Genomic DNA, 72,089 nt, shown 5'->3' on the forward strand with positions numbered 1-72,089 from the left:
TTCCTTTGTGTGAACTTCCCAATTTGCTACTGCTCCCTTTTCTGTCACATCACTCCTTGCTATTCTCCAATACGTGGCAATAGAACATTCTTCTGACAAAAAATATTACTCTTTGGAAACAATTGCTGTTGTGCAGTCATAATACTCGAAGTCTATAACTTCTAAGGTAGTCTGAGATAAATCCAATATGTATAAGTGAATAGAAAAATGAAATAAAAGTATCATCACTTTATTTAAGCGTACTGGTTTTAAAAGCTGATCTTTAGTACCATTATGCATTACTAATCCTAGAAACCTGTAAGTGATCCATTTAAAAGAAACTATTTTGGTTGGTAATATACTTTATTACTCAGCTTGAAACAAAGCTGTTTCAGCAAAACCATCCTTCATTTATCCTTTACAAGTTTCTTTTGAAGGAAGTTAGAAAATACTTAAAAATTTAAGCACTTGATAAATTCCTCAATTTAAAAAGCTATTAAAATGTCCAATACATTTCTATTTAAAGTGCAAGATTTTAGGATAATACACTATTTGACCCTGAATTGGAGCCGCCTCCTTTCAATGTAATCATTCAGTTTGATACATTAATATGTGTATACATCATCAATTTTGCTGCCTGGTGTGATTCGATGGTGACCTGTAAGGCACATTTGTACCTTATGGCTGAAGGATTTTTCCCACAAAACCAGGAGAATTTGAAGCATAGTCAATAAAAATTTTTAAGGAAAAGGAGCTACATAAATTGATACTATCAATAATAGACAAGATTTTCTTTCTTTCTTTTTTTTCCCAGAAGTGAGGAAAGGCTTGGTTGAAATAAATGAGCAAATCACAAGTGGTAAATCCTTTAAATTATCTTGATTGGCAGAAAATTTGGATTATGCTCAATATTTAATTAGAAATAACATACCTTTGTTTTCTGTCTTTTCACATAAATTAGATGTTAGAAAAAAAGAAAGAAGGAAGGAAGGTCCAAATGAACTGTGATTGTTTCCTTATGGATTCTGTTTTACTCTGTCCCTTTTGGCTAATGTTCCAATATGGGCTTACCTTCTTGAGGACATTCCAGCCTTTGCAGCTCTAGGTTGGAGTTTTTTCATATCATTTCTGCTTTCCATTTAAGTTTTTCTCCAAAGAGTACACTAAAAGAGACAACCATGAGGATGTGCAAGGTTAAAAACAATTTGGCACGTGCTTTCTTCTTGCTCCCAAATCCATTTAGTCATCCAGCCTTCATAGAGCAGCACCATAAAGTGAAGACTGACATTTTTTAGATGAGATTCAGGTTCACTTTTATATTTGTGTGAGTATTTTTCACAGTAAAGGAGAGGGAAGAGAGGAAATTATATTTCTAGATAATAAATGAAAAATACCTTGAGAATGCCTTTTTAAAATCTTTCAGTAATATTGCAGTGCTGCATTAGAAATAATTAAGAAAACATATTCTGTATTGTCAGGTGATCCTGTCTTCTTTTAGCTGGAGAAAAACAGCTCCTCGAGGATGTTTTGTACAGTTCTTATCCTTACCCATTCTTATCCGTTCTTATCCTTACAAATGATTCAGAAACTCAAGCTGGCTTCATTTGTTTTTTATCTTGAAACATGGTCATGGTTAAAAAAAATCTAGAGTTTAAAAAATATTTAATTTGTGTTGATGCAATTTTGACAAGAGTAAGAACTCCTAGTATTTCAAAATGGGAGGAGTTTTAGATGTGTGAAGCCCAATTTCCTATTCTATAAATGAAGAAACTAGTAATTGTGATATATCATTATGTTATATATTGACAACTAGGATTAGATATCAGGGTTCCTGACTCCCCTTCTAATACTCTTTTTGTTACATGATGGCATTACTAATTACCTACCTTTAGACCTTTGGAATTCCCATGTTTAACATAAAAAGGCAATTGCTATGAATTTGTCTCATTGTTTTTGCTTTGCACTTATTAAATGTTTTGGTTTGGTCTAAATTTCACTTCCACTGTGTTAAAAATTACTATGTTTCAGGCCCCTGAATATGCCTTAAATACGTTTTGAGATAATTTTTTCACAGGAATCTTATTACTTTTAAAACTCCTTGAGTCTATGATAGGAAATATTTTGGAAATGTAATAGTGGTGTTTCTTTTGAAAAGAAAAATAAAACTGGAAAGCTGTGCTAGCTTGTGTAATTCTATCTTAAAAAATGAGTTAGCTCAGCTGGTGAGAACACTAAACAAATGAGACCAAGTTCATGACCATGGAGACAGTCCGTTTTGCATGCTCAGGTCTGTGCCTGTTCCAGGTGCATGCTGCAACCCTTCCTTTGAGGGCCTGGACCTAAAGGGACTCTAAATCAATGCAAATTTGTGTCACCCAGGACAACCAGTGGACTGATGGGCCAAACCCCGGCAGCTGTACTGCTGCTGTGTTAGTTTACCGTCTTTACCTACGCAGGACCAAACATGACCGTCCCCATGCCCTTGCTGTAGTGTGTATGCCACAGATCACAAAAGGTTTCTTGTTTATGTGACTTTTAAGAAAAATCTCTCATGAGTGCCTTTTACTACACCACAAGGGAAATAGGTTTGCTTTGCTATTTGAAATGAAAATGTGGTTTAAGATTCAGGATCACGATTACTATATCACAAACTTGTATGTGGATGTTTATAAAAAACAAACGTAGTTTATGTTTAGCTGACATTTTATGATGGTAGGGTTTATTTGTGATTCACAATTTAAGGTCATGAATGTAAGGGTACAGTTGTTTTTAAGGGAGTAGAGTCTTAAAATATGACTATAATACTTTGTGTGAAAAGTAAATATTTAAAATAATATGTTTTAAAAAACCTGAGGATGTTATCAACATAGGCTTTTTAAAAAAATTGAATTTGATAGATTTCCCTACTTCTCTACCCCTAGAATCCTATTTCTACTCCTGTATCTTCTCCCAAGGAAAACTATGATACACAACATTTCAAGGTGACTGTTTGCACACAGGAGAATTGGACTGACTGAAACATTAGGTGGGTCAATTTGCAAATATACATTTCTCTGTATGAAACAGTTTCCCCAAGTTTTATAATACAGTTAGTGAACTGTTTTCAAAGAGGACTATCTTTCACTTGGACACATTCTGCCACTATTCTTATGGACCACGGTGAACACGTAGGTATTAAACATTTAAAAATGCTTCAATATTGAGATAAACTGCCTTCTGTTTATATCACATGGTATCTTGTCTTTTCACTTACAATGTTGTGAAAATTCCCTGGTATCATTGAAAACAATTTTATATCTGGTTTTAAAGTACACAGTCAGTCACATATTTTACACATATACGATGCTTCTTGCAATTTTAAGTAATGTTCTAATGAGCATTGTTGTACCTGCCTGTGTTTCTACATCTTTCATTTTTCCCTTAAAATAGATCTTTGAAGGAAAATTACTGCATCAGAAGGTATAATGTCTTTTTTCTAACTTTTAAAAATATTTTTGATGTCTATTTAAATTAGGAATATTAATCATAGACCAGCATAGTTCATTATATATTTTAAATCTCACATCAAACTTTTTACAGAATGTTGAATGGTCTGTGAATAGGATTTTGAACAGAAAGAAACCTTAAGTGGCTAGTTAACTTGTCACTGTTTTTAATCCACAAATACCTACTTTTTGTTAAAATAACAAAATTAGGGAATAGCTAAGCAAGCCCATTATCCAGTTAAAAGTGTGTGTGTGTGTGTGTGTGTGTGTATGTGTGTGTGTGCACTACAAGGGTGGGAGAGGCTGTGTGGGATATGGAGGAACATCTGGAAAATTAACTTAGCTAGTTACATGTTAGCAAGCAGTTTTAAGACAAACCTATATCTTTGCCTGAATTCTAATCTTTTTAGATAATTTGTGTGTGCATACTTAGAATTAATTTAGATTCCATGCACGTGATTTAATTGTCCTAATCTTACTGTTAATTTGCTTTAAAATTTCAGTGAAGTCCTGTGAATCATTTATTTAGTTCATTCAATAGATATTTATTAAATGTTTTCTATCTACCAAACACTATTGATGAATTGGATTGAAGAAAATAGTTTTGGATTGATAAAATAGTTTATGATGTAAAATTGTTTCTGATCCAGAAGAGGATAAGTATGATAGCAGCTAACATTTTACTGAGTGTTGAGTATGAATCAGACAGTAGGCAAAACCTTTCACATGTAAGATTTTATTTCTTCTCATTTAGGAAGGACTTGAGGCTTAGGAGAGGTGAATTACCCACAGGAACTAAGTAGCAAGAATCAGATGTGGATATTCATTCATTCATTCATTCGTGTCTGTTTCCAAGGCCCATGGCCTGAACCCTTGAACTTTAGGAGCAATAAGATGTGAAAAACTATATTATAGGGTAGAACACGACAAAGCACTTCCAGAGAGTCAAACGGTATGGTACAGGGTTCAAAGCAGGAAGATAGTTTGTCTGGTTGAGAGACTCAGAAAAGGGTTTATGGAAGAACTAACTTTTAAGATGGTCTTAAAGAAGGGGCAAATAGAGATGGGGGTGGAAAAGGAAACTCAAGACAGGGGGAACAGCATAAGCAAATAGAATGGAGGCAATTAAAGACTTAGTGTGTTCTGGCAACAATAACATTTGAAGGATTATGTTTATAACGAGTATCGTGGAGAGTGAACCTCCACAGAAGGACGAGTCTGTAGCTATGATAAATAGTTTCTATTTAGTTCAGTGGACAGTGGGAGAGCTATTGGAGGTCTATGAGCAGAAGGGTGATACCCACAACCGTGGTTTTCCTTCAGAGGGTAAGAAAGCACCTTCTCCTCAAATTAGTTTGAATATCAGGAGTGATGATAACACATGCATCAAGCGAGTATGAAAAGGTTTATAACTCCCATAATGGGATTTTCTGGGAGAATAGGGCTTGGCTTTCTTTTCACTGTGATTAGGGGGTGGGGCCAGAGTGAGGGTTCTAGGTTTTTGTGGTTTTAACTACCCAACAGATGCCAAGGATGAAACTCATAGTATTTTTATGGGCTTGCCCAGATGTGGGGCAAAAAGTGGGAAGGGAAGGTATGGGGCTTGAAAGTTGTCAGTACTCAGACATCACAAATGGAGGTGGACTCAATTATAATTCATTAGTGATGTTTGATGACTGAAATGTGCTATGTGTCAGTTAGTTGATTTTGAACTTATGAAGTAAGCCATTATGACTCTATGAGGCTTAGAGCATGTGGCCATTGAAGTTTCATTGAGGTTTCACTGGATATCTTGTTCAAGAGTCCATGGTGTGTATTTTGAGAAGAGAAGTACATGCTTTGGTGACCATCAGTAATGTCTAGAACTCCAAAAGGGATAAGATGAAGCCTTTTATTTTGGCTGTAGTATAGATAGACATGTATGACCTTGATTTTTATTTTGGGTATCTGAGGCAAGAAATTCCCATAGTTTTTTAACCCAAAGGAGGTAACCTTGGATAAGGGATTGTTATTGCCATTGGTCAGACCTAAGTGGCCAGATAATTGGTAGTGTCCCAAGATTCTGTAAAAACAGGCACACTGGACCAGTTTTTGGTTAAGCATCTTCTATTGCTAAGATGATTGCATGAAGTTTGGCCAATTCTGTGGACCCTTGAGTCTTGCCCTTAATCAAGTTTGTCCTGCCTAAAGGATGGATAACAGCAGCTTACTGGAGGGCTCCATCACATGTTATGGTGATCTCACCATAGGTAAAATAAATGAAATCCCTTTTTGATTATTCAGTTCATCCTGAGTAATTAAACACAAACACACTTTCTCTAGGTGGCCAGTGGGTCTGGGAGAGGGGTGACTTCTTCTAAGCACCATTCCATCTGGCAAGGGACTAAGGACAGGGGAAATCAATTTATCCTACAGGTGGGATATTCTAGAAAGCCAAGATTTGGCTTTATCTTGTAAGTACCATTTCCATTTTAATAAGGGGGCCTCTGTGACTGTGCCCAGTCTACTGGGTGCTGCCTCAGTGATCCAAGGCATAAGGAACAGCTGGGTGTGGAGAGTCCTGAACTGAGGGCATCTATTTCCAGAAAGGCCCCATATGCACCTACCAGTTGATATTCAAATGGTGTGTAACATGGAGTTAAGATGGGCAGCTTCTTATGTGAGAGACTCAAGGGCAACTTTTAGCTATCATAAGTGGCTCAGAGACTCTAGAAGGCATGAGAGGAGGTTGCTAAAGCCTCTAATTAATGCTGGAGAGCATTAGTGGGAGTACCTATTATAATATACTTTTGTTGTTGGTACCTATTATAATATACTTTTGTTGCAAAAGGCAGGCCAATTTGCAAGTAACAGCATAAATGAACTGAAGTAAAATTTGTAAACGAGGAGCATGTTGCCTCTGGAAACCAAAAAGTTTGAAAAGGTATTGGGTCAGCGATTATTTTCTGAGTGTCAGGGATGGAGCCACCCTTGACTGACAACATAATTCCTAGGAATTTAACTGAGGCACTTTTTGTAATGCAATGATCCATCCCTCTTGGTGAGCTCCTTTGTGAGTATTTGTACGTCTTGAATGAATGTGTCACATGAATCTCAGAAGAATAGGATGTCGTCAGTGTAATATCATACCTGTGTTCCTGGAGGAAGGTGGATGTGATGAAGATCTTGCTTACAGAGACCATCGGAGAGCAGGGCTCTTGAGATACCCCATGGACAGCCAGGGAAAAGTCTTATATCCCATCAAAGATGAAGGCAAATTGTGGCTGAGAGGCTGTTGAAACAGAAACCTAATAGAAGATATTTGCCAAACGTATAATAGCAAAGTATTTTCCAGTTGTTGATTGGACAGAGTCAGAAATTTTAATAATATTGAGTACAAGGGTCTTAATTGTTGGTACGATGGCATTAAGGTTGTAATAATCCACTGTTAGTATCATTAATTTTTTATCAGGTTTGAGCATTGTCCAAATTGGGCAAATAAGAGGAAGGCAGAAGGCATAATGGCTCCTTCCTTTTGTAGGTCTTATTTGGTGGGTCATAATTCCTATAGGTCTTGTTTTAATCTAAACTGGGCTATATTAACTAACTATATTATTTGTAGGGGAAAGGTCCATGAAATCCCATTGTGTTAGACAAATTGTAAGTGCCCAAAACTTACTTTCATTTCAGCTTATTACTTGTTGGGTTAAAGCATCCGTGTTCACCATGGGATATTTTAGGTCAGGGGGCCCTATGACTATGGAAAATTTAGGACAGACAGTAGTTCTGGTGGTGAAGGTGAGGCATCCCTATTTGTTGGTAACTCCTCTAAGATCATAGGGAGTGCCTTGTTTAAATTTATTGGGATCTCCAACTATAAATGTAAGGTGGACACCAATATTGATTAAGGTCATGAAGGCCAATGGGGGCATCTTAGCTGATGTTAAAATTAATTTAGAATCTATGTTGTAGAGGCACAAAAGCCAATCTGTGTACTGTTTCATAAGTTATTTTAGTATATTTTAGATTTATAATTGGGTCAAATTGACAAACACTATTTCAGTTTCTAATTCCTCTTCCTGTATCCAAGTCAGCCCTACCTCCACTTGGTGGTTACTGGATATACTTTGGGGGGTTCTCTTTACTCTGTTCATATTTGTAAGTTTCTTCTTATAGAGAGTCCCCGCTCAGTATTGTCAGGGTTAGGAACCTCTACCATAGTGATTGTTGCTTTCTAGGGTTTAGGGAGTCTGGGTTTAAGTCAGTTTTGAAATAACTCTTTGGCAGGCTGATAAATCTGTGTACTCAATAGAATCCAGATTATCTGTCAGTCCATTTTAAAATTATCCAATAGGGTGATGGAATTCTCTGTTCCTTAAGGAGGCTGCTTTTCATAATGTTCAGTGCCTTATGGGTGTGCCATGTGTATTTTTCTTAATAGCCTAATGATCAAGATCTTTTTGGTGACAGAATCATAGATGGCAATAGAACCAGAGATACTTTAGGCAAAGGGTCCTAGTGAACCATCTGCTTTTAGGAACATGGAGTCTGGCATGCCTCACACAATTGGCCACATGATGGGCTTGTATATTGCATACAGGATCAGTCTTTCCTCTGAGTACTCTAGAGTGGGGTATATACAATCAATGGTCACAGGGTAAGAGCTGTCCCCTGAGCCTAGTGTAGGTCATAGCTTATGATAGAATTGGGAAATAACTCAGTGAGACATACTTGTCTGGGCCAAGACACATGACTTAGGGGCACTTTAAGGAGATCTGCGACCCCTCACACACCCCGCCAACCCCATAATCCTGTACCTAAACTCCAATTATTGAAACTTCCAATTTAAGTTAAATCTATAAAAAGAATCTGTAGACTCGGCAGATGCAGCACTGCCACAGCACAACCCAAAGCACAAGTCTGACAACAGGCAGCAGCATGTTTCCAAGTACATGCTTCCCAACTTGCATCAGAGCCAGTGAGCAAGCCAAGAGCAAGAGAAGAAATACTCGCTTCAAAGGTGGTCATGTGTGGGGCGCCTGGGTGGCTCAGTCGGTTAAGCGTCCGACTTCGGCTCAGGTCACGATCTCACGGTCCGTGAGTTCGAGCCCCGCGTCGGGCTCTGGGCTGATGGCTCAGAGCCTGGAGCCTGCTTCCGATTCTGTGTCTCCCTCTCTCTCTGCCCCTCCCCCGTTCATGCTCTGTCTCTCTCTGTCTCAAACATAAATAAAAACGTTAAAAAAAAAATTTAAAAAAAAAAAAAAACACAAAAAAAAACAAAGGTGGTCATGTGGTCATCAACTACACAACACTGTTGTTCCAATTGTTTTTGGTTGCCCCATGAAGGCTGGGATCAAACTCCCTATAAAATTGGTTTAGATTTTAAGATTGATGACACCACCCCCCCGCCCCCCCCCCCCCAAGAGTATGAACAGGTTTATAATTTACATAGTGGGACTTCCTGGAGAGAAGAGACATCCAAGTCTCTTAGAATGGTCTAAGCAGAGAATGTCTCTGATTTTTATTGCAATGAGGGGGTGGGGCCAAGGTATGGGTTCCCAGGGTTTCTTTGGTTTGAACTCTTTCTCCACCATACCAAGGAGAGGAGCGCTGGTTTATTGGTTTATCCAGATGTGGGGCAAGAAAGTAAGAGTGAGAAGTGGGGCTTGAAATTGTTAGAGGTCAAAAGTTAAAAAAAAAAAAATGGAGTCTTTTTACTACCCTTTTGCTCCAGGAAGAATAATCTGACAGTATGAAAGGAGAGACAGGAGACAAGTGATGATTTCAGTAGTTAGGTAAAATGGTCCTTTATACTGGCTTTTCACTCAGATTTTGAAAAAGAAAATTTAAAAGTTTCCCTGGTCAAATCTAAAGATGCTGCTGCTGTTGAGCAGGTCAGTTCTTAGGGCCAGTTTTTCTGACCTCTGAAAGAATAAATGGAGAGTGACTCTATGTAACAGTCAGAGCATTCCATAATCTATCCCTTCTTTTTCTGTTCCATCTTTTTTTTTTAAGGACCACCCCCCAACTGTTCCATCTTTGACAGATGTTCTAATGAGAATGAATTCACCAGAGAGATTGCGTGAACAAATCTGCAATCTTAATAATTTAATGCTGGCTAATCAAATTAAACTTTGGGTGGTATTATGTTCCCTAATGGTCCTTAGAGCAAATTGGTCACATATAGCTAGGGTAGTTTTAAATTACGTTTATACTACATACTCTAGAGACATTTTGTATTATTTAAGGAAGTGATTCTTATTTAATAAGTGACATATTTCATAATTCATTATGTAATATTAATATGCCCCAGGTACCATTCTAAGTGCTATATTAATATTAAATCATTTTGTCCTTTTAATGGGACATATGGGACAATGTGATATAGATGAGGAAAGTGAGGCACATTGGAGGTTAAACAACCTGCTTAAATTCATACAACTAGTAAGTGGGACGGCTAGGATATGAACCCCAGGTCTTAAAGTTTAAATCTGGCTCTAGAGTCCACATCTCAACCACTGTGCTGTATTGTTTCTCACAGGTAGCATGCTAACCACAATGCTTTATATTCTTAGAGAAATTAAGAATAAAACAGGTTTCTTTATAACAAGGATGGTATATGGGATTATGGGGTAAGTGAACCAAATGATTTAATTTCAATTTCAAAATCTTTAGTTTTTTAATTTTTTGATGTTAAACCGTAAACACAAAATCGCTACATTACAGTGGTATTTACTGTATGTGAAAAATGGTAATAACATAAGGTCCTGAATAAGTTACTGTATATGGAAAAGAGCACCAATTAATTTCATTTGAAAAACTAAAATTAAAAAAAAATCACAGCTTATAAAAGAGTAGTGTAACTATTTTACTTTCAATATCTACGTGGGTTCAAGGATTTCCTTTGTGACTTAAAATTTTTTTTTAATGTTTATTTTTGAGAGAGAGAGAGAGAGAGAGAGAGGTGGGGGGCAGAGAGAGAAGGAGACACAGAATCTGAAGGAGGCTCCAGGTTCTGAGCTGTCAGCACAGAGCCTGACGCAGGGCTCGAACTCACGGACTGGACTGTGAGATCATGACCTGAGCCGGAGTCAGGTGCTCAACTGACTGAGCCACCCAGGCGCCCCTTAAAATTTTTATTTAATGTTTATTCATTTTTTTTTTTGAGAGAGAGACAGAGCGCGAGCAGGGGAGGGGCAGAGAGAGAGGGAGTCACAGAATCTGAAGCAGGCTCCAGGCTCTGAGCTTCAGCACCGAGCCAGATGCAGGGTTTGAACTCATGAACTGCGAAATCATGACCTGAGCCTAAGTTGGACTCTTAACCAACTGAACCACCCAGGGGCCCCTCCTTCGTGACTTTAAATGATCAGTTTTATGCGATCCTTTGGCTGCCATCAATTTTTGAGAAGTGCTTTCCACAAAGTGAAACTTCGTTTTGAACAATTTTGAACCAGATATATCAGACATTTCAAGCCTTTTCTTGAATGTTTTGACCTTAGTTATCTGATCTGAGTTCTGCATTTCCATTTGAATCAGATGGTTGTGAAATTCTCCCTGCTAGAGTTCAGAATAATTTCTCATGTCTTTTAACTTAATCTTGGCTGGACAATTGCCTTCTGGGGGGGAGAAGCTGAGAACAAGTGCTCCTGCCCTTCCTGTCTGCCAGGGTGGTAATCCTAGTGTCTGTAGAAAGGCGTTGCTTTAGGGATTCCTCTGCTACCTATGTTAACTGCAATAAGGATATTTTTCAACAACTTGCGGCTTTATTTACAAGCTAACTTACTATTTTAACTGACTTCATTGGTCATATTAGCAAAATCACTGCTCAGTCTAAAGAAATAACTGTTTCAATTATCTTGACTTTTAGGATAAAATACAAAATGCATTTTTAGATTGACTTGACTTTTCTTCCCCTCCACTTGACTGTTTTGCTTGTGCAGGTCACCATAATTTTAGTCTGAGGATCTTTGGTAAAAGATGTAGCAGTACAAATAAAAAGCAAAGAACAATTAAGTCAGATTTTTCCATGTATCTCATCTACCCCTTGGTTAGAGGTTAGTTGCTTTGGCATTGGGAAGGCCTGACTTAATTCTTTCAGTTCTGAGGTAGAAAAAAATGGCATTTTACTAAACATAATCAGCAATGTTGATGTTTAGGATATCTGACAATTTGTTAATGTCCTTTGTTTTGCTTGAGAAACTAGAGATACAGCCAGTTTCATCAACAGCAGTCAGTGCAGACAGTATATGGTACTACTTGACTAGATGGAACTAGTTTTGGCCAATCTTCAAGTTGAGTTGAGTTCCAAGCTGGATTGAGGCTGGACTCAAGAGGACCCTCCTACTGGCAATGACTCCCTAACCAGCTTCAAAGACTCTGACAAGTAAAATAGTCTCCAGGAGAGACCAAGTGCATTAATTTGGATTAAGTTCTGCTGTGAGTGGCAGAAAACTCAGTGGAAACAAATTTATTTCTCTTAAAAAATTGAAGATTTAAAGTTCAGAAGTGCTGGGGCACCTGAATGGCTCAGTTGGTTGAGTGTCTGACTTCAGCCCAGGTCATGATACCGTACTTTGTGGGTTTGGGTCCCTCATCGGGCTCTGTGCTGACAGCTCAGAGCCTGGAGCGTGCTTCAGATTCTGTGTCTCCTTCTATCTATGCCCCTCCCCCATTCTATCTCTCTATCTCCCCAAAATAAATAAACATTAAAAAAATTATTAAAGTTCAGAAGTGCTATGGCAGCCTTTCTCTATGAAGTCCTCAGCAACTCAGGATGCTTCTAGCTCATTGGTCCTCCATTTCTAGTGGGCAAACCTTTTGGTCTCAGTTGGCTTGACTCTGGGACCCCATTAGGATGAGCCCTTGGGAGCCATATTTCATCCACCCAGTAGCAAGTGGACCGGTCTTGAGAAAATAGCACTTTTTCCAGGATTTTTTTTTTTTTTTTTTTTTGGTCAATGGAGTAAGATCAACCCCTCTGTATTTTTGTTTCTGACTTTTCCCCATGTAGTTTGCTTACTGAAAAGCAAAGTTTATGTTAATTGCCAATATGGTGAAAGACCTGTTTCCTTTTGGGTTCTTTTCCCCTGGAGCTAAAGTGAATCATCTGTGGTTCAAATTAGTGAGGTTTTCAGTTCAGGAAATATTTATTCAAGACCTTCTAAGGGTCAAGGACTATGCTGGAGGATATGAAGAATAAAATATGAGGAATATAGAGTCCATGTGTTCTCATAGTTGAAATTAGACAAGCACACAAATCATTATAATACAAAGTAAAATGTGAATATAAAAGATACACGGTGTTGTATGAAAACAAAGGAGAGATAACTTTTACTGGATGACTTGGAGAAGGCTTAATGGAGTAAATGTCATTAGATCTGGGCTTTGGAGAACTAGAGGCAATTGTTGGTTGCTTACATAATACCCATCACTTCCCTTGATCCTCCGCCTGGACGGTATAGTCCACTTCCCATGTTGGAGCCTGAAAATGTACATGTTAACATTTCCACCTTCTTTGAAACTAGAGAATGACATAATTCCTTTCAATTAGCAACTTAGCAGAGGTCTGCTAAGGGCATACTGGAAAGAGTTTTCCATATGAGGCATATGAGAGGAACTCCCTTCCCTATTCCTTTTTACATAGATATATGAGGTGTGACATGTGTGGAGCAGTGGCAGCTAGCTTGTGACTATTTGAAAACAAACATGAAGACAATGGCCAACATGAAGATAGCGAAGTAGTTGTTGCTATGTAAGGTAATAAATGTCTGTATTATTTAAGGCACAGTTGAGTATTCTGTTACAGGAGACTATGAGCCTCCTGACAGAGTAGGATTTTTCCTGGCAGTTTGGGGTATGGTAGGGGGTTGGGGAGTGGTGAAGTGGTATTGGAGAAAGAATATGCCAATCAACAGGAACAGTGTGAAGATAAATATGAAATTTAAAAACAGATTATATAGGGAAATAGCAAATGGTTTGGTTTAGTTGGAGAAAAGAGAGGATGGCAAATAATGAGACGCACCTGGTAAGATAGTTTGAAGACTTTGTAAGCTGAACTTAGGGTTTAGAATTTATTCAGTAGGAAATAGTAACAGTTGAAGGTCTGTGAGGGGAACTATAATCAAAACTATGCTTTCTTGTTTGAAGAATCTATCTCCATATGTGTGTGTGTGTGTTCATTATATATATATATATATATATATATATATATATACACATATATATGGCTACACGTTTTATATATATGTGCATATATATATATATATATATATATATATATATATATATAAAATGTGGCTACACTTGCCTCCTTTTGAATTTTCTTCATCCTATCATCAAGAATATATAATGTACAAAGTCAAAAAGAGGGGACGGACTGTTCTACATTGTATACCACTGCTGGTTAAACTTTACATAACTGCTTAACATGTTTAATTACAAGAGGCAGTTCCCTCTGATTAACTCTCATTTAAGCATCTCTAGATTTAAAATATTTGATATTATGGACAGTTGGCAGATGAGAAGAACCCTAATCAGAAATGCACATTATATTTTAATATGCAATTATCTTGTAGTTTTATCCAGAGTTGAGACAATTTTTTGTTCTTTTTAAAATAAAAGGTATTTTATTACAAAATAATAAATTCTTTATTATTAAATATTCAGGAAATTCAGAAAATTGGGAATAAGAAATAAATCAATAAACCCTCAGTCCACTATTGTCCTTTAAGCTTTTTTTCCCCCCTAAAACTTTTTTTAAAGGCTTGAAGATGATGCATTATATATTTAAATTTAGGTTGAAAATATGTAACTGGCACATATAAGTGAACAAAATAAACCTGATTTCATGATTTGACAGTAAAATGTTATGTCACAACTCTCAATTATCATTTAAATAATATGTTCTTCTGGATTCAAGCATATTATTCATCAGGAGTTTTAGTTTATTTCAGAAAGTAAAGGCAGATTATGTCAGAATAAACATAGCATTTGTTCTATCTCTGTAAAAATGAGCAAACCCTGAATTTTGTTTTGTGGACTTCCATAAGGACCATCACAATCCAGTAGAGGTTACTCTTGTTCTGAACAAAGCTTTTTGCAATTTTGCCGAAGGATTTACAGCATAATTCTGTTATGATGAATTCTGGAAATACTGCATACGAGGCACAAAGTGTTTGATAAATGAGGACAAAATAATAAACCTGGCCAGTGTAAAAAATATTATATCAGACAAAACTAGCTGTTGCTGTTATATTTGTCATCAAGAATTTTTCTTTTATTCTGTAACTTGTGATTTGTTTATTATATGTTGTTTGGGACTATTAAAATCAACTTCCAACTGCATGGAGGGATTTCTAGAAAAAACATTAGAGTCACATTAAAAGTCTGTTATACTCATTAAATTGATTAAAAATTAAAAGTTTAAAATGTAGGATTTTTAAGAACATTTTTGGTTTAGCTTTTTAAATTAGTTCTGAGAATTAAAAAAAAAACAAACATCTTTCCTTTGTAAGAAATATGGGTAGCTGTATTTTAGATCAGTGCTTCCCAAAATGTAGTGTGCACATAAATCATCTAGAGTGCTTGTTAAAATGCAGTTTCTGATTCAGAAGCTCTGGGGTAGAGCCCGAGAGTCTGCATTTCTAACAGCCTCAGTGCAGATGCAACTGGTCCACTGATTACATTTTGAATAACAAGGTTTTAGAGGAACAGAAAAAAAGCACTGTTTCTGTTACCAAACCAGAAAATGGATTCTGCCAACTGTTTGATAGATCAACTTAATCACATGTAAATTGGTCATGAAATGCTGTGATCAAGAAAGGCAATCATTCAATAGTGAACTCTTCACAACTACAAAAATGTAGGAGACTTTAACTCATTACATTTTCTAAAATGTTTTTCTCATGTGCCCTTAATAGCTCCATAGCCGTTTCTTACATAACAAGTTTAAACTAGAGTCTAGGCTGCAGACATCAAACACCAAATACAAGTTCGTATTTTGGATTCGTGTTTGTGAGGAAACTTGGAATGAGTCTTTTCCAAGTCTTTGAACATATTGAAATTCAGTCATTTTCATTAATTACTCTTAATAAGTAATTAATGCTCTGTTCGGTGTTTCACAGGAGCTCGTGTCTTTTAAATGCTGGTTGTGTTTGATACCATTTTATAGACATTCAGGCTAGTTACTGGCCTTTCACAAACACTCCTGAAGCAGGAATGGGAGAAATTTAAGCAGAACTAATTCTGTAACTAATAACAGATGAGATGTTCATTATATACAGTTTGTGGGGTTTGTTGTCATTGTTGTTTGTTTTTAATGTTGAACTCTGCTCATTTAACAGAAAATTTCTATTTCTGCAAAGCAGATTTGTTTTCCACTGCTTGAGTAAAATCATCATATACAAGTAAAGGTTAAGGGAAGTAAATATTTATCTCCCTAGTTACAAACAGAGCGTTTTAAGAAGTTAAGAGCAGACTCCTCTGGCCCATTGTGTTGGCTCCAGATAGATGGTTCAGGGTCCCCAGGCGTGGGTGCAGGGCTTATCCTGAAGGACTCCTTCTCCTATTTGGGAACCCAGCCCTCCAGGCAGCTGCAGAGGAGGGAGAGCCAGATGCAAAATAGTTTTGTGGTTTTTTTTTTTGTTTGTTTTTTTTGTTTGTTTGTTTTTTAACTGGCAATTTTCTCTGCCTTACCTGTGGATGTCAGCAAACTAGTCATTAAATGTATTTCTATCAAAGTTAATTTGTCATATTTGATGTTCCTTAAAGATCAAGTCTGAGGTCAGGGATGAGCACCACAAATCTTAACTAGAGGTGATACGTTTATTATAAGCTACAAGAATGCCAGACTCTGATGTTGGTTCCTGGCCTAAAGAAATTTTCATTTCACTTGAAATTTTCAAATTTTCACTGTTCCCTCATTAGCATGCAGATCTCAGTTTCTAGGGTAGGGCAAATTTCCTAATTATGAAATAAAATAAGAAATAAACTTCCAAAAAAGAAAGAACAGAGATGCAGTTATTTCATACAACTTAGAGATCTTATGTTCTAAGAGATGTGTTATCAGATATACAAAATAGACTGCTCATTAAATAATAGCACATTTAATACATTAGTACACAGCATTTAAAAAGATTTTTTTTAACATTTATTCATTTTTTGAGAGACAGAGAGAGCACAAGCAGGGAAGGAGCAGAGGGAGAGAGAGAGGGAGAGATACAGAATCCGAAGCAGGCTCCAGGCTCTGAGCTTTCAGCACAGAGCTCAATGTGGGGCTCAAACTCACAAACTGCAAGATTATGACCTGAGCAGAAGTCAGATGCTTAACTGACTGAGCTACCCAGGTGCCCCAGTAGTACACAGCTTTTTTAACTCTGGCTCTCTTTTCCTTTTCTCCTCCCCTTCTCCCTATATCAAACTGATTTAACCTAATTTGAACATTTAATGAGGGTCCACTCTGTGCCATTCATATCCAAAAAACACCTCACTGAAACTTTCATTCTGGCCTCTTCTCTACAATCAAGCCCTCCTCGGACCCTCCCCTTTATATTCCATAAATTCAGGCCAAGCTTTTGGTGTTCAGTGCCACAGTGATATGAAAGGACAGTATCAGCCAGAGAACTTTGTCAGCTACATCTATTAATATGTTGCCCTAGCTACATTTCCTAACACGTATTCTTGGCATGTTGGAGGGCAGAGGGAACTGCGTTCTGTTCTACCTGTGCAGCTGGCTAAGCTGAAGACCTGCTGGGGTAACATGTTGTATTTGTTGAAAATAGTTTCCTTTATAAAACTGCCTCCAGATAAAAATACAAAACTTAAAGCATTAATTAAAATGTGTAAAACAGCAGTCATCATTAAGATAACCATCTTACCCCTAGATTAAGCCAGGGTAAAAGAAAAGCAATTAAGGATGTTGAAATTGTGAGCATGTTTTGTCACAAATGTTCACTTCTTTCATTAAGAAGATATGAGGTTTTTCCCTAATTTTAATTTAACATCAATTTATCTTTCAATATTTATGGTGTTGATCGACAGATCAAGATTGTATTGAGTATGATACTGACCTGTTCTCTGTCCAGAGATTTTCTGAGCTTTTAATGCCACTTAATAATAGCCCATAGTTAACTGGCTCCTGCCTGGAGGACTCTCTGAAGTATTTACAAGTGGAATCCAATAGATGCTGTGTAAAACCAAAGTGAAGGCTTGGGGCTGTTATTAGCCTCATTGTGAGAAGGAGTAATGGGAAAGAGTGGCAGGAGCGGGCAAGAGAACCTTCACTGATCTGATGCTAGAACTGCAACAGGTTTCAGACACTGGACTCCTTCCAGGAAAGACACTGGCCTTTCTTTCTACTTCTTTTCTGAACACATTTGATTTAGCCGCTTTTTGGTGTGGCATGATATCTGTTAAGGAAATTCCAAATAACACTAGGGAAATCTGCTTGATGGTATATTCTGTGTATGTGTGTTTGTATGTGTGTGTAAGGGCACCTGTGCATATGAGCATATGTGTGAGTGTTTCCACCTCTAACCAGCACGGACCCACCAAGCAGCACCGAGATCGTGAGATTTCCTGCCTAGCCAGTTCCCTCTTGTGCTTCCAGACTTTATCAACTCTTCTCTTTATCTTGGATAACTTTTTAGGAGTCACTTAAAAAGAACTGGAAAATTATAAGACTAATTTAACTTTAACAAATTCATTTTAAGTAGTACTTTCTCATGGAAGCAAACAGGAGCGAATCTTCTCATTTTCCTTGGCTGTCAGTTACAGGTTGAGGCAGATGGAGTAACACAAATTAGCCTAATGGAAAAACAATCTCTGTATCTTTAAGACTAGCTTTTCAGTTAGAAGATGCCAAGTATAAATTTTATTCATTTGCCAAAAAGAAAAAATACACACACACTAAATTGGCAGCAGGAGACTTAATACATTTGTGAATTCCTCTCTATCCTTGATATATCACTGCTGTTAACTTATAATAAAAGGAGGAAAACATCTGGCAGGCTGCAAAACAGTTCTTTCTGAAGCTTAGTGTTATATAGAGTGAAACTTTATATGGTATATTTTTTCTTTTTGTTCTGTTTTTGCAAAATAATAAAATAAATATAAATTGAATACATCAGTTTTTTTTTTTTCTAGGAAGAACAATCCTGCGTTTTTGTGTTACTACTTAGCATTGGGAAAAGTGTACCTCCTGGGGGTAAAGTGTTAATAACAATGGTAAATGTCTACTTTAGTAAAAGGAGTTCATTTACATTACACAAAACTCCTTATTTAGATGAAGCTTTTACAAAAGGTGTTTTTTTCTGAATAATTGAGTTTTCTTCCCTGGTGTTTAAGTAGCTCTCCATTTTGTACTCTCCTAAGACTTTCAAAAGTGAGTTGAATTCACTGTGATACTTGTTTATAATATATATCATTAAGAAAAATAGACATATTCCAGAAAAAACTGAGCTAACCTGTTCTAGTATGCTCAAACATTTAAATGTAATATATTTTGGGGAAAAATATTATTTTTTTCCCTAGCTGAAAGCCATAGCAATTTATATCATTTATAAGTTTTATTTATTCGTTTAATTATTTTAAGTGTTTATTTATTTATTTTTGAGAGAGAGAGAGAGAGAGAGAGAGAGAGTACGCATGAGCAGGGGAGGAGCAGAGCAAAGGGAGAATCCCAAGCAGAGTCTGTGCTGATAGCAGACATGGGGCTCTATCCCATGAACCTGTGAGATCATGACCTGAGCTGAAACCAAGAATTGGACACTTAAATGGCTGAGCCACCCAGGAACCCCTCATTTATAAGTTGTTAAAATTCTCTTTCCTATGTTCAATGAACATAAATATACATTCTTTAAAGAAATCAGTATTAAAAATGATCACTGTATCATTCTTCTCTATATTTATAGAATATATGTTTCCTTTTTTCTAAAAATTAATCTTACATATTTCCTTGTAAAATAACTGTTATGGAAAGTTGCCACAATTAAAATATTTGGTCAAATAAAAAACGTACTACCAATGATATCAGTGAGTGGCTTATTTATTTTATTTCTTCCACAGTGATGATTCATAGTAGTTATGCATCTAATATGTCATTTTCCTGAACCATCATCACAATACCATTTTCCACATTACCTGTGTGGAAAAGGTAAAAAAAAATCTATTATAATTACAAAGGTGAAAGAAACTTTCAAATAATGCCTGGTTACACTTTGTCCTTGAGGTGGCAAATGAATATATGCCTAAATGTTCTGTATGAGGTTTTCACGAATCTCATGGGAAGCATTTGATCATCTCCAAAGAAAATGAATTTTTCTTTACCAAACCCAGACAATTAACAAAGCAGGAGACATAATGTTTTCACATCTCCCATCTATCAGCTCATATTCTACTAGCTCATACAGATTCTCCTACAATAGCGGATGACAAAAGGGCATGCATTTCAGTGTGAAATTTGGAATGGGATAAGATCTCAGAAATTATGTGTTGACTTCAACTACTGTAGCATTCCATTTATATTTTGAGATAAGCTGTTATGCAATACTGCAAAGTCTTAGATTGTGTGAACAGGGAATCCAAATTTGGAGAGGCAGTCACAGAGGAGTGCAATTAAGAAATTGGGCTGCAGTTGGGTGCCTGGGTGGCTCATTCTGTTAAGTGTCTGACTTCAGCTCAGGTCAGGGTCTCGCTGTTGGTGAGTTCAAGCCATGTGGTTCGTGGTTCATAAGTTCGAGCCCTGTGTGGGGCACTCTGTTGTCAGTGCAGAGCCCACTTTTGATCCTCTGTCTCCCTCTCTCTCTGCCCCTCCCCCACTCATGGTTTCTCTCTCTCTCTCTCTCTCTCTCTCAAAAATAAATAAACAAAAAAAAAATGGGGCTGTGGAATCAAACAGGACTAGGTTCGAATCTTGGTCTTCCTTACTATCCATTTGGATGAATTTAGGTAAGGTATGTAACTTCTGCTAGTCCCAATCTTCCCATTTCTAAATTAGATCTTACAGTAGTATTTACCTCAAAGTGTCATGACAGTCAAGTGAAATACTTCATATAAAGTGTTTGGCATATAGGAAGTGGTCAATAAATATCTGTTGTTATATGAATTTCTTCCTCTGCTGATCTGATATCCTCAGTGATGATTTAGATCATATACTAACATTCACCTATTTGGAAAATTGTGTAATTTTCCTCAGTTGTAATAATTTTTTTCCTTAGCTATAATAATTTAAAATTTTAGAAGGGTATTAATACCTTTACAAATACATTCATCATATACAAAAATAGTATACTCATGCTCAGTTTAACTTATTTCTATATAGTATGATAAGGAAGTAGAACTATATCATGATCCTCATTTTTTAGTTGGGATGCCAAGCCAAACAAAAATTAAGTGAATTGACCAGAGTTATAGACTCCATAGCATAATAGGAAGTAGTTCTATTAAAATTCCAAAGATTTTGGGGCACCTGGGTGGCTCAGTCGGTTGAGCGTCTGACTGCAGCTCAGGTCATGATCTCACAGTCTTTGGTTTCGCGCCCCGTGTCAGGCTCTGTGCTGACAGCTCAGAGCCTGGAGCCTGTTTCCAATCCTGTGTCTCCCTCTCTGCCCCTCCCCCAGTCTCACTTTGTCTCACTCTGTCTCTCAAAAATAAATAAAAATATAAAAAAAAAAATTATAAAATAAAATTCCAAAGATTTGGAACTTTGATTTGAACACAAGAAAGCAAATTTATATAATGAAGAAATTGTATGTAATTGATTCTATAAAAAGAACATTTAATACATTGATTTGGAAGCCATGGTTTCTTTTGTAGTTAATTTTTATGCTAATAACAGTAGACAAATTTTTCATACCTTTAATTGCATTTGAGTTTGCTTCTAGAATACTGGCAGAGGGAAAAAAAGCTTACTTTTAAGTGATGGAAAAGTTATTCAAAATATCATTGCAGAGAAAAAGATCTTTTTTCATGACAGTGCCCAAGTTAATGCTTAACTTCTGATATACATTCAGTGCTTTTTGAGGGTTTTGACACTGCTATAGTTGTCATGCATTTTCTTAGACATTACACCCTTTTCATTTCATACAAAATTATATTCTCTGACCATATATAAATTGCCATTTTGCCATTCTCAATCTTGTTATATACAATTTCTCACTTTTGATTTCACAAAGATACACATTTATTTGCCATTTCGTTGAAATATGCCCTTTATGACAAAGTATTCTTGCCATAAATAAGTCTCTGACAGATTAAAACAATCAGTATGGTGACCTAATTCCCTAGTTTCTAGGGAAACTACCTACCTGGTCAGCCATCCTACATCTTCAGAATTATGAGAAGAGTCTCTCTAGTATTATTCCATTTTCATTTGTGATAGAGAGATGAATGATCTTGCCAAATCATTTTTTTTTAAGAGTTTAGTGATTGGCTTATAAGAGAAGCATTAATCTAGCCAACTTGATTAGTCCATTTATGCCATAGCTCTAGGGTTCCTATATTCACATATGCCATTTCAGACTTCCAAGGGACAGAAGGCTCTCACAAAAGAAAAACTTTTACACTGCTTAAACGGTATAGAATCCACAAAATAAGCAATACACTGTTCTTGGTTCACCAGGCAGCTATGTTTTTTTTGCCCTCTCTGGGTCCCTAGTGAACTGCAACTCATTAAACCCAGATGCATTTGGACATCAGACCCCCTCTCTAACGAGGAAAGAGGTCACCACAAGGAGAAATGCAGAACTGCCAGTCGGATTCACCTCCCACCAGAAACCTACTTTAATGAGCATGTTCTTGCTTCTCAGGGCAATCTTCATGCTCTCACTTTGCTCTCAGCAAGAACACCTGGGATTCTTCAGCCTTGCCATGTGTGGAGAACAGCCCAAAAATAGGCCTGCTAAGACTTCCAAGATGGATTGCTAGTCTTTGTGAGTCACCTCTGAAACCTAAAACTCTGTGCTTTGTGATTTTTGTTTGCATCATTAAGATGAGGAGTTTCAGCAAAGCTAACCACAATTACTTGTAGCTAATCTTAGCAGATATAAAAGCAAGCATTTTCTCTTTCAAATCCATATACATACAAAGGGCAAATAAAACCTAGGGTTGGATAACTCTTTTAAACTACCCTCCTCAACAAAGTACTCATTAACAAAAGCTTTTCAGTATAAATATGGTATTCCACTAAAAATGAGAAGTGTATTTTCCAACTTGATATGATTTTAAATGCTTACCTTTACATACAATACTAGTAAAGAATAATTAGACCTGGGATATTAAGCATACAGATTGCACAGTGGCTCTTCATACAGGGAGGTAGGTCAAACTCTGGAAGGACCCATAGACCAGGCTGGCATTCTCATGAGACAGAAGCATAAACTGAACTGGGCTTTACAGAATACATAGAACAAGAGGTATCATGGTAAGGCCATGCTTTATCAGAGTGAACTCCAGTACCCACAACCCGTGTCCTTCCTCTTGTCTTTTTAGTAAAGAGATATATCATATCATAGAAAGATATATATTAGGATGCATTATATCATATAATGATATATATTAGGACTTCTTTTGGTATATGAACTCATAAGCAGAGTGGGAGGTAGTACCTAGAAATAACCTGGAAACAGAAAAGGGATGAGGTAATACAAGGGCCTGATATATATGGATTCAATGCTCATTAGAATCCAGGTTGCCTCCTATTTAAAGGAGAACCATACACATTGTTATGTAACTTTATGTTCCAAGCTCATTCAAAGGTCACACCAGGCTACAATGTTTGGGTATACATGTAATTGGGCAAATAGGAAAAAAGGAAGCTTGAAACAAGAAAAGAGAATGGAAAGCATAGAGTAAGAAAGGAAGGGCACAGAAAGGAAAGAGGGAAATAGTGGTATTGGTACCATAGCTTGTCTATTCCAGATCTAAAGACAACACACAAAAAAACCCACGTCTGAATAAATTGTCATCAACTCTCAATTACTTATGGGAGAGAATGGGAGAGAATGCTAAAGAAAATGAAAATAAAAATTAAAAAGCTGATTTCCGTGGGTTGTTTCAATTTGCCCTAAGAATCTACGCACATTTTTCAAAGCTTAAAGTGTTTATGTCAGGTTCATGGAATTACAATCCTTAATGTCTCACATTCACATCCAGAGAATAAACAATGACCTATGTTTCCAACACCTCATTAGCCAAAGTTATCAAGTCCCTTTAGCAATATTAGCCCTCACAAACTTTAAGAGCACCAAGCATTACTGCCGCTGTTAATTTGTAGAAAGGAGAAGGTCAAGACTTAAATAAGTAAGAGAATTCAGCTGTCTGAGATTATACTGCGTACCCTGGAGCTGAGTTAAAATACAGACCGCTGGATTCTGCTAACATACCGTATCTTATGTCCATCTTAACTTTTACCCAAAGTTATTGGTTCCCAGACTGGGCAGTGCTGTAATTTCAGAAACTTCTAAAGAGTGCATGAGCTCTCTTAGACCAAATGTGACTCAGAATCCAAACACACGAGCGATTGTTCAGTTCTCTAAGTTCCAGTAGAGTGCAGGTTTGGCCAGAAATTTAATTACCTTGAGGACAGACTGCTTAAATAACTACTGGAAGAGGAGCTTTTTTGGTTGGCTTTGTTTTGTTTTAATAAAAATTAACTTATGGATGAGTAGGATACATACCCAGAAATCAGGTTTCTGACATCTTCTGAAATAGACCACTTTTGTGAGGTTTGAAAGGGAACAAGGAGTTGGACTCGTTCTCAGCTGTCTGAGAAGACTGGCACGAGACTGGAATTGAACCCCTGGGATGCTGGATCTGGCCTGCACTGGCTCATGGAAACAATTGTTAAATTTGTAGGAATTTTGTGAGCCAGTTTTTAACTATAGCCATTAATGAAATGAAATTATATAAACTTAAAAATAAAGAAATTATGTTAAAAACATAGGTGACTGTACTTAATAGTTATCAGTTCCTAATTATCTTACTACATTTTATTATTTATGTCTATTGTATGTGTTCAGTGGGAAGGCTATAAATGGCATGCTTCTATGCATCTCTTTCTAACTTCACTTTCAGTAACTTCCTGTTGGTAACCTCAAGTAGACAATGGTGAGAGGATTGCCACAAGGGAAACTGGCAAGCAGCAGAGCTAATGATTTATTGTTTTCTTGATTGTCTAGACCAGGGTTCAGAAAACTAGGGCCTACCCAGTATCTGCTTTTATAAATAAAGTTTTATTGGAACATAGCCATACCCATTCACTTATGTATTATTTATGGATACTTTCACACTACAGTGGCAGAGTTGAATAGTTTTGAAAGAGATAGCATGGCTCAGAAAGCCTAAAATATTGACCATCTGGCCCATTATAGAAAAATGTGGTCAATCCCTCATCTAGAATTTAAAAAGTGATGAGGCAAATGTTAATAATGCAAACTAAACGCAAAAGCATGTTGTTGTTTGTAGCTGTTCCATTGTGAATAGCACAGAAAACTGAAGAAATATTCTTCTATATTGGAAAACTATTATCTGATTCAGCAGAGTAATCACTCATGTTGATGAGTGAGTGAAATTTCAACATAAGTATGTTGAACCTAAAAGTGATTTTAGTTTAATGAATATAATCTGTGTGGGAGTGAAAAGTAGTTTAACAGTAGATCACACATCAGCCTTACAACAATTTTATTGGGTAAGGAGTCAATGGATCACCTTACACCAATTAGAATAGCTACTATCATAAAAACAGAAAATACATTTTGGCAAGGATGTGGAGAAGTTGAAGCTCTCTTGCATTGTTGGTGGGGATATAAAATGGTGTAGCCACTATAGAAAACAGTATGGCCGTTCTTCAGAAAAATTAAAATATAACTACCATATGATCTGGCAATGCCATTTCTGGGTGTATGTACATAAGAATTATGAGCAAGGTTGTAAAAAGATGATTTGCACACCCATGTTCATAGCAGCAGTATTCATAATAGGCAAAAGGTGGAAGCAACCCAAATCCGTCAACAAATGAATGAATAAATAGAATTGTTATATACTTATAATGAAATATTATTTAGCCTTAAAAAGGAAGGAAATCTGGTCACATGCTATAGCATGGATGAATCTTGAGGACATTATTCTGAGTGAAATAAACCAGTCACAAAATGACAAATATGATATGATTCCACTTTTATGAAGTATCTTCAGTGGTCAAATTCATGGAAACAGAAAGTTGAATGGTGGTTGCCAGGAGCTGGGGGGAAGGATGAATGGAGAGTTGTTGTTTAATGGATATAGAGTTTCAGCTGTACAAGATGAAAAAGTTCTGAAGATTGGTTGCACAACAATCTGAATATGCTTAACAGTTTTCAATTATATTATACACTTAAAAATTGTTAAGATGATGAATTTTATATGTGTTTACCACGATTTAAAAAGAAGAGTTAGTAGATTGAGGTACATTAGTGAAATCCTGGTTAAATTGCAGCCATAGTTTGGCTTATGGATATAATTCAGCAAAAATCAACTAAAAGTATTTGGTGAAAATCAACTAGTTCTATAGAATTTATAATGAGTATTATGTATGTTATCATCATTTGTAATCCATGTTACATATTCTTTATATGAGTAACATGCAGAATAAAATTACGTATAAATATATACACATATTTTCCTAACCAAAGAACATTTACTAACACAACACTGTTAGGACCAAGCTCTCAGGTGGAATTGGGGTCCACTCTGGTAGAAGGACACTAGCCTGGCTTCAGGTGCTTGAGCTCTATTCATTATTCCTCCAGTTACTAGATAGACAATGCTGGGCTACTTGCTTAGGCTCTAGAGTCTCAGTTTCCTTCTCTGTTAAATGAGAAGTGGATTGGGCAATCTGGTTTTCTGCTGCAAAATTCTATGACCACATCATATTGTAAGGTCCATGAAGTTACAGTTTTTTTTTTTAATCTTTGCATTTCCAAAAACATTTAGCATAGTTCTTTGCACACTCAACCAATGTCTGCAAAATTAAGTTGTACAAAATTTTTCTCAAACTGTTGGTGAATTCTCAAGGATAGATGGCAATAGCTAATATTTCTTATATTACTATGCACCAGTTGCTTTATCCCATTTAGTCCTTTTAACTATATGCTGTAGATAGTTATTAACACTACTTATACAGAGTAAATGAGAGTCCTAAGATCTTACAGCTAGCAAATGGCAAACTGGGATTAGAACTCAGGTCTGTCTCATTTCACAAAAATCCTCTTAAGCACTATGCAATACTGCTTCTTATCAAGATTTAAGGTTTTCTTCCTAAATGTGAGACCTGAAACCATAAAACTCCTAGGAGAAACTATAGGTAGTAATTTCTTTGACATAAGTTGTAGAAACATTTTTCTATATATGTTTCCTCAAGCAAGGAAAACAAAAGCAAAATTAAACTATTGGGACTACACCAAAATTAAAAGCTTTTGCACAGTGAATGAAACCATCAACAAAACAACAAGGTAACGTACTGAATGGGAGAAGATATTTTCAAATGATATATTTGATATGGGGTTAATACCAAAAATATATAAAGAACTCATACAATGGCACACCAAATAATAATAATAATAGTAATAATAATAATAATAATAATAATAATATATCTGATTAAAAATGGGCAGAGACCCAGATAGATATTTTTCCAAAGAAGACATACAAATAACCAACAGACATATGGAAAGATGCTCAACATCACTAATCATCAGGGAAATGCAAATCAAAACCACAGTAAGATTGCCTAAAATCAAAAAGGCAGGAAATAACAAGCTTTGGCAAGAATGTGGAGAAAAAGGAACCCTCAGGCACTGTTGGTGGGAATGCAAATTGGTGCAACCATTATGGAAAACTGTATGGAGGTTCTTCAAAAAGAATTACAAGTAGAATTATGATATGATGCATTATTCTGATACTGGGTATTTACCCAAACAAAATGAAAACACTAATTTCAAAACATGTATGTGCCCCTATGTTTATTGCAGCATGGAAGGAATCCAAATGTCCACTGATAGGTGAATGGATAACGAAAGCGTGGCGTGTGTGTGTGTGTGTGTGTGTATAAATAATCAAATGGATTATTACACAGCCATAAAAAAGAATAAGATCTTGCCCTTTGCAACAACATGCATGGACCTAGAGAATATAATGCTAAGTGAAATAAGTCAGACAGAGAAAGGCAAATACTAATATGATTTTACTCATATATAGAATTTAAGAAACAAAACAAACTAAGCAAACTAAAGAGACACACACAAAAAGCAGACTCTTAACTATAGAGAACAAACTGGTGGTTACCAGAGGGGAGGTGGGTAGGGAGATGTGGGAAATAGGTGAAGGATTAAGAGTACACTTATGATGAGCACTGAGTAATGTATGGAATTGTTGAATTATTATATTGGACACCCAAAACTAATATAACACTGTATGTTAATTATACTTCAATAAAAAACGAAAGAACTGCTCAGAGAAAAAAGAATTAAGGTGTTCCCCACAATTCTAATCATGAAGAAGCCCTCTGAAAGGCTATAAAGTAAAATGACTAGCAATTCTTTACATCTATTCATTGTGACCCTAGAGGTGATATCATCTGTGTCTGTAACTTTAGTGATTTGGTCAGGATCATCTGTTTCTCTAAAATGCAGATTTCTGGGCTCCACTCTAGACGTATTCAATCAGAATCTCTGAGTGAGGTCAGGAAGCCATGGGTTTTTTTTTTTTATGTGTTTTTTTAAATTTATTTTTGAGAGAGAGAGAGAGAGACACTGTGAGCCGGGGAGGGACAGAGAGAGAGGGAGGCACAGAATCTGAAACAGCCTCCAGGCTCTGAGCTGTCCACACAGAGTCCGACGTGGGGCTGGAACCCAAGAACTGTGAGATCATGACCTGAGCCAAAGTCGGACACTTAACCGACTGAGCCACCCAGGAACCCCAGGAAGCCATGTTTTTATCTGGATCATTATGATTTGGGCATCTGTACCACATTTGGGATAGTACTGATCTAGAGCTGAGACTTTCAAACACTTTTAACCACAACTCACTTAATACATTTTATATCATGACCCAGCACTTATGTATGTGTCCACAAAAATGTGAGAATTCTGACTCTTATTGTTTACTTTTATTTGTATTGCATGTTCAAAAGCCATTATGTGCAAGACTATTTAGCAAAATGCCACCATGAGGTTCATAGTTGGTAATTTCATGAGGAATAACCAAAAGCTGCTGTATTTCATAAATCATGCAAGAACAGATTTTGAGAATGATTAAGAACTAGGGGCGCCTGGGTGGCGCAGTCGGTTAAGCGTCCGACTTCAGCCAGGTCACGATCTCGCGGTCTGTGAGTTCGAGCCCCGCGTCAGGCTCTGGGCTGATGGCTCGGAGCCTGGAGCCTGTTTCCGATTCTGTGTCTCCCTCTCTCTCTGCCCCTCCCCCGTTCATGCTCTGTCTCTCTCTGTCCCAAAAATGAATAAAAAAAGTTGAAAAAAAAAAAAAAAAAAAAAAAAAAGAACTAGAAGTAAACCTACATTCCAAGAAGGCAAAATATTGCTTGACATTTTTTAAATGATTCCTTCCCACTCCCAGATTTATTGAGGTATAATTGACAAATAAAATTGTATGTATTTAAAATGTACAACATGATGATTTGACATATGTATACTTTATGAAATAATTACCATGATCAGATTAATAAACACATCTTTCAATCACTGTTACCCTTTTTTTGTGGCAACAACACTTGAGATCTACTCTCTTTGCAATTTCAAGTATACAATATAGTATTATTAATAATAGTCACCATGCTATCTATTGGAGCCCCAGAACTTATTCATCTTATAACAAAAGACTTGTACCCTGTGACCAGGATCTCCCCATTTTCCCAACCTCCATCCCCTGGCAACCACCATTCTACTGTGTTTCTATGAGTTTGACTTTTTAAAAAAATTTCACATATTAAGTGATATCATGCAGTATTGGTCTTTCTCTGACTTATTTCAGTTAGCATAATATAAAGTTTTTTAGGTTCCTTTATGTTGTTGCAGATGATAGGATTTCCTTCTTTCTCATGGCTGAACAATATTAATCCAGCCATCCATCAGTGGACTTTTAGTTTTTTCCCATATCTTGGGTATTGTGTATGATGCTGCAATGAACGTGCCAGTGAAGATATCTCATTGAGATATTTATTTTGTTTGCTTTGGATATATATTTAGAAATGACATTGCTAGATTATATGGTAGTTCTATTTTTAATTTTTGGAGGAAGCTCCATATAGTTTTCCATAATGGTCGTACCAATTTACTTTCCCACCAACAGTGTACAAGTGTTCCTTTTTCTCCATGTCCTTGCCAACATTTGTTATTTCTTGTCCTTTTGATAAAAGCCATCCTAACAGGTATGAGATGATGTTTCATTTGCTTTTGACTTACATTTCTCTGTTGATTAGTGATGCTGAGCATCTTTTTATATGCTTATTGGACATTAATATGTCTTTTTTGCAAAAATGTGTATTCAGGTCCATAGCCCATTTTTTAATCAAACTTTTTGCTATTGAGTTGTAGGAGTTCCTTATGTGTGTGTTTGGATATTAACCCCTATCAGATATATGCTTTGCAGACTTTTTTTTTCCATTAGATAGGTTGTCTTTACATTTTTTTTTATTGTTTCCCTTGCTGTGCAGAAGCCTTTAGTTGATGTAGTCCTAGTTGTTTGTTTTTGTTTTTACTTCATGAACTTTGTTTCTTAACTGCTGTTGCTAGGACTTTCAGTAATATGTTGAATAGAAGTGGTGAGCGTGGGTGATATTATCTTGTTTTCACCATTGAGTGTGATGTTAGTTGTGAGTTTTATTTTATTAAGTTAGTTCCTTCTATGCCTAATTCACTGAGAGTTTTCATTGTAAACGTATTGTACTTTATCAAATGGTTTTTCTTCATTTATTGAGATGCTCATATGAATATTCTTCATTCTGTTAATGTGTTATATCACATGTATTGACTTGCATATGTTGAACCATCCTTGCATCCCAAGGATAAATCCACTTGATCATGGTGTATGATCCTTTTAAGGTGCTGTTAAATTCTATTGGCTAGTATTTTGTTGAAGATTCATGAGGAATATTGGCCTGTAATTTTCTTTCCTTATAGTGTCTGTGTCTGGCTTTGGTATCAAACTAACACTGGCCTTGTAAAATGAATTTAGAAATATTCTCTCCTATCCATTTTTCTTTTTTGGAAAAGTTTGAGAAGTATTGGTGTTAATTTTTGAAATGTTCGGTAGAGTTCACCAGTGAAGTCATTGAGCCCTGGGTTTTTCTTTGTTAGGAGATTCCTGATTACCAATTTAATCTCCTTACTTGTTATTGATCTGTTCAGATTTTTTGTCTTTTCATGATTTGGTCCTGGTAGGTTGTATGTTTCTAGGAATTTAACTTTTTCTTCTAGGGTATCTAATTTGTTGTTGTGTTATTATATCTTATGGTCTTTTCTATTTCTGTAGTATTGATTTTAATGTCTCCTCTTTCATTTAGAATTTTATGTATTTGAGTCTTTTTTTTTTAGTCTAGCTAAAGGTCTGTCAATTTTTTAGAAATTTCTTTAATGTCTTATTTTATTTTTGAGAGAGAGACAGGAATACATAGAACCTGAAGCAGCTTCAGGCTCTGAGCTGTCAGCACAAAGCCCAGTGCGGGACTCGAACCCATGAACGGTGAGATCATCACCTGTGCTGAAGTCTGACACTTGACCGACTGAGCCACCCAGGTGCCCCAAGGTCTGTCAATTTTGTGTTTTCAAAAACAACTCTTAGCTTCACTTACCTTTTTAATTGTTTTTCTGGTCTGTATTTCATTTATTTCTGCTTTGATCTTTGTTATTTTTTACTTTTGTTAACTTTAGGCTGTTTATTCTTTTTGTATTTCCTTGAAGTTTAAAGTTAGATTGTTCATTTGAGATCACATTTTTCTTATTGTTGGTATTTATCACTATCAATTACCCTCAGAACTGTTTTTACTGCATCCCATAAATTTTGGTGTGTTGTATTTCGGTTTTCATTTGTTTCAACATATATGTGCCTTCCCTTTTGATTTCTCCTTTGATCCATTGGTTGTTCAGAACTATGTTGTTCAATTCTACATGTTCATAATTTTTTTTCAGGTTTTCTCCCATTACTGATATCAATGTCCTATCGTTGTTTGCAAAGATACTTGATATTATTTAAAATTTCTTAAATTTGTTAAGACTTGTTTTGTGACCTAAGATATATCCTGAAGAATATTCTGTGTGTACTTGAAAAGAATGTGTATTCAGGTGCTGTTGGATGGTATGTTCTGTATATGTCTGTTAGGTCCGTGCAGTCTAAAGCATAGTACAAGTCCAATATTTCTGTATTGATTTTCTATCTGGATGGTCTATGCATTACTGAAAGTGGTGTACTAGTCTTCTACCATTATTGTATTATTATCTATTTCTCCCTTCAGATGTGTTAGTATTTTGCTTAATATATTTATGTGTTCAGATGTTGGATATACATATATATTTACAATTATCATATCTTCTTGCTGAATTGACCCCTTTATTATTATATAATAACCTTCTATGTCTCTGGTTACAATTTTTTACTTAAAATCTGTTTTGTCTGGTATAAGTGTTGCTATTCCTGTTCTCTGTTGGTTTCCATATGCATGGAATACCTTTTTCCATCCCTTCACTTTCAGCCTACCTGTGTCCTTAAAGCTGAAGTCTCTTGTAGGCAGCATATAGTTGGGCCTTCTTTTTCTTTTATCCATTCAGCCACTCTATGTCTTGTAATTAGAGAATTTAATCCACTTACATTTAAAGTAATTATTTATAGGTAAAGACTAATGCCATCTTATTAATTGTTTTCCAGCTGTTTTGTAGTTCTTCCTCTCTTACTGCTTTCCTTTGTGAATTAATGATTTTTCTTAGTGGTTTACTTTGATTCCCTTCTCTTTATCCTTTGGGTGTCTACTAGTGATGTTTTCTTTGTGTTTACCATGAAATTTACATAAATTACCTTGTAGTTATGAGTCTCTTTTAAGGTGATAACAGTTTAACTTTTTGTACAAAAACTGTCCTGTTACTCCTTGCCCACATTTAATACTTTTGATATCATAATTTACATCTGTTTATACAGTGAGTCCATTAAAAATGATTGAAACTCTAGTTATTTTTAATACTTTTGTTGTTTAATCTTCATATTATTTAAGTGATTCACACAACACATTACAGTATTCTGAATTTGACTATATACTTACCTTTATCAGTGTGTCTTATATTTTAATATATTTTCATGTTACTATATAGCAGCCTTTTATTTCAGCTTAAAAAACTTTTAGCATCTTCTAAGGCAGGTCTAACAGTAGTGAACTTTCTCAGCTTTTGCTTATCTGGGAAAGTCTATCTTTCCATTTATAAAGGACAGTTTTGCTGTGAGTAAAGTATTCTTGGCTGGCATTTGTTTTCTTTCAGTACTTTGAACTTATTGACCCACTCTCTGGCCTGCAGAGTTTCTGCTAATAAATCCACTCACAGCCTTATGGGGGTTCTTTTGTATGTAATATTTTTTTCTTGCTGCTTTAAAAATTCTCTTTAATTTTAGAGTTTTATTATAATATATCTGGGAGAAGATCTTTTTGGATCGAACCTGTTCAGAACTTATGCTTTTCATGAACTTGGATGTACAAATCTCTTCCCAGATTTGGGAAGTTCTCAGCCATTATGTCTTCGAATAAGGTTTTTGTCCCTTTATGCCTTTCTTCTCCTTCTGGGACTCCTGCAATGCATAAATTCCTTTGGTTTCTGTTTTGTTTTGGTTCATTTTTTTAAATGATATTCCATAATTCAGTCTATTCATTTTTTAAATTTGTTCTCCTACCAGATAACTTCAAGTGTGCTATCGTTGAGTCCATAGATATTCTTCTGTTTGATCAATTCTGCTATTAAAGCCCACCATTGCAATTTTTGTTTGTTTCATTCACTGTATTCTTCAGCTCTAGAATTCTGCTTGGGTTCTTTTTTTATGATTTCTCTCTCTCTGTTAAACCTTTCACTTTGATCATGTACTGTTTTTCTGATTCCACTGGATTGTCTTTTTGTATTTTCTTTTAGTTTGCCAAACTTCCTTAAAACAATTATTTTGAATTCTTTATTGGGTAAAATGCAGATCTTCATTTCTTTGGGTTCAGTTACTGGAAAGTTACTGTGTTCCTTTGATGGTGTCATGCTTCATTGATTTTTCATGTTCCTTGACTTCTTGAGTTGCTGCCTTCACATTTGAAGAAGTCCTGTCCTCCAGTGTTACTGACTGGCTTCAGAAGAGAAACACTTTCTGTCACTCTTGCTAGAGATTCTGAGATTTTCTTAGACATTTTCTATGATTATGCCTACTCCATAGTTTTTTTCCTTCTTAAGTTCTTAAGATTGTATGCCTTCTCTTGGTCCTGCAAAACTAGGTTGGTTGTTGAAAAATCTCTATCTGCTTTCCTTCGGGTGGTGCCAAATTGTCAAGTTGTACTTTCTCCCAATCCTACAGTGTCAGGCTTGTTTTCTGCATGTGCTCACCTGCAAAGCTTGCCATGTGCACAACTGCAGCGGCTTGCACTTGCCCCCTTTGAAGCATGTACAGGCAGCTGGCCATAGAGTAGGATGTGTGGGGGTGAGACTTGCAGAATGTTAGGGGTAAAGTGAAGGTGTTCCTCTTACCTTCTTCAGTACATCCAAGCTTGGCTATTTTTTTTTTTTTTTTTTTTTTTTTTTTTGGCTTCAACAGCATGCTAGAACTTCTCTGCTGGATTTCTGGACCTCTGCAATGGTAATCTTATCTGTGGGTGATGGTCAAAATTAGTGTTCTTGAGAGGAAGATGGAAGAAAACTCAATTGTGTCATCCTGTTTTAACTCCCCTGATGTTTTCTACTTGAATCTATTCCATTCTATCTTTTTAAAAGATACTGAGAAAAATTTCATGTCTTATGAATTGGTCACAAACTACAGTTTATAATGTATTGATTTAGAAGGTTTACACTTACACTGCATGCCTTCTTTTTTCCTAATTTAAGAGTTTCCATGTCATATAAAAAATCAGCTGTCATATTTGCATCCCTAGTTACCTTGACTATTTCAGGCAAGACTGGATTCCCATCTTCTCTTCCTTTGCCCCAAAGTAAAGGGATAAACCTTTTTGAAAGTTCCATTTAACTAGTGATTTTCATCTGTCTCACCACATCACCAGTTATTAGTCATGGCAGCTTCAACTCTGCATCCCATTGGTGAAACCCTTCATCTTTTACTCTTGCTTCGTATTCTGTCTGTATATGTCCCACCTGGCACAGCACAGGGTTTATTCACTGTTGGCCTAGGATTTGATCCACAATTCCAGGGTTTGATACCACTCCTGTTATAAATATGAATAACTTGCCAAGTGTAAGCTTGTAACTTTCTTTATTCCCGAGAATTATCTACCAAGGAGAATTACCAAATGATTTCTTTTAGGAGTTAGCTAAGAAGATAGGTCTGTTTTCCTGATATTGTTGAAAAAAATATCAGACACCTTCACTTTACCAAGTCCCTTACATTTCATTCAGGAATTAAGATATGGAAGCTTTTTATTTTTATGAAGTGAGTTTGTAAACCAAAAATAGGAAATATAGTTTGGTTATTGGGAGCTGCATTTTGAAAGGATCAGGCACAAAATATTAATCTATTTTATATTAGCAAGAGAAATCTATATTTCTTCATCTTCCTCTTTTATCTCCTTTTATTCTTTTTAAAATTTATTTGTCACCCATTTAACACATATACATTGAGAGCTTAGCATGTACCAGGCACTGGGGTGCAAAGGCAATAGGAAAGTGTCCTAATTTATTCTTAGGGGGGCTGCAATCTGATGGTGGGAGAAAGTCTCCAGTTAATCAGAAGTGATAATATTATAATAAAAGAGACATCTAAGGCAGAGTGGAGCAGTCAGGTAAGACTTTTCTGAGAAGGTAATATTTGAGCTAAGTCTCAAAGGGTGAATAAAAGTATCAAGAAGTGAAAGAAAGGGAAGTAGGGAATTTGTCTCAGTTTGGGTTTCACTGAAAACAGAGCCTGTGATAAGGACTCAGGTGCAGGTACTTAATTTGCAGCATGATCCGGAAGCTAGAGTGAAAGAATGTGAGGCAGAGAAAGAAGAGAAAGTCAATAAAGGTTGTTTTTGAGCTTATTACAACTGTGGACAGCTAGACTTTATTCCACTGAGGACCTTTGGAGAAACATGTAAAATGTGCCACAGAATTGTCTTCCAAGGATAAAGGGTAGTGTCTCCATCAACTCCTATCCTCATTGGAATATGATGCATGCACATGTGCAGTGGAAGGAGCATGTGGCATTATCTGCCTCGTTTTCTAACGGGTGAGGACCCTCATTTTTTGCAGCCAGTAACAAATGGGGTAGAGTTGAGGCATTCTAAATATCCTGTAGCATTTTCCAAATGCTCTTCATTTCATGTGAGAGTTGAGATCTGCCTGAATTTTCCTTAATCTACCTACAACATGCCTTACAATTTGGATAGATTCTTTACACAGTCTCATGTAGGTAATACAACCAATTTCAGTTTCTAGTGTTGTGGATGTTCACTTATTTTTAAGTTCTATGATGCAGTGAAAGGTTAAAATGATCTTAATGAGGACTGCTCTCTCCATGGCATTTTGAACTCTTGTGTGATATGGTATAGTAGTTTACCCTATTATATACACTTGAGTGTGAGAGGTCCTATATCATCTTCAATAGGAACATCTGTAGAAATCAGCTTTTGTTTGGTGAAAACATGTTTAGGACTTCTTCTTAGATCCTGTTATTTCTAGTTTTTATGAGTGCAAGAAAGTAATCAGAATAATTATATTAATTTATTCATGATTGGTAAGCAATAGAGACCAAACTCAGTCTCATAATTGCAATGTTAAAAAGAACACTATGTTGCTTCCATATCTTGGCTATCGTGAGTAATGCTGCAATGAATGTAGGAGTGTATGTGTCTTTTCAAATCAGTGTTTTCATTTTCTTTGCAGAAAATACCCAGAAGTGGAATTACTGGATACATGGTAGTTCCATTTTTAATTTTTGAGGAATTTCCCTCCTGTTTTCCATATTTGCTGCTCATTTTGCTTTCCCACCACCAAGTGTTCCCTTTTCTCCATATTCTTGACAACACCTGTTATTTCTTGTCTTTTTGATTATAGTCCTTCTGACAAATGTGACATGATACCTTGTGGTTTTGGTTTGCATTTCCCTGATGATTCGTGATGTTGAACATCTTTTCATATGCCTATTTGGCCACCTGTGTGTCCTCTTTGGAGGAATTTCTTTTCAGATAGTCTGCTCATTTTTAAATTGGGTTGTTAGGTTTTTTTATATTGAGTTGTGTGGGTTTTTAAAAGTATATTTTGGATATTAACCCATGATCAGTTTTATCATTTGTAAAATCTCTCATTCAGTAGATTGCCTTTTCATTTTGTTAGTGGTTTCCTTCACTGCTCATAAGCTTTTTGGTTTGATATAGTCCCATTTGTTTATTTTTGCTATTGTTGTCCTTGCCTGAGGAGACCTATCCAAAACATATCGCTCAGCCTGATGTCTGAGAGCTTACCGCCTATGTTTTCGACAGATGAATGGATAAAAAAGATGTGGTAAATGTATACAATGGAATATTACTCAGCTATAAAAAGAATTAAATCTTGCCATTTGTGATAACATATGCTGAGTGAAATAAGTCAGACAGAAAAAGACAAATATGGTATGACTTCACTTATATGTGGAATCTAAAACCAAAACAAAACAGAAACAGACTCATAAATACAGAGAACAATCTGGTGGTTGCCAGAGAGGATGACGGTGGGGGAGTGGGGAAAGTAGGTGAAGAGAATTAAAAGGTACAAACTTATAGTTATTAAAAAAATAAGACATGGGGATACAATGTACAGCATAGAGAAAACAGTTAGTAGTATGTAACAACTTTGTATGGTGACAGATGGTAGCTAGAGTTATCTAAGTGATCGCTTCATAATACATATAAATGCTGAATCACTAGGTTGTATACCTGAAACTAATATAATACTGTATGTCAACTATACTTCAATCAAAAAAGAACACTATGCATTAATATAAGAAAAATGTAGATAGGAAAATAATTTTATAATTCAAAAACAAAAAATAAATTTTGGAATAAAATTTACCAATAAAATATTATTTTACATAACCAGATAGAATAAAATTACAGGATCAGATGAGAATAACTTTCTTTATAATAAAGTAATTGTAATAGAACCTAGTCTCTTGAATAAGTAAAATGAATTTTAGTATAAGAAAAATAAAATCATTGCTGGAATTATTATTCAAATATTAACTTGTTCTTAATTCTTTATATTTTCCAGATTTTATTTTCAAAATGGCTAAGTTATAGTATTTTCCCAAACATTACAATTTATCATTTTTTATTTTTTCAAAGGTGGCATACTGAGATTGCTTTTTCAGCAGACTCAACTAGTTACTGAAAATGAAAAAGAGTTGCAAATAGCTGCTTTAAAGTAGAGTTTTATGGGATTTAAGAGCTTTTTTTTACAATACTAGCAAGAAAAAATATTATTTCAAATAATAATTGAATATATACAGAAATATCTCACCACTAGCATATATTTAAAAGTTTCTGTTTTTTCTTTTATGGGACGTTTTGAGTAAAACCTACCACCCCCCTCTTTTTGGTGGATATCATGGTCTCAAATAATTAAAATATATTTTCAGGGGCAAACACCCATGGCTTCAGAAAAAGTTACTTAAAATTTTCACTGACCTTCTTATCAACAAAGCATGTACATCATATAAATGTACATCATAACATTGTAAAAAATGGACATGCAAGTATTATGTCTATTTTAAAAGTGGAGCCACTGAATTAAAGATTATAGTTAGAATGAAAGACTAAATGATACTCAGGGATATTTGCAAGGTTTACTTCCTGAGATATGTGCCTACCAAATGATTATGATCATATGTTTAATATCTCTTTGAATCCAAGGATCCAATCATCTTTCATACCCAATCTTCAGGACTACTTCCTTCCAAGCTTTATAGTCAACCTACTGTTAACTGTTGATGTTTCTATGATCACTAACAGCATTTGTTCATCGTGTTACACAATGTTTTCAACATGATAGGAATATTAGAACTTTAAACTTAGAAAGGACTCCTACAATTATCTACATGTATGGAATGTTTTTCCATTTCAAAACCAGTTAGGTATCTATGATGCTGATAAATGTTAGCAATCAGCTCTCTTAGGGGGAAAAAAACCCCTCAGATGTAAAGAGTTTGACAATTTCTATGGTGTAAATACTCCCACTATGGCCAATCTCAAGCTTCCAATATGATGACCTCACTGAATGTGGTGTTCTTTATATAAAATTTTCACCACATAGATACAGTATACCTAAATAACTTCAAGAACATAGATAATAGTAAAATACTTACAAAGCGATAAGCTTTGAATATATACTGCCTTAGTGTTTTAATATAGTGTTTTAATATAATTTACTTAGTTGTATATAGAATTTTAGTTTATATAGTTGTTTATAGAATTTAATTTTTATTATTGGCTGTGCTTAAAAACTGGCTTGAAAACGTCCTAAAAATTTAGCAAGCAGCTCTCATGAGCTGGAAAAGCCAGCTGGAGTACACCACTGAACTATAAAGGTGTTATGACTGCTGATTTACAGATGAGGAAACTGGGACTCAAAAGAAGGAAAGTAAATGAACATGCATTGACTACCTATTTGAGGTCATGCATGGTGTTGGTCACTTAATAAATCATAGCTCATAAACAACTCAAGGAGCCAGGATATCTTACTCCAGTTTTATGGATATAAAAACAGATTTTTCTAAATGTTGCAATGCTATGCGGTGACAAACTCAGGATTAGAGCTCAGGTTCTCTGACTCAGGAGTCTTGGTTTTATTTATACCAGTATCACTTGCTGTCTAGGTTTTCACATAAACTATGGAAGAACACCAAAGGCTATCAGATCAGACACTGAGATACAGCCATGAGCTGTGTGGCTTTTAAAATACTATTTTTTTGGCAGTGAATATGGCTATAGATTTCAAAAATAACAGTATATAAATAGTGGATAATTATGACTGCATTGATTTGATTTCAGAAATAAAGATACTTGTGGGGTGCCTGGGTAGCTCAGTGGGTTGAGTGGGCCAACTCTTGATTTCCCAAGGTTGTGGGCTCCATGGGTTGTGGGCTCCCTGTGTCAGGCTCAATGTTGAGTGTGGAGCCTGCTTAAGATTCTCTCTCTCTCTCTCTCTCTCTCTCTCTCTCGCCTCTCTCTCTTTGCCCCTCTCCCCTGCTTGCATTTGCTCTGTCACTCTCTCTCTAAAATAAAAAAAATAAAATAAAATAAAGACACTGGTTTTAAATTTTTAGTAACTAAAAAGCTCAGGTAAAAATAAGACTAAGGAAGGATAGAGAGAAATATATCATAGTACAGTGGTTATAATATTGAAAAGTATGATGTAATGATAAGTAAAGTGTAACATTACAGACATTATAAATAATTACTTTTTGTAAACTCAGTACTGTGAGGACTGGTGGCTCAATATAGAAAGAGACAGAAGACACAGATGTTCAACAAAACAATGTCTAAGGTGAATCCTTTATTCAGGAAATCTATCTTACTAACTTTCTTTTACTGTATGTTGCTTTTAATCGAACATCAACAACAAAAAGAAATCAGCATACAACAAACTAACCTCCATCACCACTGATTGTTTGCAGTCACTTTGAAGATTAATATAATGTGATATTATCATGTAATGTTACTCAAAAAGGCTTAATGCAGTTGCTGTAAGAAAATAAAAATTAAATAACAATAAAATATTCTAATTATGATCAAGGTACCTTGTAAGTGAAAATGGGTTTAGAAGTGAAAGATCCACCTTTTACGAAGTCTCATTGTAAGCACACCATGAATTCGTTAATTTTTCTTATATATATATTTTGAAGCAATATAGGGTGAGAAATTTCTGTATAAATATTACCATATTCAAAAATAAGTGTTGTTATGTTTTGTTTTTTTTTTTTAAGCATCAGGTACTGTGTATTTCACTTAGCATAAATAAAATCAAAAAGTCTGGAACCACTAAGCCACAAATCTCTTTGGGCAATAGGAACTATACTGCTTTCAGGAAAGAAAAGTACTTTAAATTCTGAATGTTAAAGGTCTTTTTGGTAATGTAAATTATTATGTGTCTTTTGTAATTCTTGTCTTCTAAGTTACTGAACATCCATCACAATTAATTTTCTTCTTTCAAAATTATATCACCAAAAGTGACATTTGGAACTAATACTGAATTTAAACAGATTTCCTTGTTTTCTGTCTGCGCCCTTCATGGCAGCCACAGCAAGAATCACTTTTGGGGCGATCCACAGAGCTGTTTCTAAGCAGGAAGTTCCCTGCCTTTCCCCAGGGCATCAGCAACTCTTTGGCACATTGCCACTAGCATGAACAATTTCAGAAGGGTTTTGTAAGACAGGGCCTTACCTCTCTGCCTGCTGACTCGAGGCCTGACAAAGAGTGACAGGTGAGAGTGACAAATGGCCATTACTACCATCTGAGATATCTCCCATAAGGGCAGAGCCTGAACATGGCTCTGAATATGCCTCCGTTACACTCCCAACTTGGAGAAAACAGACCCAGTAAAATTAAAATCATTAAATTAATCACATTATTTACAAGTAAATAAATGAGGAAAAAAAGGCACTCATGCCCAGAAGAATATGAAAACATGAGAACATAGAGTTAGATTTTATCCTAATGTGTTTCTAGTATCTTTAGACATCGCATTTTTGTTTCACTAATAATTTATGCAGTCATATCTGATATGCAAACAACTTAGATTCTTTCTCACGCAGTGCTCTGATTGTACTATACTGTAGAATTCACTGTAAGGCAGACTCACTGTGTATCTTATCCGAAGACAGTTCTTATTGGAAGTACAAGAAAACCTAATTAAAACGCTTTAACATTTAGCCTTGTCCTCCACTGTAAATCTCTGGCAGTGCGTGGATTACATGTATATCATAGGGTTTAAACTATTGCAGGACAGTGTTACCATTACTTCTCTTTTTGGTCCAAGATTCAGAAATCTAAGCCTGGGTAGCCAAGGTCTGAGTTTTTATATGGTGATTCAGTCAAAAAACACTAAAGAAGCTTCCTCCCACAATTCCTTGCTTTACTCCATTATCTGTCCACTGCATTATTCTTCACACTATTAAAATGTAATAGAGACCATGGGGAAATTTCTCTCTCTTTTTTAAAGCATGTCTCATATATTTGTCTGAGTGCATAGGCATTATAATGATAGGTGCTTTCAAAGAACCTAGAGATAAAAAGAAGCATCTAAATCAATGTCCAGAATACCAGAACCATTATTACTTGAGATGAGACAGAGAAGCAGGTCATACTTTTGAACATTTTTCTTAGGATTAAAAAAAATGGAAGAAAACTTTTATGTTTTAGCAAGTAAAAAGAGATAGCAGCAAATTGTTTTGGGAAGGAGACTGGTATATGAGAATGTGGCATGGGGGACAAGAACAGGTCCTTGAACCAGACTACACAGAGTCAAGCCTCCACTCCATTTCTTCTACTGTGTCTGTGTCACTGTGGGTGAGTTTCTTAGTCCTCTGTGTCTCAATTTCCTCAACTTTACAATGGGGATAATAGTATCCGATCATTGAGACTTATTAAGATTAAATAGATTTATATAAGTACTTTGTTAAGTAAGCAACTAATATTAGCTATTATTATATTATACACCACGTTTAATACCTCATTTTTGATGATGCCTGGGTTGTGATGAGCACTGGGTGTCATATGTAAGTGATGAATCATTAAATTCTATTCCTGAAGTCAATATTACACTATATGCTAACTAAATGAAATTTAAATAAAAACTTGAAACAAAAAAAGTAATAAATGAAATAAAATACCTCCTTTTTTGCCATTGTGTAGAATAAAAGAGTACACAGCTTTTCCTACCAGACCATTATGAGGATTACACAAATAATTGTTAATTTAATGAAGTGGGTACCCACTTGGATGATTGAGACATTACATAGTTGCAATTATTAATGACATATTAATCAGGTGTCACATGTAATAGTATGATAGACGTGTGGGAAGTAGGGGACTTTTATTAATTGTATTTGTAATGGGTTTCTTAGAGACGAATTTGTCAATATTTAGTTTATTCAAGCTCCGGAAAGAAACACAATTATGCATATTATGAAATATGCTTTCTTCTTGGAAAAACTCCACGTGGATATGTTTTACCTTGAATAAACTGTTTAGGACTTTTTTTCTGCTCTACTGGCCCAAAATTTGGATGTAATGCATTTAAATTTCAGCAAAGCCAAAAAAGCCACTTACCGAAACTGCTCAATAAGATCTATAATGATAATAGCATTCTTTCTAATTTTACATAAAAGAAAACTAAAATTTCACATTTTCTAGCACAGAGTAGGCACTTGATCAATTAAAACATACATATCAAAATATACACAAAGAGATATAATTTTATTCCTGACTCCAGCATTTAATATTTATGTTACTATAAGTTAGACTTTAAAATGCCAATTTTAATTTAATATACGATGTTAAAAGATGAGCATAGACAATACCGACACCTGCTAAAATAGCACTGGAGCCCTTTTTTTAAGAACCACATTCGACTTCAAGCTCCATGAAAGCAGAGACTGCTCCAAGTGCCCTGAACGGTGCCAGGCACACAATAGGTGCACAATCAGTGTATTTGTTGCCATTAAAGTTCTTGAATTAGACTAGAAGGAATAAGACCTTTGTCTTCACACCAAAAATTGAAAAAAATAAAGAACACAAATAAGGAGAGACTAATGACAGTACTACATTTGAGATACGGTTTTACTCTCTTTTCTCATCCCTTTTTGTGAGAATGTGGAATTTTGGAGGGCCCTGAATGCATTTATTTAATCGAGATAGGTTTTGGATCCCTGACATTTTTATGCTTTTTGAATAATAGGGTTTTCAAACCATTTAGGCCACTCTAAGGGGTGTGTGTTAGGGGCATAACATACATAAATATATAAGGTGAATAGAAATTTGTGGTTCAGAGATATTTTTTTGAGATTTTTTTAAGACAATTTTTACTTTAGGTTCAAGATGATGCATTCATTTTTTTTTTTTTTTGGTTATTATTAGATTTTTATTTCTTTTTGCTCCAAGAGAAGCCAGCATAATAACAAAGCTATAACAAAGACAGTATACCTGTTGTATACTGAGTGACTGCTATGGGCCAGGTGCTGTCCTGAGCACTTGACATGTCCTCACAGGGTAGCTGTGAGAGCAATCGTGCACCTGGGCACAGAGGTTCTCTGTGAAATTCAGTGACTTGTTCAAGCTCACACACAGCCAAGTTCCAGTGCCACGTTGTGAGCCCACTCAGTCTGTCTTCCACCCTCATTATCTGATGAAATCAAAGCCTTGAGATACTTTATAAATCATATCATAGGAATTACATACAAGTTATATATATGGTATAGGCTTCGTTTTCTAATTCAATTAAAGGCCACTTAAAAACAATTTTCCCTTGAGGAAGTAGAATCACAAATGATAAAGTTTCCAAGAATTCGGAAATGTTTCTTTACATCTTAGAACCTTATTTTCTAAAAATCTCTCCTATAAATGTTTCTTTCTACATATTCACTTCTTTAAAAATAAATAGAAACAAAGTCAAAAGCTTATCTTGATACAGTTTAGAGTCAGCCAAATTCAGCTTTTAATTAAAAACAATTTTTTTAAGTAGGTTTCACACTCAGCATGGAGCTTGAACTCGCAAACCTGAGATCAAGAGTTACACACTCTACCGACTGAACCAGCCAGGAACCCCCAAATTTAGTTTTTGAAGAATTAAAGTCAACCATAAGTGCCGCACTTGGCTGCTGGAAAGCACTGGCCATCCAGTAGCATTAGATGATCTTCCCAAGCCTTTTCCCAGAGACAGAATCAGTGAAGAGAGGCTGCTGAGAGAGATGGATGAAGATTATAGGCCATCACAGTGTACAGGTCTCCTGAGTGAGGCATCTCCTTGATGGTCACTTGCCAGAGAGTAATGGCCAAGGAACAGATGTCAGCTTTGGTCATTATGGTCTCTCAGGAGCTCTGGTGCTTGTTGGTTGTGTGTGTCATCTAGGTGGTAGGGAGGAGTCTGTGGAAGCACAGGAGGTATTCTAGCTTCTAAGAGCAACCAGTCACCAATTTTATAGGCATCTTGCTTACTGATCAAAATGTTTACCAGCTTCATGGACAAGTGCACAATGCTTTATGATGAAAGAAAACCAGGCCATTCACACGGCTAGGGAATGCTTATTTCCTGAGATATGTGAAAGTGTACACTTTCCCAAATTTAATTGCTCTCTGGTGCGGGAGTGAGGGCCCCTTCCTCCTCCTCAGGGAAACTGATAGCACCATATATGACTTGGTGTAAACTGACGTTGCCACCAAACTTCATGATCATGGTGTGTGTAGACTGTTAAAGCCCACAGGCCTGTGCTGGCAGCCACAACCTGCAAAATATTGCCACATCGGAGCCTTGATATATTGAGCTCAGGCCAGAAGTTCACTGGGATGCCGGTAATACGTTTTTAAATATTTTTTGGATACGTATAGGAAGAAGAGTCCAGGAAGCAGACTGAAAAAGACTGGTGAGAAAGGTAAAAGGAGGAACAAGGGAGAATGTTATTCTAGAGCCAGGAGAAAATACTTGAAAAGGTGGGATAGACCAGGAGCATCAAATACTGCAGGGAGGCCAAGTAAGAGAACAAAACCCGAGACTTTAAGTTTAGAAACTTGGAAGCCATTGAAATGATCCTCACTAGAATAATCTCAAGGTGTGGTTGAAGTAGTAGCAAGCTGCAAAAGGTTGAGGGATGCTAAAAGGGATGTGGAGACAGAAAGTACAAACAACTTTTACAGGCAGAGTACTTGAGAAGGAAGAAGTAAGGATAGGTTAAAGGTAGGCTCTTCATTAAATGTGAGAAAGGTGAACATATTTATATGGTGCTGAGGGAGGGATCCAGTTGAGAGGAAGTTGGTGATGCAGGAAAGACATGAGATCATTGGTAGTATAAAGACCTTAAGTAACACAGAGCAAATAGGATCTAAGGAACAGAGGAACAGATGGAGGAGTGAGGCTTAGGGAGAAGTTTTCTTCCTTTAGGACATGAGAAAAAGATGGCACAGTTATGGCTAAGCATATTTCTATGGAGAAAGGAGGGTGAGAAAGATCTTTCCTGATCGACACATTTTTTTTTTCTTTTTTTCCCCCTGTAAACTGTGAAGAATTACCTGCTGAAGGAGAAGGGGTTGGGGATGGGATATGCTGCCTGGAGAGAGTGATGGATATTAGGGACAGCCACTGAAGGGAATAGGAAAGAGGGCTAACCAAAGCATGACTCAGTGGCCTGGGGAGGTCAGCTGAGGTGACAGGCAGCATGATATTCTTTGTGTCTCCAGGAGTCTGGGCACAGGAGCAGAGAGCAAGTGATAGGTCTGAGAAGGGTCTTCAATTAGCAGAGCTGGCACAGAGGGAAGTAATTCTGATGAGAAAGTTTTTGAAACAATGTGCCATGAAGTCTAGGCTGGATCAGAAGGAATTCAGACAGGGAGGTGTCGAACTGGGGTGGGGGAGTAGATGATGGCCTGTGAGAAAGTAGAGGTGGCCAGAGCATCAGAAACTTCAGTGAGCTTAAAGATCACATGTATCAGAAGCAATGGAGTGAGATTTCTGGAATGAGGAGGGCTGTTATCAGCGGGATATTTCAGTTGTTTCAGGTGATGGTTGTTCAGGATATGACCCTGGGAACAGGGTGACTGAAGAGGATCAAAGGTACAGGCTGCTAGAAATACGAAGCTTGGAGTTGGGCTGTAACTTAGAAACTAAAATTACATTTTAAATGAATTTTTCATTTATCCAGAACCATGAGGATTTGTTCCCACAACTCAGCTAAAGTGATGGTGGGATTACTTTGGTGAATATCTTTTGGTAGTTAACTTTGACTTGTGAGGTGTTTTCACTCAGTGATGTTGCTATGCAAAAATGTTCATGGTTGTTCTCAGGAGGGCAGACCAACTGGTGAGATAAATAAATCTAAAAATGCCACTTGATCATGGTGTATGCTTCTTTTAATGCATTGTCGAATGTGGTTTGCTAGTATTTTGTTGAGGTTTTTTGCATCTATGTTCATCAAGGATATTGGCCTTTCTCTACTCTCTCTTTTCTTCCCTTCTTTCTTTTCCTTCCTGCTTCCCTCTCTCCCTCTTCCTTCCTCCCTCCTTTTTTCTTTTCTTTTCCTTTCTTTTATTTTTTCTTTTCTTTTCTTTTTTCTCTTCCTTTTCTTCCTTCTCTCTTTCCTATCTCTTTCTCTTTCTTGCTTTCTTTCTTTCTTCTTTTTCTCTTTCTCTCTTACGCTCATCCTTTCTTCCTTCCATCTTTCCTTCCTTCCTTCATTCTCTTCTTTCCTTTGTTTCCCTTCCTTCTCTTTCTTCCCTTCCTTAGTTTTTTTTCCTACCTTTAAGAAACAGGACGGAATTAAATAAAATATGGATAAATTATACTTGGTTTCTTTCTCTTTGCTTTTTCTTTTCTTTTTTTTTTTAATTTCAGTTTCTGGAAAGATATCTCCAAAACATGTTAATACTTAGAAATCCATGTGATATCACTCGGTAGTGTGCTAAAACACACGTCAAAGGCAGAGATAAGGGAATTAGGTTATCTAACAGAACAGACAGGCCTACTGAGAGAAAAGAGGATATTTACCAACTGAAACAGGAGTGGCTGCTGGCTGGCCTCAGGATCAACACCACCAAAGTAGAACACAGTCTTCTTCTCAAAACAAGTTCTTCCTCCTTCTGACTGATTTCTGTTAATGGACCCTTGAATCCTCTAATCTGCTGGATTTAAACACTGATGTAATTTCCTCTGATGCCTCTCACACCCTTATAAGTTATCAAGCCTCTTAAATAATCCTTTATCACATCTCCAACAGCCTGAAGAATGACCTGTCAGGCTCATGACACTCTGTGGCTGGCAGTTACAATGGACAGAGGGAGCAGGTCCATTCTGCCTTAGCAGTCCTACCTAAAAGGTGACCACATGTGTTTCTCTGCAGATTGTTGGCATTGTCCTAGGGCTGCATCTGCGTACTGGGTTATGAACTTTACTCTCACAAGGATCTGTTCCCTTCCAACCCTGGGAGGAGATTCTGTTAATGGAATGTGACCAAATGCCATTTGAAAAAGCAAAATATTGATACAGAGATTTGTTTTATAGATTAAAAGCTTGAAGGAACTGTAAGAGTTCTATCTCCTCAAATGTAGTTGATATACACACACAAACATGCACACTCACATACACAAACTCCTTTTGAAAATTACCATTTAAAAATGAAATCTTGCCATTTGCAACAACATGGATGGTGAACTGGAGGGTATTATGCTAAGCAAAAAAGTCTGGCAGAGAAAGACATATATGATATCACTATATGTGGAATTTAAGAAACTAAACATATGAACACAGGGGAAGGGAAGGAAAAATAAGATAAAAACAGAGAGGGAGGCAAACCATAAGAGACTCTTAAATACAGAGAGCAAACTGAGGGTTGCTGGAGGGAAGGTGGGAGGGATGGGCTAAAGTGGTGATGGGCATTGAGAGCACCTGTTGGGATGATCACTGGGTGTTATGTGTAAGTGGTGAATTATAAATTCTACTCCTGAAATCAATACTACACTGTATGTTAACGAACTTGAATTTGAATTAATATAATTAAAAAAAAAAAAGAAAAAAAATGAATGTCTTTAATTCTGCTATCTAGTCAAACCACAACACTAAAGAGGTTCTCCTTAATTAGCAATTACAAAGATGTTCATGGCTGTACTTGTTAGAGTAGGCTAACTGGTGAACCATATAAACCCCAAACTGTATGATGGGACAAGCAAGAAAAAAGTTCTTGTTCTTGTAAAGTCCTAAAGGGGTTTTCCTTGTTGGTAGCTGGCTCTCTTTCAGGCGATGATTCAGGAACCCAGGTTCTTTTTTTCTGTAGCTCTACCATCTTCAACATGTGGCTTCAAAGGTCTGCTTCAAGCCAGTGGGGGGAAAATGAGTGTGAAGAATTGAATACACATGCAAGACTTTTCCAGGCCTGGAAATGGCACATAGGACTTTCACTCACATTCTAATGGCCAGAACTCAGTCATATGGGAAAGGGACTCTATGTTTCCAGGAACATGACATGAGGTCGACAAACAATTAGTAGTGTTTTCCACAATGGGATAGCAACTGGACCAATATGGGGAATTTACAGGAAGAACACCTGCTCTCCTGTACCAAGCATGGTGATATAGGCACACAAGAGACTATCGGCAGAGGAATATATCAGACCTTTAAGTGAACAAGGAAGCAGTGGTTACATTTAAGGAGAAATATATCTACTACATATTCTAATAAAGTCTCCTCATTGTCTAAAATACACCAAAGCAAGTTTTCTTAAATGAACACAATTCAGTTAAACAAAGTTGGCAGATTGACAGATTGAGATGTGGGCAGTAGTGAGTTGAAGGAACTAGGCAAGAAGCCCAGACCAAAGAAGCAAAGTCCAGGCAAAATCCAAGAGTGCCAGGGCACTGCCGGCATGAGAAATCAAATAAGTGAATAGAAATCAAGAAGCCATAGAAAACTTGAACCAAAGTAAAATTGGAGTCACAAAACCTGGACGTGAACACTGGCCTTACAACTTACTAGCTGACATGGGAGAAGACACTCAATGCCTCTGAGTTTGTTTTTTCATTTGTAAACTTGGGGTAATAATATTTATTTCACAAAAATTAACTGGAGAGTCAAATGAGATGCTGTGTGCTAAAGCTCATATGGCCTGGCAAAAGGACAAGAGAGCTAATTTTAAACCTATTTCTGTTTCCGTAAGCTTAGGGTTTTGAGATTTGGAACCTGTTGTATGCATAAGTTAAGTCTCTAGTCATGAATCAAAAGAAGGTGAAGAACTACCTAGTGTAAAGGACTATCTTTTGGACTGGGGAAACGGTGCAGATTCAGGTTCCTTTATAAAAGTCCTTCCTTCTGGGGCTCCTGGGTGGCTCATTCAGTTGAGTGTCCATCTCTTGCTTTTTGGGTCAGTTCATGATCTCATGGTTTGGTTCATGAGTTCAAGCCCTGCATTGGGCTCTGGGCTATGACTGTGCAGAGCCTGCTTGGAATTCTCCCTCTCTCTCTCTCTCTCTCTCTCCCTCCCTCTCTCTCTCTCTCTCTCTTCTCCTACCCCCTTTGTGCTCTCTCTCAAAATAAATAAACTTAAAAAGTAAAGATAAGTGTTGCCTTGCCTTCCTGCATGCCTTTCCCCTTCATTCACTTTCAGCCTGATTTTTTTCCCCCTTTTCTTTTTCTTTTCTTTCCTTCCTTCCTTCTTTCCCTTTTTTCCTTTTTTTTTAAAAAGTTTTTTTAATGTTTATTCATTCTTTTTTAAATTTTTAAAAATGTTTTATTTATTTTTGAGACAGAGAGAGACAGAGCATGAGCAGGGGAGAGGCAGAGAGTGAGCGAGACACAGAATCCAAAGCAGGCTCCAGACTCTGAGCTGTCAGCACAGAGCCTGAGGTGGGGCTCGAACCCATGGACCATGAGATCATGACCCGAGCTGAAGTCAGATGCTTAACCGACTGAGCCACATGGGTGCCCCTCTTTTTTTTTCTTCCCGCTCCACCTACTTTAAGTGGTGAAAAACTTGAAACAGGCTAATTGCTCGACATTAAACAAATGATAAATAACTATATTATATTCACAAAGTAAAGCATTTAACTGTTAAAAATTGTGTTTATAAACAATTGTGTTTATAATTGTGTTATAACAATTGTGTTTATAATTGTGTTTTAGTAATGTGGAATATCACGATAATAGGAAATGAAATAAATAGACTACTAAGTGATCACAACAGAGCCAAAATTACAGGCAGGAAAAGCTTACAAGGAAATATATCACAACAGCAATGGTTGTTGGCATGGTGAAAACAAATACTTCCTGCCCCCCCCCACACTTCTTTCTACTTTTCTGCAGTCTATAATTTATAATACATCTGTACTATTTTTACATAAGAAAATATAAGTCACTTTTCCTTTTTAAAGAAGTGTTGATACTAACTTGCTTCATTTAGCCCAGTGCTACTGAACAAAAAGCTGGTGTAATTAACAGCAAAACAAGTTCACTTCATGCATCATAATGTGAATAATGCTGTTCAAAAGTAACTAGAAATACCTAAATAGATATACAGGTACCCCATGTGAATATATAATACAGGTATTAACATTATTCATTTCCTCTCTTCATAAGTCATGGTTTCGCTTTACAGGATTTACTTGGTAAGAATAAAATGTAAATTTTGGGTGCAAAATTTTTACTCTTTGTCATTATGACAGCACAGATTCCATGATCTGACTCATTGCATTTGCATGAATCATAAAGACTGTTGGAGTCAGTTAGAGTGAGAGTAAACTTTGATAGGATTCGGTGAATCTTCTTAATTCTAGCCACTGCTATCCATGGAAGTTGTACCTCCTTTGTAGAGAATGGTAATGGGGACTACAAGCAATGAAAATATTTGGATAATCACCTGTAGACATTGACAAACATTATCAAACATCATCACACCTCAGATGTTCTGGGGAGCGGCTGGACCTATTGCAACCCACATGAGAGATGAAAGAAATTTAATGTAGCCTTGTTCAAATGCCTATTTCCTTAGAAAATATTGATTCAAAGTGATGCTCTCCCAAGCTCTAGATTTAAATGCATTTGAGTAGTCACTGCTAGCCGAGAAGAGATTAGAATAGACTATCGGGCAAGCAGGCCATCAGAAGCTGGCCCAGAAAGTCAAAAGAATCAGGGGCGCCTGGGTGGCGCAGTCGGTTAAGCCTCCGACTTCAGCCAGGTCACGATCTCGCGGTCCGTGAGGTCCGTGAGGTCCGTGAGTTCGAGCCCCGCGTCAGGCTCTGGGCCGATGGCTCGGAGCCTGGAGCCTGTTTCCGATTCTGTGTCTCCCTCTCTCTCTGCCCCTCCCCCGTTCATGCTCTGTCTCTCTCTGTCCCAAAAATAAATAAAAAACGTTGAAAAAAAAATTTAAAAGAAAGTCAAAAGAATCATATAGTATTATAAGATATTACTAAAGGGATAGGGAAAGATGACCAAAGAAAAGCAAAATATTATTTTCTTTTTCAACCCAAAATAAGATTTTGTAAACCATAAAGAGTGGATGTGGAGGGTTCCTATCTTAATATTTATAGCTTTATTTGGATTCACTGAAAGGTATGCCACCTCCTACAACTTGGTAAGATTGCATTCAATATTAAAATTACAGTACAGTAAACCATAAAGTTTACACCTGAGACTGAAAATGACAGATTTAGAATGGGTAAGGAAAATAAACCACAGTTGACAGGGGAAAAACATGACCTGAATCTGAATTTCCTGCCTATGCAAATGAAGTGTACTCCGAGACCAGGGAGCATCATGGTCTGTTTATGATAATAGGAATTTGCAGGTGCCTGGCTTCAGGTGAACCTCTCTGATATTTGGCATCAATATTAGTACAGGCACAAAGCTGTATTTTACTTCCTTGCGGAGCTTTCGTGATGAAATTGAAGATATTGATTTGTGATCACCACACTATAGATCAATCTAAACACATGGATTTTGTGCTTTGTTTTATTTAAAGGACCTGGATCAGAGATTTCTATTTCACTTTATGTTCAAAACCTCAAGTCGGTGTTTCTCAAACTCTGAGGTACATAAGAATCCCTTGGGGTTCTTATTAAAATGCAGATTCAGGAATAAGCAAAAGGAATCTTTTATGAAGGAAGTCAGAATAGTGGTAGTGGTTATCTTTGCAGAGGTAATGACTAGGAGGGGCATGAGGGAAATTTCTAGGATATTGAAATGCAGTACATGTGTAAAGTGTACTGAACACTGCACTTAGGAATTGTATGCCTTCATAAATTTGTGTTATTCTGCAGTTATTATTTTTATAAAACAAAAATAATAAAACTTAAAAATGAAGATTCTGGGTTATGCTGCAGGAAAAAAAGTACCTTAAGGATAGACCCATTGTAATAAGGCTGGGCCCATTGTTGGTTAGAGTCAACTTGTTAACCAAACATCAGACATGAGTAACAGAAAATGCAGACACATTTTAACTGAGAGAACACCACTGGGAGCAACCCTACCTCACACCAGTTTTTTAGCAAGCAAAATTTCAGCTGCTGCTTTCTATAGTAACTCAGAAACCATAATTTCCTACAGGCATCCAAATTAGTCGAATCTTGAAGGTTTTGTCTTTGTATAGCAAGGGGAATGATAATTGAGTCATAATTCTTAGAACTGCATAATTACTGTGCTTGGGAACTGGCTTTTTACGATTACTTTTAACTCTCTTGTCCCTTACCTTTTTAAGGCCTGCAGCAAAACAGAACCAGCTTTTATTCACATGCAGACTGAAAGGATCTATCAGGTCAGACTTAATCTCAGCAGAATGGAAGTATTTTCCCACCAACTGTCACTTTCCCCCATCTTCTCGCGTGGTTTATGGGACTCTTAGTGGGCCAGTCACTCCAGAATTCTATTCCTTGCAGACATGAGCTTATGGTCAGTCCCCAGAGGATATAGTTTGGGTAATTCTTGCTGGCAGCATTCTCTTCAAGTCTGTCACACGTCTTATTGCCCATCTGCAGAATAAACTTCTGGAGGAAACCCATGAAAATACTGCAAATGACAAATGGAACATTCTCCAAAGCTAAATGAAAAACTCGTGAATCATACTCCCATGGTGCTGAGTTATACATGGTGGAGATCATGTAATGTATCAGATCTACCTTGATAAACTCCTCTTGTTAACTAACCATGACACCTCTAGCAATGAACAGGGAAGGTAAAGGAGAAAGAGCGACCCCAGGACTAATTCTTTCATTTCCCCCAAATAGAAACTCTTTTGTCTTCAGATGTTAAACAGTTGCTAATTTCTTCCAGTCTTTAACATGGTTTGGTTTCTAGTCATTAAACAAAAAGAGAAGATGCCAGTTGATATAAAAATCCCTCTGCACACAATGAGTACACACATTTCTGAGCAAACTACAACCAGATTTCAGATGCCTGAGAAATAGCGTGGGCTGAATTGAGTCTCGGAGAACTAATCAGTTTTCAGTTGTCCAGCCAAGCTCATGTTTGTCTATTTGTTTGCATATTCCTTGCCCAAACAGCAACATCAAAGTAACAAGGAGATGCCAGAAACTAGCACTACTTTAAAAGAAGACACTGTCTTTAATTTGCTCATTTATTCAACAAATATTATGGGATACCTATCATTTGTCAGATATTGTTCTAGGCACTGGGGATACAACAATGAGCAAGAGACCTTTCTCCACAAAGGGAATTGTCCTCTCATATCACATGAAATGTCTTATGATTCAAAATGAGAAAATTATAGTAATGATGAAATGGGTGAAATAATACATAGTAAAATAAATATGTTTTAATGGGAGAGGGAATATGGCCAGAAACATATTTTCCTCAACCTCTAAAATAATTCTTTCTCCCAAACAAATAAAATTAAAGAAATCTTAGGTATGTCAACCTTTGTTTTAATTTTTATTGTGAAGATTGTACTCAGAATAAAATGGAAATGACTTCTAAACACATGAGAATAGATAAATATGGGTGTAGATATATGGTATATAACTCCCTATAGGTTTCTCCAGTCCTTCACAAAGAATACTTGTTGAATTTTCTCAAATCCATTAGGTAAACCAACAAAAAATGAAAAACTAGAGGCTCTTTCCTTCCTGCCACCTACAAAATCAGCTCAGAGTCCCTTAGATGAGGCAGAATTCTTTTTTTTTTTTTTAACTTATTTTCCCATTAGTAAGTCTAAATCCCTCTCCTTTGGGACCAAATATATTTTTATAACATTTATTGTGTAAGCATGAATGTAACCAGTGACTTTTTGGGGCTTTTAAATTAATTACACTGAAATAAATTTTAAAATTCAATTTCTCAATTATCTATCTACATTTCAAATGCTCAATATCCACATATGGCAAGTGGCTACCATAGATATAGAACATTTCCACCATCACAGAAAGTTCTATTCTAGTGCTATTCTAGGGAGTTAGATCTCCCTCTACTTTGCCTGTTTAGAGAGAGAAATTGGAATTAGCTACTTAAATCTCATTCATTAACATCAGTTTGATGGTTAGTATCAGGACACATGTGGGGTAGTCTTTGGGGGATTTTCAGTGCTAGTGGAAGGAAGGCGTTGAGTGAATCCTAACGAGTTATTAGTTCATGATATGTTGCTACCAATGTTACCTCTCAAATGTAATACCTCAGGGGTGGGCACCATAGAAGATCATCTGACTGAGTCCACCTGGAACTATTCTCTTGTTCCTAAGTGGCTTAGACAAAGAGATATATACATAGGGCCACAGAAGTGTAGCAACAAAAGTCATCACTTCCCTAAATTCAAGAAGCATGGGCCATTACCCAAAACCTGAGTCACCCCATGCCACATGCATCTCAACATCTGCTGTGGGAAGATTTATAAGGAAGCTTGGTAAGTCTGTTGAACACAAACACCGCTGAATCAGAGAATAAAGTCATTTGAAGCTTAATTAAGCCAAGGGAGTATTTAAATGTACTAATAAAGAAGCTAATGAAGGATGCCTTTGGATCCTAACCAAACTACAACAGAACATTCAAAACAGCACCATATTTACCTTGAAACTAAATGGTTGATATGAAATTTATTGCCAAATTTGTTTCCATACAACACCCAGTGCTCATCCCAACAGGTGCCCTCCTCAATGCCCACCACCCACTTTCCCCTCCCTTCCACCCCCCATCAACCCTCAGTTTATTCTCAGTTTTTAAGAGTCTCTTATGGTTTGGCTCTCTCCCTGTCTAACTTTTTTTCCTTTCCCTCCCCATTTAAAATAAATAAATAAATAAATAAATAAATAAATAAATAAATAAGTAAATAAATAAAATAAATGATTGAGCATAATCAATATTGTTAAGCTGAATTAAATTTGCAACATCTTAATCTACGATTCTAAAATACAAAGAAGGCATCTTTGTGAAATGCTTAGTTTCTAAGAAGCATGCAATGCCAATAATAATGATTCAATGACTTGTTCTATCTTCTTTGCCTTAAATCCTATATCACAATTGCTTGCTCCCCTAAGAAGAAGCAATAGTTTTGCTCTTAAAGTCATTTTCCCAGTTACCTTTCTGGTTAATCTAGTGTTTCTTCACACATAAATATTCATGATAACTCCTTAGTAACTATTTTTTTATTTGATATTACTAAAATACACCCAATAGTCTTGCAAGTCATGGATATTAAGGACCTAATCATACCCTATAGAATGCCACAGTTGGAAGGGACACTGGGAAAGATCTGGTATTTCTGATCACTAGTCCATTAGTTTTTCAGTCATGTCATGGTACAGAAAGTTTATAACACCAATAACTATCATTTATTGAACGTTTACTATGTTTCATGCACTTTACCAAGGACTTTATTTGAATTACCTTTTAAATCTTTTCCACAACTCAGGGCATGTGTATGGCTCAGTCAGTTGAGCTTTTGACTTCAGCTCAGGTAAGATCTCACGGTTTATGAGTTTGAGCCCTGTGTCCATCTTGCTGCTGTCATTGCAGAGCCTGCTCTGATCCTCTGCCTCTCCCCTGCTTACACTTTCTCCCTATCTACCTCTTTCTCCCTCTCTCTCTCAAAAATGGATAAACATTTAAAAAATGAAATTATTTTGGGGAGCTTGGGTGGCTCAGTCGGTTAAACATCCAACTTCAACTCAGGTCATGATCTTGAGGTTGGTGAGTTTGAGCCCCTTGTAGGGCTCTGTGCTGACAATATGGAGCCTAGAACCTGCTTTGGATTCTGTGTCTCCCTCTCTCTGCCCCTTCCTGGCTCATTCATTCTCTCTCTCTCTCTCTCTCTCTCTCTCTCTCTCAAAAATAAATAAACATTAAAAAAATCTTTTCAGAGTGCATGGGTGGCTCAGTCGATTAAGAGTCCAACTTCAGCTCAGGTCATGATCTCACAGTTCATGGGTTCAAACCCTGCATTGGGCTCTGTGCTGACAGCTCAGAGCCTGGAGCCTCCTTCAGATTCTGTGTCTCCCTCTGTCTCTGCCCCTCCCCTGTTTGCAGTGTGCCTCTCTCTCTCTCTCAAAAATAAACATTAAAAAAAAAATAAGAAGAAAAAATCTTTTCCACAACTCTTCAGTTAATGCTTTAATTAACCTCATTTTGAAGGGAGGAAACAAACTTAGAGAAGTAACTTGTCGGAAGCCACACACCTGGTAAGTATCCAAGCCACAATTCAAACCCAAGTTAGGTCCCAGAGCACTCAGCCACCAAACTGCATCATATCTGAGCATCCAGCTCCCAGCTCTAGCAAGATGGAGAGAAATGTACACATGTCTAGTAAGAGCAAAATACCATTTTAATCATTAATGAAAATACTCTTCAAGGAAAGAACAGAACCAACAGGCAGAGGCTGGTTGCCACAGGCATTCTTTATATTTCAAAGGTAAGGTGAATGATGTTAGTAGAACAAATACAGACGGCAATGATAGGAATTTTAATTCATATCAAATAATGGTTGTGTACTTTATTCTATTTTCATCAAAACCAGAATGCAATGTTGACCTCAAAGGTAGGTAATAGGAATACATCTGTGACTTGTTTTCCTATCTAGGAAAATTATTCTGTGGTTTGTTTGTTTGTATATTTATTTATTTGTTTATTTATATATTTATTTAACAAAAAGCAGTCTGAGGGGAAAATGTCACAAAAAAAAAATGCCAACAAATCTCAGAAAATTGACACGAAGTAAATGGGGCAAAGGATTTTCCATGTTTTTGAGATTTATTCCTTAAAATATCCACTTACGTAATTTTCAGTTTGAACAAGTTCACTGAATGACCAGTCTGGTGAATAGTCCTCAACAAATTCTCATACAATTAAGTATATTTTGTTTTTAATTATGTGCTATATATAACTATGTAACACATAATTCCTACTGATCAATATCTGAGTGAGAAAGTACACAGAAGAGATACATGAAACCGCAAGAATGGAATGGTGAGCAAGGAACTGAAATTGTTTACTGAATATGTGTACTTGTCATTGATCCTTACTCTGAGTGTTATGACCAGGGACATCTAATAAATTTAAACAGAGACCTATGCTGACTTCTTAACAGAGGATTTGACATATAATATTTTTTCTTTGATAAACTTTTCAATTTGTGTTAATAACATACACATAGCTAAAAATTCAAATAGCCTCAATATCCTTGTAATAACAAAATAATAATCTTATGTCCCATGTCTTCCTTACTTCCCATCTCAGCTTCCCAGGGGCAACTATTGTTACTCTTTTATTAGCTTCTCCTGGTAGTTTTTCCCAAACCCCCAGTTAATATGCTCTCAGGCTGCTCCTTGATCTATCCATTCTAGACATCATGTACTAACTTCTTTATTGTGTCAGATGAGGGTATGGTTCCTACACACAGATGCCTCTCTTACTACTATCCTCACAAAACAATCATATCATGGTTTTTAAATTAAGTTGATAATATATACATTATTTACTGGAAGGCTAAGAAGTATACACCAATTACATTTACTTTCTTTTACAACTTTTTTTTCCTTGGGTCTCTGTTGTTTTCCTCTCCTGCATATTTTTCCATTTTCATGTGTTCAGATTTCAAGTGAGACATTATAACAGATTGTCTTGAGTCCCTACTTTTTGTTGCCAGAGCTTCCTTTCCTTCTGCTCTAAGTTGGACTGGATATGCTGTTGGCCTGATACACAGTTGTGTTCTTGGGACTTCATATTTTGGATTTGCTTTTTCCTCTATTCTGGCTTTTTCTTTTTCTAAGTTTATGTCCTTGTTTAGTTGGACACATCTTCCAATAACTTCCTAAGAACGAGTACGTGGGAGGTTAAGTTTTGAGTCCTTGCATGACTGTGTTAAAAAAAAAAAAAAGAATTCATGAGTGACTGAGTATAGAGTTTTAAGATAAAAACATTTTTTTTTTTTCTCAAAAGCTTGAGCTTCTAGCAATGCTAGTGAGAAGTTCACTGCTATTTGGATTTTCACTTCTTGGAAAGTGATGTGTGTTTTTCTCTCTAGAGATATTTAGATCATCTCTTCATTCTAGAATTTATGAAATTTCTAATTTCATAAATTTCGAATTTCCTAATTCCTTGGTGCGGGTGTCTGCCCATTTGAGAACTGAAAAATCAGTGGGATCTTTAAATCTGGACACTCATGTTGTCCTTGACTCTGGAAAATTTTTGTCTGTTTATTCCTTGATTATTTCTTCCTCTTTGGACCTCCTAGATTGATATTTGATCTTTTAGCATTTCTTTCTCAGTCTGTCTCTGTTTTGTTCTGCATTATGGGAGATTTTCTAGACATTATCTCTCAGGCTGTCTACTGAATTTAATATTTTGCCAATCTCATTTTTAATTCTCAAGAACTCTTTCTTGTTCCTGATTGTTCCTTTTTTACGTGTGCTGATTTTGTTCTATGGATTCAATATCTTCTCATATATCTCAAAAGATTTTAATTAGAGTGTTTTCCTTTATTTTTTAACTTCTTTTATGTTCTACGAACTGGCTTTGTTTTCTCCTAGATCTTTTTATTTCTGTCTTTACCTACCTTGTTTGTTTGTTTTCCCTGCTGTTCACCTTGGGAGATTTTTCACTCCTCATATTTTTAGTTGACTCCTCATATTTAAGAATGAGTCACTAAAAACTGATTTGGCTTGTTGACAGCTAGGCATTGCTTTAGGTGAATCAGACAGAGAGCCCCCTTTCAATTGAGGATGCTATCATGTTCTGCTTCTGGAACCATTCAGCTCCTCCAAATAAAAGACATCCAGTTTTCTGCTTGGGAGCTCAATTTCTGCTTATAGATGATCTCTGTTTCAGAATGATTTGCCCAATTTTTCAAGTACATACTTTTAATTGACCCTATTATTTCCAGTCCTAAGCTTCACTTACACTCTCACTTCACTCCACTCTCGAGCCTTTTCCAAGTCCTAGGAGGAAACTCTGCTCCTTCCTAGTCATTTTCTTCTAAATTCAGTAAGGTTTCAGCTTCCTCTGCCCTGTTTCATGAGCAACCATGACTCCTTCTCCTTTTGTTCTCCACAAACCCATTGACATCCCTGGTTCATGAATGATGGTGACTCTACCATTCTTTTTATCACCGTAGCTTTCTAGAGACTTTTTTCCTTTACTGACATTTTAATAAAGTTTCCCGAGAGAGAGGACACAATTGTGTGTGCTCAGCCCACCATCTTTAATGGTCAGTCGGGGTAATGTTTTCCAGTGATAATTATTGTACTATTTTATTTTTTGTGCTATTTTAAAGAGTCAGTCTATTTCAAAATTTTTACCCCATATTTTAGCTAAAAGTTTTCTTTTGTAAGGCTAGATTGGAAATATCCCAGGCCTTAAAGTCAAACAGACCAATATTAGATTCCTGGTTTTGCTACTTATTAGTCATATAACATTGGAAAAGTCATTTAATCTCTTTGAGCTTCAGCCTTATGTTAAGTATAATAGTATTTATCTTGAAGACCTCTTGTGAGAATTAAATGAAATAAGGCATGTAAAAAACAAAGAACAGTGCCTGGCACATAGTAGGAACTCACTGTCTTTGCTATGTTTACAGTGAGTTGTCTGCTACTGTGAACAAATTATTTGAACTCAAATCTCAAATAATCAGACCCCTTGGGTTAGATACCACCTTTTCAGGGAAACCTCCCTGACTTGACATTGAGTTAGAGGTGCCTTCTTTGTGTTCTTGCAGCACTATGTTCATTACCTAGTATAGTACCTGCCACTCTGGAGTAGACTTGCTTGTTTAATGATCTGTCTTTTCTATAAGACTGTAAATTCCACAAGAACAGGGATGTGGTCTGGATTATTCACCTGTATTTGCAATGCCTACCACCATGCTTGTACACAGAATTGGTGCTCAATGAATACTTGTTGAATAAATGAATAATACCATCCCACTTTTAAAAAGCTAGCTATATTCAAAGATTTAAAAAAATATAAAATGTATTCTATGCTTGAATTTTCTCCTTTTTTTAAAGTCATTGATATTTTTAAAATTTATTTACTTATTTTGAGAGAGAGAAACAGAGTACAAACAGGGGAGGGGCAGAGAAATGAGAGAGAGAGAGAGACAGAGAGAGACAGAGAGAGGAATATCCCAAGCAGGCTCCACACTGTCAGTGCAGGGCCTGATACAGAGCTCAAACTCATGAACTGTGAGATGATGACCTGAGCCGAAATCAAGAGTCGGATACTTAATTGACTGAGCCACCCAGGCACCCCTTGAATTTTTTTCTGTAAGGATACAAGATGACTTTTCTTATTATTTAGAAAGATAATGGAATAATTATCTATTGTTAAGCAAACAATATCCACAAACTTATAAATATTGTATAACAAACCAGGACTCCCTGTGAAAACCAAATCCAATTAAAACAATCAACCCTTTGTTTCCATCCTACCCCACACTGCCCTCCCCACAATGGAGCACTGCAGCTTTGTAGTTAAAGGAAATTCAACAACTCATTTAAAAGTTGGTGTTGGTTTTGATTTTGTTACTGCTTCAAAGTCAAGCTTCTACTTAATTGCTCTGAAATCTAAATAATTCCTCAGTCAAAAAAAAAAAAAACAGAAAAAAAAAAAAACAGTCTCTGGATGGTTTCAATTTGGTGGCAATGCTAGAGGCTATAAATAGAATCAACAAATGTGTTTCATTTTTCCTTCTGGAATGCTTTCTTCCTTATCCCCACCATTTGGATACAGCTTCCATCACCAAGCAAAGAGATACAGCCTTAGCAAAAGTGATCTATTAGGAATGTAACCTGCTTGTTTAACTTACTTATTGGATTGTCCTGAATATTCCCTTCTGTTCCAGGAGTAATTAGGAGAAATGGTGTCCCTTTGCTGTTCCTCTCTCTGAGGAAGGATGGAAGACCCTGGGGTTCTGAGTTAAGTACCCAGAAGATGTACAGTCTCAGATGATCAATCTATCTTAACCTATTAGTAATTGCAGACTTGCTGGGTGTGGTTATAGCAAGACTGAAGATCAGTCTTTATATGTTCTGCCACTTTATTTAGTAGAATTATTGAGATGGGGACTCTGTTATTGATGCTATTATTATTATTATTTGTATTATTTTAAACTGGAAACAATCTTAGTGATTATCATTCTAAACATTTCATTTTACAGAAGAAGAAATTGAGGCTCCCAAAGTCTCAGACTTACCCGAAGTTAGTTTCAAATTTATACAATAATGAGAACCAACATAAATATCACCAGACAGAAATACTAACTTCCTGTAAACAGATAAAACTTAACTTTATTTGGGGATATTATTTTTGAATGTATGTAATTCAACTACCCCAAACTTAATGCATTAGTTTAGACCACAGTTAAAATGTTTGTGATTAACTGCATACAGAAATTCTTGCCTAGGTTTACAGTGTAAGATGTATTTTTCAGATAGACAATATCAAGAATAGTTATAGCCAAACAACTTTTTGTCAGAGGATGTCTCTACTCTCATGTCTTTAATGCTTCAAGATACGGAGGCAGGAGTAGTACTCAGAGCAAGTCCACCTACAGACTGATAAGAGGAGACAGGGTGTGATGTTATGAATTATTTTTTTTTTAATTTTTTCATTTTTGTGAGAGAGAGAGAGAGAGACAGAGCATAAGCGGGGGAGGGGCAGAGAGAGAGGAGACACAGAATCCGAAGCAGGCTCCGGGCTCTGAGCTGTCAGCACAGAGTCTGATGCAGGGCTTGAACCCACAAACTGAGAGATTGTGACCTGAGCTGAAGTTAGACGCTTAACTGACTGAGCCACGCAGGCATCCCACACCTTTCTTGAATTTTTAATCAAGGGTCTGTCCATTATAACAATTTTTATAAAATCATAGGTTTTAGGAAAATCATAAGTCTTATTTAACCTAATGAGTGACTCTTTTCATAAGAAAGATAAACATTGTGTGCAAGGGCATTAGTTTGTGAATAGCTATTAGAGAGTATTATCCCAAAGGTGGCAGAAAATCAATCACTTCATAAGTACACCAATTTGTACAGTGATTAGGCTACTGAGATGGACCTAAAGCATTCATTTTTCAGTGGGATTGATGTACTAATGCTAAGCAATAAAGTCACCTACTGGGTAGAACCTAATTATCTTAGACATGATCTTTTTGGTTTTTAAGGAAAACCTAATTAGAATCCTTTTGAAATTTTCACTTTTGAATGTCCATAAATAATTTCTACATCCACATTGTCTGGGTTTTTTAAATGAATGTACAGGAATATTTAATCTGTCATTCTTCACAATTCTGTCATTCTTAATTCATAACTTGATATTCTGAATGAATTATTTCTGTGATGATACTATTAATTGTAGATAACAAACCCAATAAAAATGGTCCCTGACTTATGATGGTTCCAGTTATGATTTTTTTAAATTTTATGATGGTGTGACAGTGATATGCACTCAGTAGAAACTGTCCTTCAGTTTTGAATTTTGATCTTTTCCTGGGACAGTGATATATGGTAGGATCCTGTCACCATGCTGGACAGTCAGTGAGCCGCAGCTCCCAGTCAGCTACATGATCAAAGGGTAAAGAAAAGACACACTTACAACCCTTCTGTACTCATACAACCATTGTTTTTCACTTTCAGTACAGTATTCAATAAATTAAATGAGATATTTAACACATTATACAATAGTCTTTGTGTTAGATGACCATGCCCAACTATAGACTAATGTAAGTATTCTGAGCACATTTAAGGGAGGTTAATATAAGCTATGATGTTTGGCAGGATGGGTATATTAAATGCATTTTCAACTTACGATGGGTTTTTCTGGATGTAACCCCATCATAAGTCAAGGAAGATCTGTGATAGAAGCTTAAATAATTAGAGAATTTGATTGATGTAGAAACAGAAAAGTCCAGAGGTAGGGTGAGCTTCAGGCATAGTCCAGCCAGGACTCTGGGCCCGTTTTATGCAGTTTGCTCAGATGTTCCCAGCTCCATGCTGATGTCATCTTTAGGCTGGCTTCCTCCATGGTTTCAATATGGTTTCTTACACCAATGTCTCTCATGCTTCCTCATTCATACCAATGGTGGCTTGTAGGGTGAGGGGCAAGAAAACTGCAGAATTAAGAATATTTTCTCCACAAACTAAGAAATAAGAGTCCTGACCTTTCAGTTAATTGGGCCATCCTTTATCAATCACACTGACCAAAGGCATGCATTTTCTGATTGGATAGGTTATCAGAGTCCATCTTTGTGGGGGTGAGGAGGGGGTGAAGAGATCAATTACATTTGAACTCACCTTAGCCACAAAATGGGAAAGGTAAGAATGGATATAGTTAAGACAACCTCAATTTTCTCTACATTGAGCAAGTAGAGAATGAATTAATTGTATATAATTTTCATTCTAAAACTTGAGAATTGTAAGGATGGAATTACCATATAATCTGATGGTTCTCAACATTTGTTTGGTTTTATAGTATTCTGCTGTACTACACTGAGAGAAGATAGTATCATTCATCATCCTATGTGCCTAAGTAGGTTTGTTATGAAATTTTTTTTTCTTGCTCCACTCATATCTCTTTTTTCACTACAGAGAGAATGTTGAAATAATGAGAGAAAAACAGTGAGCCATCACATGTAGTTAAGAGCCCCTAGATTTTTGATAGAATAGTACCTACAGGGGTGCCTAGGTGGCTCATTTGGTTAAATGTCCAACTCTTGATTTCAGCTCAGATCGTGATCTCACAGTATGTGATACTGTGTCCTGCATCCAGCTTTGTGCTGCCAGTGCAGAGTCTGCTTGGGATTCTCTCTCTCTCCCCCTCACTCTGCCCTTCCCCCACTTGCATGTACTCTCTCATGATCTTTCTCTTTCAAAATAAATAAATAAACTTAAAAAATAATAGCACCTACCAGCTATAGGTGATATGAATATCTGCTTTATTAGACATGGACCATACCAAAAGAGAAATACAAAGTTCTGTTAAAAAAAGAAAAAGCTTTGCTAGTGTATTAGGGTTCTCTAGAGAAATAGAACCAATAGAAAATACATATCTAGAAAGAGATTCATTGAAAACCGTTGGCTTACACAGTTATGGAAGCTGAGAAATCCTATGATCTTCCATCTGCAAGCTAGAGATCCAGGAAAGCCAATGCTGCAGATGTCAGTCTGAGTCTGAAGCCTCATATTCAGGAATGGTGACAGAAAGAGGAGATCAATGTCTCAGCCCAGTCAGGTTAGAGTTATTTTAACCATCCTCTGCCTTTTTGCTCTGTTGAGGCCCTCAATGGATTGAATGATGCCCACCTATATTGGGGAGGGCCATCTGCTTTACTCAACCCACCAATTCAAATGATCATCCCTTCTAGAAACACTCTCATAGACACACTAGATATTTAACTACATATCCGGGCATCCTTTGACCCAGTCAACTTGATGCAAAATTAACCATAACAGCCATGTATAATGTAGTATAGTGAAAAGAACACAAGATTTGAGCCAGCGTGCTCTAGCAAGGACATGGGCAAGGACTGGGTGAGTCATTTCATTTCTCTGAGACTTAGATGCATAAAAATGTCTAACCTACCTACTGTGCAAGAAGTTGTTGAATGCTTAAAAGGGATAGTTTATATGAATTAAGTTTTATAGACTGTGACATGACACAAAATTTCAGTATGAATTGGAAGTTAAAAATTATTAGAGACCGCAAGTTCCTCTATAGATTGTAAGCTCCTATTTCTTGATATGTTGGTTCTTGATATACATTCCTCCATTCTGCTTATCTATCATCACCTCTTTATTGAATAAAAAGTGACATGAAAATAAGAACAATAGAGTTGATTATGATAATTAAAAAAAATATTTGTGGTATTGGAGAAAACGAGTTAAGTTGAAGGAACCAATGATAATATTAGGTAGAAGCTAGGAAGACACAAGGAAAATGTGAATTCCTGAAATGAAGCTAACAATATACCATCAAAATATTTGGAGTACCCATAATCTACCATGCCAGTGGGATATCCACTGTCTCACTAAGAGTTGGCAGATAAGATTGTTAAAGGATTTGTTCTTATGGGAAATCATGTCTAACTTTTAAAAGACATCCAAGGGAAATGTGATAAGCCCTAAAGCTGAATTTGCTGGAAGGCATCTAGACCATTTAGCAAAAATATACCTATATTTCTATATTCTGTATGTAGCTAGGGGATCTACACAATTGATAAGGTCCTTGTAAAGCTCCAAGAAAGAAAGAAAAATCTTTGCTACTTCAAGTATGCTCTGCAGTCCTATAAAAATCAATGGTACTCTTCACAGGAAACATGGAGTTTTAGGCACATGTGTTTTCACTCTAAAACATCTTTCTATAACCAAATGCAATTAGTTGTCACATGTCCCCAATTTATTGCCATTTACCAACACTAAAAATTTTGCTAGGATGTGTATAGAATGCACAATTAGATACAATTCCCGCTGTGTTGGGGGCAGGGTGAGTTTTCGCCATAAAATAGTCAGTGAGGCATCTTCTGCAAACTGCAATAGGCAAGCCACAGATTCCAGCTACAAATCTCGCAAACTGTACTATTGGGAAACAGCACTTTAACTGATGGTCTGGTATTTCCAAAAGATAATGTCACCATGACATTTTCAGTCTTTTAATATCCTTTTATTGAGTCCCTTTCGTATCATCCTAGAGCTGAAACCACTTGAGCTAGAAGAGATGAAATGCATTTTTGTTGTTTGCCATGCTCTGTTTTGCCTAGCCAGCTGGGCCGTCACAATATAACCTCCCAAGTTCTTAGCAGGAGGCAACTTACCCTCCCACCACTAGAACAAAGATGTCACTTGTTGTGAAATAAGAAAATGTTCCTTCTGCCATGGCTCTGTTTTCAGTAAAGGAATGTCTACTATTCAAAGTCTTCCTGGGTTGATCTGCCATTCTCATTCTATGTCACCCTAGAACTAATAGAGGTCAGCAATGCTCTTCGATCTATAGACTCAGACAGATATTCTTGGCCAAGATTGTGTGTTTGTGTGTATGCGCATGCACACACACACATGTCTATCTGGCAAGGTTGTATATAAAACACATATGCAGTATATAAAGTCATTTAACTAGATTACATACAGGGGACTACATTCAAAAAGAACACCATGAAAAGATAAATATTTTAATTGGTCATTTTCTTCCACACATTAGAGCAACTATTCCCATGATTGGTAACCCATAACCTCAATGTCACCATCATCTCTTCATACCTCTCTCAATTATTCATTTGCTCCTCTCTTTTAATAGATAGATGATAGATAGATAGATGTTGCATTAGGATTTTTCAGAGAAACAGAACCAATAGGATGTGTGTGTATGTATATATTTTAGGCAGTAACTTATTTTTTCTTATTCCTTGCCAAAAAGTATTCTTCCCACTATTTAAAGTAAATCACTACCATTGTGAAAAATCTGGAAAAGACAGGAGAATATAAGGGGGAAATACCACTCACTCATAATTATGACTAATTAAAAATAACAAAAAAAAAAAAACCCCACCCTTTTTATTTTGGAAAATTGCAAGCACATACAAAAGTAAAAGGATAATATATAAATTTTTTTAATGTTTATTTTATTTTTGAGAGAGACAAAGACAGAATGTGAGGGGGTTAGGGGCAGAGAGAGAGAGGGAGACACAGAATCCGAAGCAGGCTCCAGGCTCTGAGCTGTCAGCACGAGGCTCGAACTGTGAGATCATGACCTGAGCCGAAGTTGGACGCTTAACCGAGCCACCCAGGCGCCCCAAAAGGATAGTATATTAAATCTCTATGTCCCCATCACCCAGATTCCTGAATACCAATCCCTGGACAATCATAGGAAAGAGATTTATTTGTAAAGACTTGGCTCATGTGACTATGGAAGCAGGCAAGTCCAAGTCTGCAGTAAAGGCCAATAGGCTTGAATCCCAGGAGAGCCATGGGGTGGATGAAGTCTGAAGGCAGTCTGCCGGAGAACTCCCTTTGCTCTGGGAGGTTGATCTTTTTGCTCTGTTTAGGACTTCAACTGATTGAATGAGGCCCATCTACACTATGGAAGGGCAATCTTCTTCCTCAAAGTTCACCATTTTGGATGTTAACCTCATCCAAAAGCACCCTCTTCAACTGACACATAAAGTGAACCATCACAGGTTCATATAGGCCTATATCTATTTCTGCATCTATTTTTATCTACCTATAGATATACAGACATACCTTTTGCTTTTTCTCTCTCTTAGTTTCATCAAACAGACCTGAATCCAAACCACAGCCCCCAAATTATGTGTGACTTATGGCAGATTGTTGAACCATCATAAGGGTAAATATTCTCATTTATACAATAAAGACATCACACCTATTCCTTAGGGTCAAACAGCAAGAGTGTTCAGGATGGAAATCCAGCCCTCTGAGTTCTGAAAAATGGCATCCCTTTTATTCTGCTCAACAGTGTGAAATGCTCTTGATAAGAATTTCTGACATAATGAATGTGAACTGTGTTATCTTTCTTCCTTGACGCCTGCCTAAAATGGACCGTGTGAATTGGTCTATGAAAAAAAGCATGTCAGTTGGAAGCAGAGCACATGAGAGAGAACACTGGGATACAGGTCCTACTATCAAAATCAAATGTCGGCCACTTATTTATTTATTTATTAAAAAAAATTTATGTTTATTTTTGAAAGCAAGAGAGACAGAGCATGAGTGGGAGAGGGGCAGAGAGAGGGGGAGACACAGAATCCGAAGCAGCTTCCAGGCTCTGAGCTGATGCGGGTTTTGAACCCACAGATTGCAAGATCATGACCTGAGTCAAAGTCGGCTGCTTAACTGACTGAGCCACCCAGGTGCCCCTCAAATGTCAACCTTTTAAATATTAAAGGTTAATTTTGCTAATGAATCAATAGTAAAGCAGGTGGGACCCCAGGATGAGGTCTCTTCCAACAAACACTAACATTTAATGTTTAATATGAAAAGTATTTGATCCTTCCTGCACCAACCTTTGGACTCGATGAATGAAACAGGTATATGAAGGCTTAGTAACTCTAAATCTGACCTTTTAACATCTTGATGTAAAAAGGCAACAGGGGTGAGTCAAATAGAGACCTTTAACTCAAATTCACAGACTCAAAAGGCCAGAACAACGCCTTCCTGTGAGGTATAAAGGGAAAATGTTGGCACGTTTTTCAGTAATGTGTCTTTTTTTTTTTCTTTCTTAAATAATCTGTTGATTTGGGTCTTCCATCAACTTAAACTCTGAAAAAACACAAAAATTAGATTTTTGCTACTTTGTCACGATATAAACAAGCTGTTTTAATATGGCAATTAGCAGTTTTGTTTTTCCTTTCCTTTGTTTTTTTTTTTCCCTGCTCTTGAAGGGTTTAAAGTTTAAGTTGTCTTTGCCCTCTATGAAAAAGGGGAACTAGCTTTGATTGATTATGGCTCTGGGTTTGTTTTTCCAGAAGACTTAAAAGAAAAGGGATTTGTACCTACAGACAAAATGTTTTTTTAAAAGCAGACAGGAAATGGAAGTTTTCTTCCAGGCAAGAAAATATTTCCTCCTGCTGGGGAGGGGTGGGGGTGGGGGGAGGAGAAGTGAAAAGCAGCAATGCCCTAAGGGAGAAACTGTGAGAAACTTCTAGGTGGGTAGTCCCATGGGCCACTTTGCTGGGACTCCTGCACTCCAAGTAAGGCAAATGAAGCCATGAAAGATACCCTGAGGGGTTAACAAATGGGGAGGGAGGGAGCCTTCATCCCTGGTACCACTTCATTCTTGCAAGCATGGCCCTGCAAGCATGGGCAATCTATGCCCAGACACATTGTTTCCTGTCCCTTTCATTGGTGTGTCATCACCTAGCACCTCTCCAGAGGCTTCGAACCAGGGCTGATGCTCCTCTGTGCCCCTACGCTTCGAGACCACACTCTGATAGGGCAGCCGCCCTCTCAGCACCTCATGCTGCCCACACACAACAGCAGCAAAGTTTGATTGGAGCAACTCCAGAGCCTCTGAGTGAGGACAGAGATTAATGATGCCTCCTCTATACAGCTGATTTAGGAATTTATTTTGGTCCCTTGTAAATAAGCATATTTGTTTAATAAACCTTCTCGGGCAGCGCTTTGTAAAAGCTGGAAACTTCTTTGCTATATTTCCCTCACAGGAAACATTTGAACAATTATTCTCAGTGATCCCCTAAATATAACACTGCAATATTGAATACCCTGAGTCCCAGAAAGAACGAATCACTGATTTTGCCTTTAGAAAAAAAAAAAATTATTTTTAATAACAAACACAGCTTCTGCCTTCAACCTCCTAAGTTCTCTCTGTTCAATCAGCAAGAAACCCTAACTGTGGGAAGTGGATCTCCTGAACTGTTAGATTATAAATCAGTGTCACTATTTTGATGATTTCCAAGAGAGATGACTAAGGGAAACTGCATCCAGCTAAAGGAGAAGACAGAACTGACTGCCTGAGTTATTTCAGACACAACCTCTCACAGCCCTGACATAGTTTCCTCTTTGAGCAATTCCTAATGGAAAGGCAGCATTGGACCCTCCTCTTCAGGGGTTACCCAGAAACAGAGTTACACTTGTCCAACCCTCTAACTTGGGTAGAGGTATCTTTCAGATAATATCACAGACTCTGCCATGTATTCTCATCTCCTTTAGGAATACATTTCCTGCTCCCTTGGAAATGACATATAATTAGCATCGTCACTGAACTCAGAAGAGCTGGCAAGTACTTCTACTTACCCATTCCATGTCTCCACTGTCCACCTATACCATCCACTATATATCCATACACATACATAGACACCATGATGCCTTCATAAAAACCATGACAAAAGTTAGGATTTTCTGAGTTTCTGATAAATCCAGAGTTAAAAGTTCCATAAAGGTTTCCATGATTTGAATTATTTGCATCTTGCAAACATGTTAAAAAAATCACTGTGTATGCAAAAGGTTTGCTATGCTTTAGAGTTTGATACATATAATGCAGGTATTACAAATTTCCTTTAAATCTCAAGGTGAGCTTTTCCAAATGTCCTAAGTCTTGCCACCACAACCTTTCCATTTTCTGTAAAGAACACGATGCAGTCTTCCTGGCTCTGCCACAATGACTGGCTGATACATAAAACCGACAGATAGCTGTAGGCAATTGACTAAAGATATGTTCCTCCCCCAATTTATTGATTCCACTGCAATATAGCTGCATTTATCTTACTTTCTGGAAATTGCTTTTGCTAAGGTTACTCATGACCCAGCAGAGTTGACCCAATGAAAATATTTTGGTTCTCATTTTACTTGTTGTCTCTCTTATACTCTTTTCTTCTTCTCATTTGACATACTCTCTCCCTAACAAGATTGTGACTTCCTGATCTGATTTTCAGTTCCAATAGCTTACTAAATGTCTCTATTTGGGGGTCCCGCAGGCATCTCCAACTCAACAAGGTCTAACCATATTTGAATATTTTTGGCCTCTTTCTTTATAAAATTCCTCTTCTTGAATTTCCTATCTTCCTTGGTGATTAATACTCTCCACATGTCCCTTAGAGGGATGAGAATGGCTGCGAAAGGGGAGAAGGAGCCCCAGGCTAAACAGGAGCCTGGAAGAGAAGTTTATTGGGCCCAAGGTAGACACCTAGGTTCGGGGTGTGTGCACAGCTAATAGCCAAGTTGAAGTGAGCTCTGGACCAAAGAGAGTATGATTGGATGTCAAAACCAGAGGGACCCAAAGCCAGAAGTCCGAGTGCCACAGAGAATGAAAGCCAGACTGGAAATCTGAGGAAACTGCTTGAAAAAGGCACAGTAGACTGAGAAAGACCATTATGTACTAGAATAGTGAGCAGGCAGGGAAAGGACAGTCAGTGGTTTACAAAATACTTTACATTTTTATTTCTTTGAAGCAACAGTTCTGTTGCTCTGTTCCATCCAAGTTTAGGAAAGTCCAAATGGAGATGGGAACAACTGCAACCCCCAAAATGACATTGATATTTCAACCATAGTTGTACCTCCTGTCGTAGTGTTGTTATTTTCTACTCTCTCCTACCTCTGCCTGTGACCCCTAGGCCAAAACAAACGTTTGCCTTCAGTAGGCTCTTGCTACTCACCAATAATGCTTATTTGCCCAAAAAGCAACCAAAAAGGAATAGAAAGGAGAGTTGATGTACTATTACTTGGAGGGCTGAGACCAATTCATTTTGCCCTGGGATCACTACATTTATCACTCAGGTTTTTAAAAATTCTTAATTTAAAACTGCAAGTGTCCGGCACTGAAGTCAATCACCACA

The 72,089-nt window shown here is 36.7% G+C and overlaps 1 pseudogene; it reads right to left on the reverse strand.

Annotated features, from left to right (window-relative positions):
* Nucleotides 1-19,521: 19,521 nt before the first annotated feature.
* LOC132667966 (proto-oncogene serine/threonine-protein kinase mos-like) lies at nt 19,522-53,448 on the reverse strand (annotated as a pseudogene).
* Between the last annotated feature and the right edge of the window lie 18,641 nt (nt 53,449-72,089).

The sequence above is a fragment of the Panthera onca genome, chromosome B2, assembly GCF_046562875.1.
Source record: "Panthera onca isolate mPanOnc1 chromosome B2, mPanOnc1 haplotype 2, whole genome shotgun sequence".
Classification (NCBI taxonomy): domain Eukaryota; kingdom Metazoa; phylum Chordata; class Mammalia; order Carnivora; family Felidae; genus Panthera; species Panthera onca.